General features: G+C 40.1%; 2 protein-coding genes across 6 annotated transcripts in view; both read left to right on the forward strand.

The window, feature by feature from the left end:
- Positions 1 to 18,322, forward strand: part of trappc8 (trafficking protein particle complex 8) — a 57,931-nt gene extending 39,609 nt beyond the window's left edge. For all 4 annotated transcript variants that reach the window (XM_017689197.2, XM_017689204.2, XM_017689190.2 and 1 more), the window contains 7 exons: positions 1,710 to 1,778; positions 2,369 to 2,427; positions 4,052 to 4,252; positions 5,139 to 5,240; positions 12,517 to 12,659; positions 14,768 to 14,857; positions 17,087 to 18,322. In XM_017689197.2, coding sequence (XP_017544686.1) covers positions 1,710 to 1,778; positions 2,369 to 2,427; positions 4,052 to 4,252; positions 5,139 to 5,240; positions 12,517 to 12,659; positions 14,768 to 14,857; positions 17,087 to 17,321 — 899 coding nt within the window. In that variant the 3' untranslated portion in view covers positions 17,322 to 18,322. The remainder of the gene's footprint in view (positions 1 to 1,709; positions 1,779 to 2,368; positions 2,428 to 4,051; positions 4,253 to 5,138; positions 5,241 to 12,516; positions 12,660 to 14,767; positions 14,858 to 17,086) is intronic.
- Positions 18,323 to 24,635: 6,313 nt separating this feature from the next.
- Positions 24,636 to 56,739, forward strand: opn7a (opsin 7, group member a). Of its 2 annotated transcripts, XM_017687726.2 has the most exons (6): positions 24,636 to 24,943; positions 42,011 to 42,098; positions 46,890 to 47,052; positions 49,950 to 50,077; positions 53,629 to 53,960; positions 55,785 to 56,739. In XM_017687726.2, the coding sequence occupies exons 2-6, from the start codon at positions 42,011 to 42,013 to the stop codon at positions 56,433 to 56,435; spliced, it is 1,362 nt and encodes a 453-aa protein (XP_017543215.1). In that variant the 5' UTR covers positions 24,636 to 24,943; the 3' UTR covers positions 56,436 to 56,739. The 2 variants fall into 2 exon arrangements, with proteins under 2 accessions (XP_017543215.1, XP_017543221.1); XM_017687732.2 differs by lacking the exons at positions 24,636 to 24,943; positions 42,011 to 42,098; positions 46,890 to 47,052 and adding an exon at positions 49,156 to 49,682.
- The last annotated feature ends 4,209 nt before the right edge of the window (positions 56,740 to 60,948 follow it).

A 60,948-nucleotide genomic window follows, 5' to 3' on the forward strand; every position in this document is an offset into this window, starting at 1 on the left:
GTGAGAATTTTAAATGATATTTTAATGCAGTCTGACTCCAGGGAGGTATCTCTTTTGGTGCTGCTTGATCTTAGCGTAGCCTTTGATACAAGGGGTCATGATATCTTGAAAACAAGCTTAGTGAATGGATTGGCATATCAGGGACTACCCTAGTTTGGTTTTCTCTTATTTATCTAATAGAACATTTTTAGTGCCTGTTGAAATTATGATGTCTTCTGTGGCTGATCTTACATGTGGAGTGCCCCAGGGTTCCATTCTTGACTGTATTTTATTTTCTTATTACATGCTTCCTCTTGGATTTTTAATCAGATGTTTGAGTATCTCTTTCTATTTTTATACTGATGATAATCAGCTGTATCTCTCTGTTAGTCGGTGACTGTTTTCAATGCATATTAAAGTTGTTCAGTCATGTTTTTTCCAACAAAAAAAAAATTGCAAAGATCAGATTATGTCTGTTCAGGTCTTAGACAGAATTATCAGTTGATGTTGATAATTATCACAATATCAGTCATTTATTTAAACAGATGTGGCACTGAGTGAAAGTTGAAGAAACCAGATGGTTAATTGTGGTTTTAAACTATTTTTTTTATGGTCAGAACAAGACAAACACTTCCCAAACAGTGGACCATTTCACAAATCTGTCATAGGAGAGTGAGAGAAAGTTTCCCAGGTTACCTGTTTTACCAGCTGGTTAAAGCACTACTCACATGCAACACATGACTGAGATTTTTGTAATATTCTTAATTTAAAAATGAAACTCTTATTTTCAGCTGTCGATTGACAGCATGCTATGCTGTTTTGTCATGTGCTAAATTGTTTGAAGTTTCTTAACTATGTCTCTCTCCACAAGATGGCACTGTTCTTTACTGGTGAGACCAGATCAGTAATTGAGTGGTCTGATGCTTAACACACCACAATATATCACAATAGACCGTATCACATTACACATCACACATCTTTAAACATCACGACAGCATTTTATTGTGGTAATATTGCGGGACCTAAAGTGATTCCCTCCTTTTTATTGCTTATTATCTCAGTTAGAAATGTAATCATCACAAGATCACTGAGACAGCATTTCATTTTCAAGATGACCTCGGATAATCTCAATATCCTCACATTTTAAATTTTGTATGTTCTTGAATGGCCTGTACCATGGAAAGCCCATTTTTCCTCCCTTTTGAATGACGGCCAATAAGAACAAAGGTTGTTTTACCAGATTTTGGAGCAAAAGAACACATAAATAGACATCAGAGAAAATAAAATGCAAAAAATACATGTAAGATGTGGACCCTTGCCAAGCTGGTGTTGGCCTATGGCTAGTAAAATGTGCACACCATTAACTTCATCCGACATTCTAGACAACATGAAAACGTGCTTTAATATGGAAAATCTCTGACCTTGAATGGAATAATTAATTCACTGAATTGCAAACTGTGCCAGAGCCTGAAGTGTAAGTGTGTGTGTGTGTGTGTGTGTGTGTGTGTGTGTGTGTGTGTGTGTGTGTGTGTGTGTGTGTGTGTGTGTGTGTGTGTGTGTGTTGCTGTCTGAAGGTTTTCTAAGAGAGCTTTCGTTCTCAGTAGGGAATCCAAACCTATGTCAGGGTTTTTCAGCCAGACAAATAAAGGAGAAAGAGTGTCTTGTTTGTGTATCTTATTTTTGTTTTTTTTTTTTATATTTATTTGTTCTTTGTATGCTATGATTTGCAGACTCCAAGCTGGCAAGCAGAGAGAGGGGGAAGCTGTGCTTCAGGGCAACTAGATGCAGAACACAGGAAGGTGAGACAGATTCATGCACAAAGTTCTGTCAATTAACAGTAATTACACTTCATCAAATTTAGCTGTCAGGTAATTATTGCTCATCATAGCTAGCACGTTAAAACATGGTCAACTTTTTGCTAGTCAGTGCACATCAGATTTCAACTATTCTCAATTACTTTTGTCAGCTTTCAGTTCTAAAAAGATTTATGCTCATCAATCACAGTCGTCTGTTAATCAGTGTCTGCTACCATTTAACTCTTTGTTGTGGCTTAACAAAACGTCATATTTTAGTTTTTTAAATGTAATTTGAATTTGAAAATGCCAGAAACCTTTTATATGATCAAATGACCAAGAGAAATTGCCCATGATGATTTGAAAAAGTAATACTTTGTAATGTTAATTTATGCTGAAATATGACCATTTAAGACAGTAAAAATTCTGTACATACTGCAGACACAGTTTTCCTACTGAGAGCAGGTAATGAAAGCAGGTACTTGAAAGAGTTGTCTTAGTAAGAAAGATTGTTCTTAGCTGTGCTCCAGTCTGAGGCTTTTTTTTTTGTTTTTTTTTGCTCATGCTTTCTCTGTTTTAATATTCCATTTTTGCAGCTACCTCAGACGCACTGGAGAAATACACATTTGCTGACCTAAACCTTGGAAACGAGCAGGTATACAGTGACACTGTTTGTGATTCTTTAGCCTTTACTGTCAAGCCCATTGTGTGTTCGTGTTTTTCACCCACACTTGACCTTTTCATGTTGAACTCTCTGACCACAGAGGCACGTAGACCTTCAGATACAGGTGCTGGTCATAAAATTAGAATATCATGAAAAAGTTGATTTTATTTCAGTAATTCTATTCAAAAAGTGAAACTTGTATATTATACTCATTCATTGCACACAGACTGATATATATCAAGTGTTTATTTCTTTTAATTTGATGATTATAACTGACAACTAATGAAAACCCCAAATTCAGTGTCTCAGAAAATTAGAATATTGTGAAAAGGTTCAATATTGAAGACACCTGGTGCCACACTCTAAGCAGCTAATTAATCCAAAAATCTGAGCCAAGCGCCATTCCATCCTGACTTTTACTTCGGAGCATGTTTCCGGTGTGTTCCAGTTCATTTCCTCCTGGTTCACACTGCAGGTAAAAGTGGCCCAAATCTGATTTATTGCTTCTTTGGTTGTTTACATTATCTTTTTAATCTCTTTATCTTTGTAAGACTTTTAACCTGGCATGTTCATCCAGAAATACACAGCAGTCCTTTTTTAATAGATTCCTTTCACAGGGCGTGTAAGTCAAATGGACAAACTACTACATCACACTTGGAGGACAAACAATAGACACTAAAACAGAGATGCTAAATAAAGTTTATAGAAAAGACTAAAAAAAAAAACTGGTTGATTTATTCTTGTTGTGCTTATGTTGCTTGTTGTAATTGTAGAAGTTGATCAAAAACAGTAAAATAAATTTTCCTTTCAATATATCCCTGAAGGAAACCTACTTTTGGAGAACTTTTTTGTCTATTACAATGTCATGTTGTCTCACCAGTCCTCCAGCATGAAAAATGCAGAGCATATCCATAGTGTCAGGCATTTTGTTCACATGGCTGTAAGAATCTATTCCTGACAGTGCAAAATTACAATGAGGCGTTGAGATGATGTAAAACTTGTATGAACTTTCATAGTGTTACACAAAAAAATGTTTTGTCCACTGTAGTGAGCTTAGCCTAAGTATGTTTATGCTCTAGACCCCTATCGCTCTTGTACCTTATATCATTAACAACTAATTATGCTCATGTAGTGTGTCTTTTTAGGTCTTTTATCATAAATCAGAAATTTCACTTGGCCTGTTTCTGTTCCTTTTCATGCTTTCACTTTCTTCTGTTCTCGCTCTCTCTCTCGCTCTCTCTCTCTCGCTCTCTCTCTCGCTCTCTCTCTCGCTCTCTCTCGCTCTCTCTCGCTCTCTCTCTCTCACTCTCTCTCTCTCGCTCTCTCTCGCTCTCTCTCGCTCTCTCTCGCTCTCTCTCGCTCTCTCTCGCTCTCTCTCGCTCTCTCTCGCTCTCTCTCGCTCTCTCGCTCTCTCTCTCGCTCTCTCGCTCTCTCTCGCTCTCTCTCGCTCTCTCTCGCTCTCTCTCGCTCTCTCTCGCTCTCTCTCTCGCTCTCTCGCTCGCTCTCTCGCTCGCTCTCTCGCTCGCTCTCTCGCTCGCTCTCTGTCTCTCTGTCTCTCTCTCTGTCTCTGTCTCTCTCTCTCTCTCTGTCTCTCTGTCTCTCTCGCTCTCTCTAGATTGTCAGTTCTACGACTCCTTGTGCCGACTTCTTTTTCCGGAGAGGTCCACCCTCTGAGCCCAGGAAAGGAGGTGTGATCACAGTAGGGGGTCTTTTGAGGAGGCAGAGCCTCACTCCAGCGAACAGCACTGATGACAGCATGACCAGTATTGTTCGGAAATGCAGTGAAGTGGAACTCGACATCATCGTGCTCTGGAAGGTGGTGCATTTCTATTATGGTGTTTTGCTTTGTTTCCACCCCAAATGTATTTGGCACATCTGGTATCATTTAGGATTCAATTTCCAAGTTGTTACACTCTTAAAAATAAGGGTGTCTCAAAGGGAGACGTACCGTAGAAACAACACTGTTTCATCGAAGTACTTTGTTTGAAAAAGACAGGTGTATCTACAGAACCTTTGAAAGGTTAAAATAAATAAATAAAACAATGTAAAGGTTCTATACTGAATTAAGAGTTCTTCAGAGAAACTTTACATTATGTGGTGGTTCTTTTAAACGAAAAAAAAACCAAAAGACTCATATCTATTTTACAATTAAAAAAAAAAAAAAAAAACCCCGTTCAATAAAAGGGTTTTGGAGAATCAAGAGTAGTGTTCTGTGGTTGTTCAAAGAACCCTTGTTAGCACCTTTGTATTTGAGTGTAGAACACTAAATATCTGCTTGTATCATAAATACAGTGAATAATAGAAAATTAAACAACCAGTGTATAATATCTTCAGAAATTGCAAAACAAGAAGTAGCTGTTTAGCTACCAGCTTAATGTCTTATTTTGTTTTTGCAACTTTCTTTTCTTCTTAGCTATATTATTTTTTCATATCCTTTTTCTCCATTCCAACTTGTTTGCAACTGTAATAAAGCAAAACATTGTGATGCTTTTCATCACTGAAACAAAACCTCTTTGCTGAAGAAGGATAAACTTGATCTTTCAGTTAATGTTAACGTAACAATTTTATAAGCGATTTCGGACTATTTTTATTGCTCCGTTCGTCTTGAAATTTTTTACACAGACGGCAGCTTGTTTTCATGTTTTGGAAAAAAAAATTCTAAATTGTTTATGCTCACCCCTCTTGTCCGATGTTCTGTGCAGGCATATGTGGTAGAGGACAACAAGCAGCTCATTTTAGAGGGGCAACTCCATGTGGCTCTGCAGACCATCGGCAAAGAGGCCTGCTCACTCTCACAGAAAGAGGTGTGTCTGCAAGACTTTCCCCAACATGTGCACGCACATATTCACACACAAACACTGTTGATTTATTTAAAGAGTTGTCTAATATTATGTTAGTGGCCAATACTGTTTGCACACTGAATGCAGTCGGAATAAACAACTCAAAAATGCTGAATATTCTTATGCACTATTTGCACACCAAAGCTATGCACACCACACACAATGTGTTTGGTTTTTTGAAATACAGAAAAAGAACAAACAGGCTAGATGTTTTCAGGCACAAGATAATATTTGCTCTTCACAAAATGGGCAGACTGTGCCATTCAATAATCTCCTCTCTGTTTTGGAAAAGTGAAAGGAGAACAAAGTATCAGTCAGGAGCTGAAAGTCATTTCACACACAGCTCCGATATCTGTAACTTCATTTGAGTTGCTTTTGAAGACGCAGCACCACAAATAAGAAAAAGACAAACCAGTCTTATTCATGTTTCTCAGTGCTTGGCCAGTCTGTCATCTTTGTCATCACCATGAGGCCACCTGTCATCTTGGTCACCACCATACAAACACCATAGATGGTAGTGATCAGTCAGCAAGATCTTGATGCCAGCAACTTCAAATAAACACGCAGTGGAAAAAACGCACATGAATTCTGATCTGAGCGTCACATGAAGGTCACATGGCCAGGAATCAGATACATACAGTGGGGGGAAAAAAGTATTTAGTCAGTCACCAATTGTGCAAGTTCTCCCACTTAAAAAGATGAGAGAGGCCTGTAATTGACACCATAGGTAGACCTCAACTATGAGAGGCAAAATGAGGGAAAAAAAATTTAGAAAATCACATTGTCTGATTTTTAAAGAATTTATTTGCAAATAATGGTGGAAAATAAGTATTTGGTCACCTACAAACAAGCAAGATTTCTGGCTGTCACAGACCTGTAACTTCTTCTTTAAGAGGCTTCTTTGTCCTCCACTCATTACCTGTATTAATGGCACCTGTTTGACCTTGTTATCTGTATAAAAGACACCTGCCCACAACCTCAAACAGTCACACTCCAAACTCCACTATGGTGAAGACCAAAGAGCTGTTGAAGGACACCAGAAACAAGATTGTAGACCTGCACCCGGCTGGGAAGACTGAATCTGCAATAGGCAAGCAGCTTGGTGTGAAGAAATCTACTGTGGGAGCAATAATCAGAAAATGGAAGACCTACAAGACCACTGCTAATCTCCCTCGATCAGGGGCTCCACGCAAGATCTCAGCCCATGGGGTCAAAATGATCACAAGAACGGTGAGCAGAAATCCCAGAACCACACGGGGGGACCTAGTGAATGACCTGCAGAAAGCTGGGACCAACGTTACAAAGGCTACTATCACTAACACACTACACCGCCAGGGACTCAGATCTTGCAGTGCCAGACGTGTCCCCCTGCTTAAGCCAGTACATATCCGGGCGTGTCTGGTTTGCAAGAGAGCATTTGGATGTTCCGGAAGAGTATTGGGAGAATGTCACATGGTCAGATGAAACCAAAGTAGAACTGTTTGGTACAAACACAACTCGTCGTGTTTGGAGGAGAGTGAATGCTGAGTTGCATCCAAAGAACACCATACCAACTGTGAAGCACGGGGGTGGCAACATCATGCTTTGGGGCTGTTTCTCTGTAAAGGGACCAGGACGACTGGTCCGTGTACATGAAAGAATGAATGGGGCCATGATTTGTGAGATTTTGAGTGCAAACCTTCTTTGATCGGCAAGGGCATTGAAGATGAAACGTGGCTGGGTTTTTCAGCATGACAATGATACCAAGCACACTGCCAGGGCAACAAAGGAGTGGCTTCGTAAGAAGCATTTCAAGGTCCTGGAGTGGCCTAGCCAGTCTCCAGATCTCAACCCCATAGAAAACCTTTGGAGGGAGTTGAAAGTCCATGTTGCCCACTGACAGCCCCAAAACATCACTGCTCTGCATGGATGAATGGGCCAACATACCAGCAGCGGTGTGTGCCAACCTTGTAAAGACTTACAGAAAACGTTTGACCTCTGTCATTGCCAACAAAGAATATATAACAAAGTATTGAGATGAACTTTTGTTATTGACCAAATACTTATTTTCCACCATTATTTGCAAATAAATTCTTTAAAAATCAGACAGTGTGATTTTTCTAATTTTTTTAGAAAAGGTCTACCTATGATGTCAATTACAGGCCTCTCTCATATTTTTAAGTGGGAGAACTTGCACAATTGGTGAACGACTAAATACTTTTTTCTTCCCCCTCTGTATCTGATCTAGGACCACATATGAAGGGCTACGTTCACATTACCAGGTTGAAGTGGCACAAATCTGATTTTTTGCCCTAATGTGACTGTGTGGACGCGCATGTCTGATCTTTTCAAATCCAATCTGAGCCACTTTCATATGTGGTCCTAGATCATATACGTATCTGATTCATGGCTGTGCGACCTTAATGTGATGCTCAGATCGGAATTCATGTGCATTTTTTTTGTTTGTTTTTTTTTTTCACTGTGCGTGCACTCATTCAGCGATACCATGGCAGCAGCACAGAAATTAAAGCCTGTAAACGGTGGAAAAGCAGCTCATCTCACCTTTTTCACCTCTGTCTCGCTCTAATAATGCAAATGATACATGTTGAGAGTTAATTATCTTCACAGCGAAGGTCTGTTCTGCTCGTTAGTTTGTTTGTTGATGATGCACGTGATTCATTTAATGTGAACTTACTGAGTGGGACGTGCGCATACAGGTCGTTTCAGGACACCTGTTCATTCACATTAATGACTAATCTGAATCAGTTACCTAAACGAGTGTGAACCATCATGTCAGAGCTATCGGTTTTGAGCAATGAGGCTTGTAAAGTGAATGTAACCAAAGTGGCTCAGGTCAGATTTGAAAAGATCAGATTTGTGTGTCCACACAGCCCTAAAAACATCAGATCTGAGTCACATTAGGGCAAAAAATCAGATCTGTGCCTCTTTTACCTGGTAATGTGAACAGGCCTTATAATATGTAAGGATGTGGGGAATGGCTGCACTGTCTGTAGGGAGCCATGTAGTGTATACATTAATTCTCTAACATTCAAATCTGGAGTGTTACTTGATTTCGAAATAGCTCTTGTACTCCTTTTGTTTGTGTGTCCACTGCTCCATATTGATCTTAACATTAGTTTATGAATTAATCACTTATTGTAGGGTAGACAAATCTGTCTCTTCAGTCCCTTTAATGGACGTGTGTACATGTGTGGAGAAAACACTTTACCATCCTCCTACATGCCTGGCCAAGGGCACAAAGGTGCACTCATTGAAATGCAGGTTAAGTGCTCAGTTGGCTGAGCACAAGACAGCCTGGCAGGCTATAGATCCCCCCCTCACGACTCAAAATCAAATTTATCAAAATGTATCAGCCAAGTGCATTTTCATTATGGATGTAACACAAAGGAAGTGCTAGCTGTCATTATTTTGCTATAGTTATTACTGCAAGGTACATGTATAGTTCTGTTCATTTATATTAGGTGGACATCTGTAGCTGTTTCTGTAGTGTTAAATGGGCCTTAACTCTACAGCCGCCCCCCTTAGAACAGTGTATTGATCACCTCAGATCAGTCCAGTCCAGACCTCAGCTTCACTGATTTAGTTTTATCCTTATTGCACAGCACTAAGTGATATTCGTTCAGCCATTAATTTGTTCAGCCATTGGCATATGACAAATCCATGTGTGTACCCTTCATAGTTGGTGAGTTCCCCTGTGCTTGCATTCAAACTTTTAAAACTCTTGTCCACAAGGAGGCAGTGGCAGCGTTGTGAGCGAGTTCATCTGGTCCAGAGTGATAAATCACTCATGTCGTCAGTGCGTGTGAGGGATTTTTATTTGATTTTGTTTTGCTTGCGCGATGCAGTCTCGTGCAGGCTGTTTGAGCAGAGTGTTCAGTGGGAGTGCAGTCGTGAATAGCTGTGTGGCGTGACTCATTTAGGAACATATAGAGTTCTGTTCTGTGGGTGAATCCCAACACGAAGCTCCTCAGACAGAACACGTGGAAGCCAGCACTGTATGAACTGATACCTGTTTTTGGCATGGGTGTGTGTATTAAGCTTATACAGTAATCATACATGTGACTGTTGTCTGCAAAGTGTCACGCTATATGATATCCTAATGATCCAAATTTAGTTACTGTGTGTAACATGTTACAGAGCCTGATAGTAATCAAATCAAATCTATTTGTACAGCGCTTTTTACAACAGATGTCACAATGCAGCTTCACAGAATTCCAGAAAAGACAAAGTTTTAACAAGAATGTAAAAAATGTGAAGACCCCATGGTGGGCAAGCCATGGGCAACAGTGGCAAGGAAAAACTCCCTCAGAACTGAGGAAGAAACCTTGGGAGGACCCAGGCTCACCAGGGGGGGACCCATCCTCCTCTGGTCAATCTACATATAGTAGCTCACTATACGTTTACCAACTGAGTTAGCTGCTAATATTACTTAATAAATTACACTAACTGTATTCTGTCTATATCTGATAACTGTATCTTGGTCTCTTTTTATTTTAATTTGTCTTTCTCATTTTTATGCACATTGAAGGTATTCATATTTAACTTTTGTTTGGTTGTGAACCAAGATATTGACAAACTGGTGTGTTGGCACCCTTTCTGTTGATAAGCTTGGCCATTTTTTCCCAGAGTGTAGATCTGCACATGAGCAGTGATCTGCACGTTCACAAGGATTGTAACATGAAACTGATGACCGTTATTTAAAAATGGCAAATCTGGAGCTGTACTGAGCCTGAATTTTGAAGTTTCATTTTACCTCTTGCATCCAGAAACTAAATATTTGTAAATGTGCCATTTTCTAATAGCTACAGCATTACACACGTAGAGCAGTGTGGAGCATGTGAAGTGTAGGGCAGTCAGTTGATTTTAGAGTTCATGAATATGCAGTATCAGATAAGTCATGATTCGCTGTAGTCAACTAGTGTTATCTGATTGATTGATGCGTAAAACTGAAGTTGGGAATGAATCACGAACGCCCTGCTTTTCAGTCTCCTTTGGATAAAAGGCAAACGTCAGTGTGATGTACCATTATTGCTATAGTTCGGAGACAAAGCAGGAAAAGGCTATTTTCCAGGCCATTTTAAATATGATTCACCTGTCCTGTCATGTGACACACAAGTGAGCTCACCACAGCTGGAGGTGGCATATTGGAAATGGCCGGAAAACCTTGTCTCGTCTGTTTACGTAAAAGTCGCTGACGACAACTGATGACACGTCCGGTTCTTGAAGGGTCGTCCCATTTCATAGGGGGAAGAGTTCAACCACTACCCCTTGTAACTTAGTTACGAGGGGAGGGGTAAAAATAAGAAATGGGATTGAGCCTTCATCTGCACTACTGTATTGTCTTGTCATTTATAGAGTGCAAAGTGATGTCTGCTCCACATGCCCTCCCACCAACTCCTTGTCTTTCACCCCCCCTTCCCTTCATTATTCCCCCATCTGTTCTTATGCTTCAACATTTTCCTTCTTTTTTACACATTAAATATTTTGTTCATTCATTTGTTCCTCCATTCATCCATTCAATCATTTATTCATTCAGTCATTTATTCATTAGCCCCCCCCCCCCCCCCCCCCACCCTAACAAGTCAGGCTATGTTTAGTCTGCTACTTCTCCTCTCTGAACACGGTTGCATAGCAACAGTCACTGTAGACACTCATTCACACCAAAGGAAGTCCCTCACGTGAGGCAATCACATCACACATGCTGTTCCAATCGTGCCACGTGAGCTGCTGCAGTTTTATTGCTCGTTCGTCACACGCGTATGAGAAGCTGCATCCCCCTCTTTTTCTGAACACAGTAAGTGGGCAGATTTTACACAGGGGTTTAAATATTAGGATATTAGTCACTGTGGTCAACTGAACAGTCTTTGTTATTTATAACTTGCTCATTTTTCTGTTTCTGCCCAATGGACATTGCTGTGCAAAATTCAGAGTCCACCCTTTCATGCATTATTTTCCAGTGAAGACAGTCATTCTTGGGGGGGGGGGGTTGGTTATAACATGTATTCAACAGATGCCTCAACAACTAAATATAGATTTTTTTTTTTTTTTTTCAGTATTTACTGTCGCTTTGCCTTTATCACAGCTTCCATTCTTTTCTTTTTTTTTGTGTAAGACTTGTTTTCAGTTTTTAAAGGAATAATCCTTTATCATAAATTCAGTCATCAGTCCATAAAACTTTTACATCTCAATGCCCACTTTTTATGTTCTAGTGCAAATACACTTTGTCAATTTCTTTTTCTCAGTAATGGCTTTTTGACTGCTGCACATCCTTTCAGATCCATAGCATTAAACTGTCTTGTCACAGTGGAGGGATGGACAGAAACCCCTATAAACTTTTTGAGATCTGAAATAAAAGTGGAGCTTGATTTCTTCCCCTCTCTCTCAAAGATGAAAACTCTAATTACTGTTTATCTGATGATGCCATTTTTGGGGGTCCCACAAGTCTTGCTCAGTTGAGTCCTGTTTTTTCACTTACTACTTTGATTTTCCACTGCCTGATTTAGATGTAGATCTTGTATCTAATAATCTCCTCAGAAATGTCTTGAGAAAAGGAATAACTTGTACTTAATAGCTGTTTTGACTGGAAATTAAATAATTAATTGGTGATCTCTCACTTTTGCACATTTATTGTGCATGCATATATATATATATATATATATATATATATATATATATATATATATATATATATATATATATATTTTTTTTTTTTTTTTTTTTTTTTTTTTTTATGTCTTGCACTGTTGTAAATGTCATTTTTGTGATGAAATTAAAGACTGTGTTTTTGGGTAAACAAAAATATTTACTTGCATTGCTTATGCTGTTTGCAAAATGAAAAGCCAAAATAGGAACATTCCATGAAGTTTGATCAGGTCTGCCTATGTGGTTTTTTGATTGGAAATATGCTTGGTGTAGTATCTGTATACATGCACTTTGGTAGAACAAAGGTCTGTTTGAACTAATAATGGAACTGTAATTGTACCGTAATTGAGCTGTAATAATGCTTTACATTTATTTATTAATTATTTTTATTTAACAAGTTCACATAAAGGAGGCAAGACTGAAGATTACTGGGATACGCATGGAAGTACCAAAGTCTTTTGGTCTTGATCAAAAAGTGTGTAGGCTAGATTATAGTATAAATTGTTGTAGTGAAACTCTTTGAGGTCAGAAGGAAAACGCAGTATCTTTTTTCCTGTAATTGTAATATTTTTCACACAACTGTATGTTTGTGTTTCAGGAAGCTCAAGAGATGGTGTTGCTGAAGTTTAAGCCTGATCTTCCTCCTCCTGCCAGCAGACCCTCGCTGGAACAGCTTTCTCACCTTATCAAGACCTGTCTGCACTACCCAGAGTCCTACGACCACCCGTTCCCACAGAAGAGGTGAGGCACACACCCCACACTGAGTTTTTAGAGCATGTTCACTGTTAGTTTTTTCAGTATTTTGCAAAAACGTTCACCAGTCTTTTGTCAGTTCAGGTCAAGTCTCTGAGGCGTGATTTCCTTTTTTTATAATTAGCTCCAGGGCCAGAGCAAGCTGAACTTTCCTGCTGCTCTTGGATGATGCCATTTATTGCGGATAGCTCACGTGTTAGACAAAAAAATATGCCCGCAAGAAAAAGGAAAAAAGTTTGCATCATAGCATCTTGACTGTAGTTGCCATAGTAATAATGAAAATTCACTACTGTATCCATAATGCAATGCCTTCAACCCCCAACACTGTGTATGAACATAGTAAAACTGAAAGGCAAGAAAAGGCTTTTTCAGTTTCTTGCATCAAGACTGTCAGTCCTAATTCAGTCAGTTTTGTTTGTGCTGGTCCATATCAATGGTCAGTTAAGCGTACGTCAGTCAGGGCAACAGGCAACTTGAGTCTCCATCTCTGTGTTGTGCAACTATTATACCTACTTACACTTTAGCTACCAATTACACACACATTGTATTAAATACATTGTTTCCAAGAATATAGTGGGCATGGACATCATGTATCATGTATCACAGATTACCCTGCCTTTCCTGTGCTTCTCTGTCTTCAAGTCATCTCATCCCACTTTTTGGCTCATAATTTTTTTCATACTGATACCAATACCCTGACCTGGATACAGATTTGGGGAGACAAAATCCTCAACCTAGGTTTGAATTGATGTTAATTTACCTGCTAAAACTGTATGTGTGCTTTTAGATCTTATTAAAGTGGATCTGAAGTTTCTCAGTCACTGTACAAGCTATTATACATTGATGTCCACTAAAGGGCAAATATAGTGCATATTACTAAAAACAATGGAGATTGATTGCATAACATCAAGGATTAATCAGCTGATGTCTGAGTAGGGAGGGAAAATGGGTTAAAGTTAGAAAGTACTTATGACTGCCTATTTCTCTAGAGAAGGTAATGCACTCACACAGGCCACTTTGCCTGGCCTACTTTTACTGCGGTACTGGCAAACGACATATCATTATGGAGATGAATTAGAGTGGGTCCAGGCCATGCCACCTTCCATGAGTACTGCGTTATCTTTACTCATCCCTCATACCTTTTGCTTTATTCCTCTCCGACTCTCTCTGTGCCTCTTTCTCCCCAAGCAAACATGCACAAAAGTGCACCCACATGTCTCTAAAGAGAGACCAAGCAATAAAACAACTGCAAATGGTGATATAGAAAATATCACACATGCTAAACAGGCAAGCCTGAGCAAATATGAGTGGTTATAGCCAGAGCTGTTTCAGATAGAGTCCTATAGTCACATAATGTGATTCAGGCTGATGCCAGCAAAGTTTAAATAAAATACTCAAAATCTCAATTAATAAAAGGTCAATTTAAACTGTTTAATTTTTAATTTACAAAGTTTTGCTCTAGACGGAGATGCAGATTGTTAACCTTTGATATAGTATAGATTTCAATTACTCCAAACAATTGTTCATCGATTAATAATTGCGGCAAATTGTTTACTTATTTTGGTTGTGAATAACCACAATTCCTTGAATTCCTCTTTTCTCCCTAACAAACTTATTTTGCTGCCATGAAAACTACAAGAACTCTAACTATGCCTTGTGCGTTAAGGTAAGCAAGCAGTGACAGGGTTTGTTGTCTTTTCTTCACTGAAACAAGATTTCTTATTTATTTTATTTATTTATATACTTTTGACTGAGATGCATTCATATTTCTAGGAAAATTTAGTTGTTAGAGAAAGCATGTCATGTGGGCCAAGTTCAACAGCTCATACTGAGTGAATAGAAAATGTGGGGAATTAAAGAGGCCTTCAACACACCACAGCACAGGTCTTCTCGTTTGTTTTTGTTTAACTCTTTAGATAAGGAAACAGTGCGCACAGCATTAAGTATCTTGTTGTCTTCCAAAGGCTACAGTATATCAACCTGTTGTTTTTCCTTTCTGCAAGTGTTTATTTTCTCTCTCTCTCTCTCTCTCTCTCTCTCTCTCTCTCTCTCTCTCTCTCTCTCTCTCTCTCTCTCTCTCTCTCTCTCTCTCTCAGTTTATGCATGGTTCCAGTTACCTTGACATTGTCCAACTGTTCCCTGGCTCAGGTTGATGTCATCATTGACCTGCGACACAAAACTACCAGGTAATCTGTTATAGGCTGCCTGTCAAAAGTTTGGGGACACTCAAAAATGCTTTGTCATTTACAATAATTCATAAAATAGAAAGCTGTTTAGATCTATTAAAGTGAGTGTTGCAAAATATTCCAAAGCATTAGTTGATACTGATTCATGTTAAATCTGTCAAAATGAACATGTAAACATTATATGATATAGATAATGATATTGATGATCCCCATCACACATTTTTGTACACTGCTCAAAGAAATAAAGGGAATACTCAAATAACACATCCTAGATCTGAATGAATGAAATATTCTCATTGAATACTTTTGTTCTGTACAAAGTTGAATGTGCTGACAACAAAATCACACAAAAATCATCAATGGAAATCTAATTTATTAACCAATGGAGGCCTGGATTTGGAGTCACACACAAAATCAAAGTGGAAAAACACACTACAGGCTGATCCTACTTTGATGTAATATCCTTAAAACAAGTCAAAATGAGGCTCAGTATTGTGTGTGGCCTCCACGTGCCTGTATGAACTCCCTACAACGCCTGGGCATGCTTGTGATGAGGTGGCGGGTGGTCTCCTGAGGAATCTCCTCCCAGACCTGGACTAAAGCATCCGCCAACTCCTGGACAGTATGTGGCGTTGGTGGATGGAGCGAGATGATGTCCCAGATGTGCTCAATCGGATTCAGGTCTGGGGAACAGGCAGGCCAGTCCATAACTTCAATGCCTTCATCTTGCAGGAACTGTTGACACACTCCAGCCACATGAGGTCTAGCATTGTCCTGCATTAGGAGGAACCCAGGGCCAACCGCACCAGCATATGGTCTCACAAGGGGTCTGACGATCTCATCTCGGTACCTAATGGCAGTCAGGCTACCTCTGGCGAGTACATGGAGGGCTGTGCGGCCCTCCAAAGAAATGCCACCCCACACCATTACTGACCCACTGCCAAACCGGTCATGCTGAAGGATGTTGCAGGCAGCAGATCGCTCTCCACGGCGTCTCCAGACTCTGTCACATGTGCTCAGTGTGAACCTGCTTTCATCTGTGAAGAGCACAGGGCACCAGTGGCGAAATTGCCAATCCTGGTGTTCTCTGGCAAATGCCAAGCGTCCTGCACGGTCTTGGGCTCTGAGCACAACCCCCATCTGTGGACGTCGGGCCCTCATACCATCCTCATGGAGTCGGTTTCTAACCGTTTGTGCAGACACATGCACATTTGTGGCCTGCTGGAGGTCATTTTTCAGGGCTCTGGCAGTGCTCCTCCTGTTCCTCCTTGCACAAAGGCGGAGGTAGCGGTCCTGCTGCTGGGCTGCCTCCAGCCTCTGGACACTACGCTGACAGACACAGCAAACCTTTTGCCACAGCTCGCATTGATGTGGTCATCCTGGATGTGCTGCACTACCCGAGCCACTTGTGTGGGTTGTAGAGTCCGTCTCATGCTACCACGAGTGTGAAAGCACCACCAACATTCAAAAGTGACCAAAACATCAGACAGAAAGCATAGGTACTGAGAAGTGGTCTGTGGTCCCCACCTGCAGAACCACTCCTTTATTGAGTGTGTCTTGCAAATTGGCAATAATTTCCACCTGTTGTCTATTCCATTTGCACAACAGCTGTGAAATTGTCAATCAGTGTTGCTTCCTAAGTGGACAGTTTGATTTCACAGAAGTTGGATTTACTTTAGTTATATTGTGTTGTTTGTGTTCCCTTTATTTTTTTGAGCAGTGTAGTTTTGGCTCTTTGAGCCATTCCGTCTAGTGCAGGCTGAAGACCAGCTGCTCATGTGCAGTATGTTGCTACGATACAGTTCGTGGATTTCTCATTCAAACATAACTTTACAATAACTTTTAAAAGCAATACCTTTGCTACCAGACTAAATAAATATAAATGAACAAATGATAAACTAAAACCAATATTAAACAGGAACATCTTCTTTAAACAGGACATCTTTCTTTAGGATTAAATTTGAGCAAATGCAACAATGTGATTCATTTAAATGAATCGTACAGCTAATCACAGTTACATATTTTAAATGTTTACAGCAGAGTTAAAAATTTTGCAGATATTTATTCTTACTTTATTTAAAGTAGCCATAATAAAAACACTAAAAACAAAAAAGCCAGTGTCTCAAAATGTTTTGGGGGCCAATACATTTGAACTGATATTTGAAAGAAACTACCAGTACACACTGAGTGACTTATGCACCTCTGTCTGAATACTAACTTTTTCTTCAGCCCGGAGTCACTGGAGGTGCATGGTTCGTTTACCTGGCTGGGACAGACACAGTATAAGCTGCAGCTGCGGCCACAGGAGGTCCACGGGCTCTCCCTCAAAGCCTGCTTCTTCCAGGCCGGCGTGTACAACCTGGGCACTCCACGGGTTTTCGCTAAGCTGGCGCAGTCAGGCACGATGTGCGAGACCAGCCAGCAAAGCGCCATGCCAGCCCTCATCATCATCAACAGTGTGTGAGCCACCAGTCAGTGCTGTGGCCTGCATCAACCCACCACTCTCTACCCAAACCCTACAACATCCAGATTCTACCAGACTGCAGCCGTTTTCTACTTAGTTAAAAAAGAACAAACCTAAACTTGGGGGGAGCATTAAACAAAGTTTAGTAAGTTTCAATTAAATTCTGCATCTGATGTGCTTGTGAACTCTGGAGAGATGGTCAAAGAATCATGGACTTGAAATGAGAGGCTCTTTTGGTCTTTCTGCAGGAAAATATATCTATGTCAGCAGTGCAGTTTTTTTTTTTTTAAATCAAATTTCTTTTTTTCTTTTCTTTCATTTTTTTGAGTACTGATGGATTATTTACCCAGATCAATGTTTAAAAGTATAAACCTGTGTAGAGCTAATAACGTGTTAAGGCTCCTTGCACTGCCCATGCTTCAGCTACAGTGCTTTGTTACCACAGTAACAAAGACAATCTCTCTACATGGAATCTGGATAATTATATAAAATAAAACTGGATAATTAAAGGCAGTAACATGTTGAACTGCTGCAGAAACAGTTGAACCTGCTTGAAAGGACCATAGGACATAACTTATCCAATAAGCAGGGTCTGCACAAGCTGTCAGAGCCAATGATGGGCCACCGGAACATGTACGTGTGACTCAATGAAGGAACAGAAGAACCTGTGGCACTCACTGAGGAACTGTAGCCCAGTTCAGTGGGACTGTAGCCCACTGAGGCAGTGCGGCAGTCTGTGGAAGAGGCCAAGAGTCACTGCCTGGTGTGTTTGGGTCTGTGTGACTGTGCGAGAGGGGTGGGTGGACTGTGTTGTTTTCACAGTAAAAATAATTTTCTACAAAACAAATCATCTTTTCCCTCCCTCCACCTTTCACTGTCTGCCCTCATCTGATCCAGCTGTTATTTAAATGTATCTACATGACTGCTTTTCAGATAAAAATGGTGTATTATATTTATAACAAATTAATGTACATAGAATAAAATGTAACCAAATAACCACAGATGTGTATTTTTATTCTGTAAATGCAAACACACTCTATCCCCCCCCCCCCCCCCCCCCCCCCCCCCCCACACACACACACACACACACACACACACACACACACACACACACACACACACACACACACACACACACCGGTAGCCATAACATGACCACCCTCTTGTATCCATTTTATCAGCTCCACGTACTATATAGGTGCATTTTGTAGTTGTAACAAAGTATGCAGAGACAGATGCACTAAAGTCTGTATTGTAGGACTACAAAGTGCACCTATATAGTAAGTGGAGTTGATAAAATGGACAGTGAGTGTAGAAACAAGGTGGTGGTCTTAATGTTATGCCTAACTGGGGTGGGTGTGTGTGTGTGTGTGTGTGTGTGTGTAAAACTGTCTATCTCCCCTCTCTCCATCTCTTTTCATTCCTTTTTGCCTCCTAAGTCTGTCCTTTCTCTCGTTCTCCCTCTCTAACTCGATTCGTAATTTGTTTCTTTCAGTGCTCAGGACAGACTGAGTCATGCAGTTGAGAATTTTACCTGGAATTTTTGTGACAATTTTGAGCTCAGCAGTCAAACAACTGCTCCACAGCCTTCGCCAAACAATATTTTGTTTGAGTACTTCTTGCTCTATGGGCATTGCCATGTCGGAGCTCCTTCTGAGAGGGAATTATGAGTTTAATGACTGTTTAAACTACCACATGAACGCAGCATGTGCTCTAACTAGTTATTTAAGCTTGGTGCCCTGACTTACTTAATGGAACACTGTGATCTGATTGGCTATTCAAAACAGCTTTTTTTTTTTTTTTTTTTTTTAATGATTTTCTTGGGCCCCCCCACATAAAACTGAAACACCAATAAGAAGTGATGAGTCTTCTCATTCTCTCTTTCCTGTACTCTTTCTCTCGATCTTTGTTCTCATTCAAACACACAATTCAGCGCTTTCATTGAGCCATTGAGACTCCATGTCTGTCTGGGGAGCAGCTCATCCTGCATGGCTGTTATTTAAATAAATAAATCGATAATACAATGAATTGATTTAAATTATCTTCTTAATGATTTGCTGTAAGGTGTTTAAGTAGCTTGTTAATTGCTTTTTTTGTTTTGTTTTTTTTTTCCCCTAAACCTGCAGCTTTTGAAGAAATGTGAATCATTACTAGACAGCGCTTCAGCCCAGAGCGCTGGAGAGCCTTTATCGTGCTGCCTTTTTCAACACATTGCCTTTTAATAAATAGTAACTTACTTGGAACGTGACGAGACTGTAGCACATTTCTGTTAAATGTCTGGTTGTCTAGGCTGTTTATCAGGGGTAGTAACCATAATCCACAGGTTGGCATTAGTGAGAGGACAGGGGTGTTTTGTAGAGGGAAAGAGGAGTGTGATCTTTATCATTACTGATATTAAAAAATCTGTGCCTACCTTTTCCCCTTATGTAAGCTGTTTAAAGAAGCAATATTCGGAACATGCCGGTATTTCACTCTAGTGGAAGTGTGGAAAAGGTGTGTGTGCTTATAAGAGCAGCATATGCAGGTGTAAGCAAAACCTTTTAATTCGCAATGTGCAGCCATTAGCTAATGATTAATAAATGTTTAAGCCTGGTCAGCCCACTTTAAAGGCGGCTCTCACTCTCTTGCAGTAAATATAATCCATAATAACGTCTTTCAGATGGCTTACATTTACGGCATTTGGCTGACGCTCTTATCCAGAGCGACTTACAATTTGATCATTTTACACAGGTAGGCGAAGGTGGTGTTAGGAGTCTTGCCCAAGGACCCTTATTGGTATAGTGTAGGGTGTTTGCCCCGGTCAGGGATTGAACCCCAGTCTACAGCATAGAAGGCAAAGGTGTTAACCACTACACTAACCAACCACCAGGCTTCCTTTGTTAATACATGTATGCATGTTGCATACATTTTAGAGCAGCGGGTAGAATAAAGTATAACTGATAATTGTTTATTTGTAATAATTCCACTAGTACTTGGCAGGCATAGCAGGCTGCACAGGCCTTCATAAACAAACAGTAATTTGTCCTTTTACTGGAGCGTGGACATCATTCATGAAAAGGCTGTCAGTGTTGTAGTTTAGTTACTGTTCACATTCCCACAAACATCTATCATGTCAATCATAGGTCAGCTTATTATTCATCTAATGTCAAATGCATGGATTGCCACTGTTATGACCTTCCCTGGTTAGTAAGAGGAAAAGATCCAAGAACTTTTCTGCATTACGAAGGCTTTAATACTGAATATATGCAATGATTGAACACAAAATGAATGGATATAATGCTGTTTCCATTTAAATGAACCGCTTAAATATAATTTATTTCCAACTATTAAGAAGTTTTTTGCTTTTTTTTTTGGGATGTGCTTTCTGTATGGAAGTCACGTATACGTATGCTTCTCCTTGGTGCAATTTCAGGAAAAGAAAACAAAACAAGCTCTGCCTGACTCATTAGATATTGTTTCAGTAGAGTAGCAGCCCTTAGGAAGCATAGGCTCATTAACTTTATTAACTTAATCATCATCTGATACCTTGACACTGTGATATATATAGAATACTGTCATATTAAATCAACAGCCAAGTTCAATCTCAGTGAATCATCCTTGTATATTTTGTCAGTACAAAGTGATCTGACTTAATAAGGCTCGTTTCGCAGCACTTTTTGCAGCTGTTACGCTCCTCGCACATCGTCTATTCATGCTCTGCCTACAAATGCGCTTTGCCATACTGGCGTGAGGTTAGACAAGCTTCCCAGAGCAATGGTGAACATTCAAATTAACTTAGAATATCATAGCATTCATATTTTTGATCAAAATACCTCAACTTTGAGCGAGTTATTATTCTTAAATATTGTGTATTTTGTATGCCTGTAAACGACTGAATTCTTAGGATAGCACGTGCAGGTTTCTCCTCTTTAATATGATCGTGTTTTAGCGACAAATGTCTGATTGATATGCTGCAGTAAGTTTATTTGTCTCAGCGATTTTAATGTCGCAGGCCAGCTAAGATAAGGTAACCTACACCACTAGCTGTTACAGCACAGTTGAAGATACTGATTGAGGGAATTTGCTTTTCCCCATTTTCCCCATCATGCAAACCATAGAAATGATGCACCGAAACAGATGATGCAAATGACCGAGTGATTATCTCATAACATCAGAGCATATCAAGGTCTGAGATGTATTAGGCAGTAAATGAACAGTTCTTGTTGTTTACATGCTGGATACTGGAGAATTGGACAGGTGTGACAACCTGAGCGAGTCTGAGCCAAAATCATTATGGCTGGGTCGCACTGGGTCAGAGCATCTCTGTAAACTGCAAGGCTAGAGCGGTGTTACTGGTCAGCAGTGGTGAGTAAGCAACAAACAACATACCTGTGACAAGCTGGGAGGTGAAGACCTGTCAATGCATGAGGGCAATGAAGGCGATCCTCAATGTTCTGCTTGGAAACCCTGGGTCCAGACTTTCACGTGGATGTCAGTTTGATTTGTGCCACTTACCTAAACATCAACATGCTGGATGCAGGCGTGAAGACCTGCACGACCCTAACAAGAGCCAAAATCCATATGGCTGAATCAGTGCATCTCCACAACTGCAGGCATTGTGGGGTGAGTGGTAAGAACCTACCAACAGTAGTCAGAAGAGGTATAAACCACACACCTGTGACAAGGTTTTTGGGGCCCAAGGCTCACTGATTTATGAGGGCAACAAAAGTAATCATCTCTGGTCTAATATGTGCCATTTATCTGCAGAGGTGTCTACACCAGAATGCTGTGGGAAGAAGACAAGCTGGTGGAGACAGTGTGATGCCCTGAGCAATAATCTGCTGGGAAACCTTGCGTCCAGGCATTCATATGGACATATGTTTGATATTTGCCACCTTCCTAAACATTAAGCAGCTGTGAGACTTGAGCAACTTTGACAATGGTCAAAATCATTGTGATTGGGTTGGAGCTGCTCAAAACCTGCAAGGTTTGGTGTGCTCCCAGGCAGCAGTAGCAATTACCTACCAGCAGTGGTCTAAGGAGGGACAAACCACACACAGACAAGGTGTTGGGTGCCCAAGGCTCACCAATACACAAGGGCAACCAAGGCAATCCTGTCTGGTCTGAACTGACAGACAACTACTGTGGCACAAGTCACCAAAGTTTTTAATAAAGGTTACGGGAGGAATGTGTCACAATATCATACTGCATATGGGGTTGGGTAGCTTTAGACCGATCAGAGTGCCCTGTTCACCACGAAGGGCATCAGAGCTTTGGAACTTGACCTTGGGGCAGTGGAAGAAGGTCACTGGGTCCAATGAGTCCCATTTTCTTTCATATCACTTGGTCTGCTGGGTTAGTGTGCGCCATTTTCCTGGGGAAGTGACTGCACCGGGGGGCAGAAGACAAGCTGGTGAAGGGAGTGTGATGCTCTGGACAATGTTCTGCTGGGAAACCCAAGGTCCAGGCATTCATGCGGGCATAAGTTTAATACAGATCAGTAGCATCTTAAGCAGGTGATCGTAATGTTTGGTTTTCTGACTTTATGGCAAAGCACTAATGTGTTCGATTATGCTTTTTCAGTCTTTATAAAGTTGAGAGATGATTCAATTGCAGATACTTGCTGTAGCTACAAGGCAAAGTGAGAGTAAATGACAAAAAACAGCTCCTGACAGTGTGACTTTTCACACGCTAATTAAACAAAAATAATGTGAAATTAATAACGCACTCCAAACGTTATTTACAAAAATGAGCTGTGAGACAAATGTGTTGTGGTTGATGCTTCTGTTCATTAGGTCCATGTACTGTTGCAATGTTAGAGATGATATAGTTTAATGCATTTGTGAACTGAGCATGGAGAGAAAGAAGTATTAGCCTGTACATGTACTGTAAAAACTGGAGCAAGGCAAAAGTTTTGGCACTCAAAAATTCAAACATAATTGGATTTCTGTAGTTATTTGATAATTCAAGTGGTCATGTAAACAGCATAATCTGATTTTGAAGTAGAAGAGCTGGATTTTGGCTCAGTAAGCAAATTTGTAAGTGGACGAAATAAAGAATTTCAATATACATTTAAGTTCTACTTTACATTTACATCACATCTTATTCTGTGAGATTAATGGCTGGATGGAAAGCAGAAATCCAATTACTGTCTGATTCATGTAGACCTGGAGTTTCCGCATTATCCAAGTGCATGAAAACGCATTGAACAGATTACAGACCACATCTGACTTTCTGCTTTTATCAGATTAAGTGCATGTAAGCACACTCACTGTTTTTGTTCTTCTAAACCAAAAAGTGTTGTTTACAATGTGTCATTCAAACTATTTGGTTCAGTTGAATAAAACCAGTTAAGCTGCTTGTCACTGCATGAAGCATTGGCTGTGTTCACATGCAAAGATTTATGCCTGATGATTTATGATCTGATTGAATATATTCTGATTATATTTTAAGACTGAGGTGTTTATATACACTTTACTCAACAATCTGATGAAAATCTTTTACATGCACACTCCGATCCAAAATATTGTGCATTCATTGAGTACCACTTAATGTAGACGTTACCATAACAACAAGCATCACTTGAGTCCAGTCTCAGTGAGATGAGCAGCAGTGAGCAGTGATTGTGCTTTTAACTGCTTTAAAATGATATACTTCACATTTACTTATTAAAGAAGGGCGCGAGGTCTTTTAAATGCCAAAGCATAAACTTCATCTCCTCTGCAGACCCGTTTCTGCTTCCACCACGCTGAACGTTAGAAACTTTCACTATGACGCGACACACATGCAGAACGTATTTAAACTTTTTGCGATTGGGAATGTAATTAGATACAGGGGGTTACATGGTTGTTACTGTTCTATTTAACTGATTATTTACACAAGTACCCAACTCGTTCAATTGGATAGACATTCTTAATGGCCTTAATCAGACCAGACTATTCCAAGTGAGGTGTTTACATGAACGTATTCTATTTCGATTAAGCTATTAATCTGAGTATTAACGCATTGTTAGGCTGCATGTAAACGTGGCTTTTTCGACGTTAGCGTTAGCGTGGATGGCCTCACCTTTTACCTTGAAAAAGTGCTGTTTAACCTAACAGGTTCATCTTCATCATTTCAGAAGAGCTTAAAATATAAACCTGGTCCAAAATAAATAGTTGTACTTTACCTCAAACTCAAACGGACGTTCAGCTGGAGGAGGCTACTGAAGTGGGCGTGTCTATCAGTGCTCATGTGTCTCTCGCCTGTCTCTGATTGGTGGAGTCGCCGTTCCATTTACCCCAGTGCCCCTCCCACCCGCTCACTGTGGAGATGTGAGGAGCGGAGCACCTTCACTCCTCTCTTCTCCTCTTCTCTTCTCCTCTTTTCTCCTCTCTTCTCCTCTCTTCTCCTCTCTGTATTAAACTGAAACAAACTCCGCCATGGGCGCACGAGCCCTTTTCGATCCGTGCACTCCTGACCACTTACGGCGTCTCCACGCGCTCAGACGCACGCGCTCCTCTCGCCTTCCCCTCCGCTCATAAAAGTGCTGACCGGGACACCGGCTCTCTCGCCGCCCGCGCGCTCACAGATGAAGTTTCCCGCCCTCCGGAGAAGCAGGAGACCCGCGGGCTCTGAGAGGAGAGGAGGCTCCCGGAGGAACGGTAAGAGCGCGCGCTGTCTGGTGTCTGAGGCGTTTGTGGATAGATGCGTGATGGACGAGAGCGCGCGAGTTTGGTGGCTTCGAGTCTGCTGGGCGCGCGCTCACTCGTCCTCCAGCACGCGGGTGAAGTGCAGACTCTCTCTATGACTTTGAGGAGTCCAGACTGGATTTAAGCCGCTTTAAGAAGCACTTGCTGTTTTGAACTTGTCACTTAATTTGAGTCTTTTTAAAATTAGCGCTTTTGTTTAAGGCTGTTGGCCGCGCGCAGCGTCTCTGAGTAATTCTCTGCTGTTTCAGGAAAATCTAAACTGTGCAGGCGTCCTTCTCTCTCTCTACAATTACACACATTAGCCTCCTGGAAAGCCTGCAGGATGGAGTCTGAAGGGTTGGACTTCTTGTGGGCTTGTTTAGTGTGTTCGTGGAATCACATGTGAGCAGAAAATGTGGAGTGAATGAATGTCTTTTATCTACCAGTGACACTGTTGATTTAATGTGTAACTACTGGAGATTTAGGAGTTTTTAAAATTTTCTCTCTCTCTCTCTCTCTCTCTCGCACTCTCTGTCTCTCTCTCTCTGTCTGTCTCTCTGTCTCTCTCTTTCTCTCTCTCTCTCTCTGTCTCTCTCTCACACACTCTCTCTCTCTGTCTCTCTGTCTATCTCCTCTTTCTCTCTCTCTGTCTCTCTCTCACACACTCTCTCTCTGTCTCTCTGTCTATCTCTCTTTCTCTCTCTCTGTCTCTCTCTGTCTCTCTGTCTATCTCCTCTTTCTCTCTCTCTGTCTCTCTCTCACACACTCTCTCTCTGTCTCTCTGTCTATCTCTCTTTCTCTCTCTCTGTCTCTCTCTGTCTCTCTGTCTATCTCCTCTTTCTCTCTCTCTGTCTCTCTCTCACACACTCTCTCTCTGTCTCTCTGTCTATCTCTCTTTCTCTCTCTCTGTCTCTCTCTTTCTCTGTCTATCTCTCTCTCTTTCTCCTCTCTCTCTCTCTGTCTGTCTCTCTCTCTCTGTCTCTCTCTCTATCTCTCGCTTGCTCTCTCTCTCTGTCTATCTCTCTCTCGCTTTCTCTGTGTGTCTCTCTCCCTCTCTTTCATCCTTTTTATCTTTCTCTCTCACTCTCTCTCTGTTTCCATCTTTGACTCTCTATTTCTCCTTCTTTATTTCTCTCTCATTCCATTTCCAACTCTCCCTCTCTCCCTCACTTTCTCTCAACTCTCTGTCTCCCCTCTTGATTTCTTTCTCTTTCCATCTCCAATCCTCTCTTTCCCTCCCCTCTTTAATTCTCTTTCTCTGTTTCCATATCAGCCTTTCTCCCCCTCTTTATTTCTGTCTCTCTCCCTCCTCCCCCTTTATTTCCCTCTCCCCTGCTTTATTTCTCTTTGTCTGTCTCTCTCTCTCTGTCTCTCTCTCTCTATTTATCTGTCTGTCTGTCTATCTCATCTCCATCCATAACACACTGAGACACTGCCAGCAGTCATTTCAGTGCTAAACATTATTAGTGCTGATACTGATATCAGAGTATTGCAGTACCTCAGTATCATAGTAATTTCAATATCACAGTACTTTCCAAATACAATGCAGGGAAATAAGTATTCATACACTTATTATGGTCTTGCAGTGCATAAAAAAGATGTTTAGAAATTGTCAAGAAATTACGTATTGAAATGTAGCTATATGTGGATGTTAACAGTGAAGATTAATCAAGATTTCCATATTAATGCTGCAAAAATAAAAATGTTCTTGTTCAAATTGCACCTGGTGTTATCATAAGAGTTGTTAGCACTGGTCAACAAGATTTTACACAACATGTAGCAATAATGATGAATGTGCAGGAGTTCTCAGGATAACACTATTGGACAACATCCAAACAGAAAATGCTACAGAGCCCTGGCAAAGATCTTAAGCATCCCTGTCAATACCATTGACTTGATAACATGCAATTGGAAAGTTTATTAAACCACAACTGGTCATCTTAGTTGTGCCATGCAAGATTTCTGTCAGACCAATATTATTGAAGGTAAGATAAAACCCACCAGTTACTTAAAAAGAGTTGCAGGATGACTTGACAGCAGCAGGAACAGCAGTCGCACAGAGAACAATAAGCATTGAACTGCACTGTCAGCCTTCACTGCACACAAAAAACACTGAGATGCAGGTTTTAAATTTGCACTTGAGCATTTAGACAAATCAGAACTCTTTTGGTCAGATGAAGCATAAATAGACCTCTCTGGCAGTAATTCAGCCCATTGTATTTAGAGAAATAAGGGTTGGTCTTCAGAGCACCACAACCACAGTGAAGTACAGAGGGAGCAAATCATCAAAACAAACGTGAATAAAGTTATAAGTCAGGTTAATTAAAGAAGAATTGAATATTTTCAGCCAAGAAGTGGGATGCCAATAAGACAACAATCCAAGCAAAGTGCTTGCCTTAAGATTAATTTGTAAATAAAAAAGATGAAGGTGCTTGCATGGACTAGCCAGTCTCTGATTTTTAAAGTCAGCTTTATTGTCAATACTACAATATGTACAGGACATACAGAGTATTGAAATTGCATTACTCTCAGACCCCATGGTGTAGCGAGGACATTAAGAAGACAGTAAACAGGAAATGTGTGAATTAAATAGACACTAAAACACTAAACGCTAATCGTAAAAAGATTAAACACTAATTGTAGAAAAATAGAATTTAAAAAATGTAATAGATTAAAAAAAATTTGAAAATTTATGGAGGGTTTTAAAAGTACAAGTCAGCTGTTGGACCCTTGTAAACCAAAATGAGGCCATAATGCTGCAGAAAACATCCTTCTTACCATAAACATCTTGATGCTGTAACTGCAACCGAATAGTAATGTTACTAATTTGTGGTGCCACTCATCCTTCTGGTTCACAGACGGTGCTCGAGCCTAACCTTTCCCTATCACTTTTCATTGTTAAAACTTTTTGTTGTTCAAAGTTAAAAACATTACACATTACATGTATGAGTCTAACATATTTATGTGTACTGTTTTTTAAACAATGAAAACAAAGCTGCTTGTTTACTCTCACTGTATACCATGGGATCAAATAATGTAAGTGTGCATTTGTAAATGGTAATGAGTCCTTGCTTCCTCTGTGCTGACATGGTTTTGATTAGACGCTTTTGTTCTACTCAGCTTATTTACCAAAGGGGGGCTTGCACAGTAAAAGTTAACCAGGCAGAAAGTACTTTTCCAAAAAGTAAGCTCGCTGTTTGTTTATGTATTAGCAGTTCTTTAGATTTTATGTATTTTAAACGGTATTTGCAAAACAATCTGGAGCACCCAGTAAATGACAAAGACTGCAGTTAAATGTTCGTAAACTGTCAGTAAAATTGTCACAAAACAGAATTAAAAAGCTAAAAATAAACTGCTCAGTACCATGAACAGCAGCATTGACTGGGAATCATTATGGGAATGTAATGTATCTATCAAAAGCGTCTAAAACATTGTGCACGAATCTGAAGTGGATACATGTACATGGTTTTTAAACAATGAAGACAGAGCTACTTGTTTCTCCTCACAGTATATCATGGCATCAAATAATATGTACATGTGCATTTATGACCATAGACATAGACAGCATAATATTATGGGAATCATAAGAGATATACTCTTTGGGGTGTTGGTATCAGGATTTTTAGCAGCGTGGATGATGAGTCGGTCTGCACTAGGAGGGTGAAATAAGTACAGCATCATTTCTGTGTTATTGCCTTCAGCCATAAGCAGGACTGGAGAGTGTTTTAATCAGACCGTAATTAGACACCCTTCTACTTGGACTCCCAGACACTGACACTGTCCTTGTTGCATTGCATGTTCTTCATTCTCTATTTATGATATTCTTTACATATAAATCTTCTCCACCTTAACTCTCTAAATGGCCTCATCCGTTTCATTCTGATGAGTAAATCTGACCTGTTGGTTGTGCTCTTGAAAACATTTGAGTACATTTGAAGCAAGATGATACTCACTAAGGAGAGTGAAAGTCTGGCTGAGTGACTGCATATGCTGCCATTGCTTAATATGAAATAGGCCTAAGATGGTGACGATGTTATGAATGTTAAGATGTTATGATGTTATAAACGATGTTAAGACGTTATGAAATATTGCAGCAAGTTGCAATAGAGAGAATTTTCCCAGTGGGAGAGGCAGCAGTTGAGATAGTAATAAACCAAGTATATACAAAATCAAAACGACCCACCACCGATGGGAGGGGCAGTAGTAGGGGTGCGGTGCATTGTGGATCGGGCAGTGTCCGAAGGCGTGGGCCTTGGCGTTCTGATCCTCGGTTGCTGAAACTGGCTTTTGGAACTTGGAACGTTACCTCACTGGCGGGGAAGGAGCCTGAGTTGGCGCGCGAGGTTGAGAGATACCGGCTAGATATAGTCGGGCTCACCTCAACACACAGCTTGGGCTCTGGGTCCAATCTCCTTGAGAGGGGCTGGACTTTTTTCTTTTCTGGAGTTGCCCATGGTGAGAGGCGGCGGGCAGGTGTGGGCTTTCTCATAGCCCCTCAACTCGGCGCCTGTATGTTGGGGTTTTCCCCGGTGGACGAGAGGGTAGCTTCCCTACGCCTTCAGGTTGGGGAACGGGTCCTGACTGTTGTCTGTGCTTATGCACCGAACAGCAGTTCAGAATACCCAGCCTTCATAGAGTCCTTGGGAGGGGTGCTTGAAAGTGCTCCTCCTGGAGACTCGATTGTCCTACTGGGAGACTTCAACGCTCACGTGGGCAACGACAGTAAGACCTGGAGGGGTGTGATTGGGAGGAATGGCCTCTCTGATCTGAACCCGAGTGGTGTTCAGTTTTTGGACTTCTGTGCAAACCACAGTTTGTCCATAACGAACACCATGTTTGAACACAAGGATGTCCATAAGTGCACATGGCACCAGGACACCCTAGGCCGCAGTTCAATGATTGACTTTGTAGTCGTGTCAGCGGACTTGCGGCCATGTGTATTGGACACTCGGGTAAAGAGAGGAGCTGAGCTGTCAACTGATCACCACCTGGTGGTGAGTTGGATCAGGTGGTGGGGGAAGATGCCAGTCAGACCAGGCAAACCCAAAAGTATAGTGAGGGTTTGCTGGGAACGTCTGGCAGAAGAACCTGTCAGATTGATCTTCAACTCACACCTCCATCAGAACTTTGACCAGATATCGGGGGAGGTGGGGGACATTGACTCAGAATGGGCCATGTTCCGCTCCTCCATTGTTGAAGCGGCTGACTGTAGCTGTGAGCGCAAGGTAGTTGGTGCCTGTCAGAAAAGATTCTGGCAAACCGTCAGGCGACTCAGAAGGGGAAAGCAGTGTGCCACTAGCACTGTATATAGTGGAGATGGTGTGCTGCTGACTTCGACTGAAGACATCATTGGGCGGTGGATGGAATACTTTGAGGACCTTCTCAATCCCACCAACACGTTCTCCAGTGAGAAGGCAGAGTCTGGGGACACGGGAATAGGCTTGTCCATTACTGAGGCCGAAGTCGCTAAGGTAGTTAAGAAGCTCCTTGGCGGCAGGGCTGCAGGGGTGGATGAGATCCGTCCCGAGTTCCTCAAGGCTCTGGATGTTGTGGGGCTGTCTTGGCTGACACGCCTTTTCAACATTGCGTGGACATCGGGGGTGGTGCCACTGGATTGGCAGACTGGGGTGGTGGTGCCTCTTTTTAAAAAAGGGGACCGGAGGGTGTGTTCCAACTACAGGGGAATCACACTCCTCAGCCTCCCTGGTAAGGTCTATGCAGGGGTACTGGAGAAGAGAGTCCGGCTTATAGTCGAACCTCGGATTCAGGAGGAGCAGTGCGGGTTCCGTCCTGGTCGTGGAACACTGGACCAACTCTTTACCCTCTCCAGGATTCTGGAGGGTTCATGGGAGTTTGCCCAACCAGTCCACATGTGCTTTGTGGATTTGGAGAAGGCATTCGACTGTGTTCCCCGGGGTATTCTGTGGGAGGTGCTTCGGGAGTACGGGGTACATGGCTCTTTGCTACGAGCCATTCAGGCCCTGTACAAACAAAGCAGGAGTTTGGTTCGCATGGCCGGCAGTAAGTCAGACTTTTTCCCAGTGAGAGTTGGACTCCGTCAGGGCTGCCCTTTGTCACCGATTCTATTCATAATTTTTATGGATAGAATTTCTAGGCGCAGTCAGGGGATGGAGGGTGTCCGGTTTGGTGACCTCAGGGTCACATCGCTGCTGTTTGCAGATGATGTGGTCCTATTGGGGACATCAGGCCGTGAACTTCAGCTTTCGCTGGATTGGTTTGCAGCCAAGTGTGAAGCGGCCGGGATGAGAATCGGTCCCTCTAAATCGGAGACCATGGTTCTCAGGCGGAAAAGGGTGGAGAGCCCACTCTGGGTTGGGGATAGGCTCTTGCCTCAAGTGGAGGAGTTCAAGTATCTCGGGGTCTTGTTCACGAGTGATGGTACAAGGGAGCGGGAGATTGACAGGAGGATTGGTGCTGGGTCAGCAGTGATGCGGGCTCTTTACCGGTCTGTTGTGGTAAAGAAAGAGCTGAGCCATAAGGCAAGGCTCTCGATTTACTGGTCAATCTACGTTCCCACCCTCACCTATGGTCATGAGCTTTGGGTAATGACCGAAAGAATAAGATCGCGAATACAAGCGGCTGAAATGAGTTTCCTCCGCAGGGTGGCTGGACTCTCCCTTAGAGATAGGGTGAGAAGTTCGGTCATCCGGGAGGGACTCGGAGTAGAGCCGCTGCTTCTTCACGTCGAGAGAAGCCAGTTGAGGTGGTTCGGGCATCTTGTTAGGATGCCTCCTGGACGCCTCCCTTGGGAGGTGTCACAGGCAAGTCCACCGGGGAGGAGACCCCGGGGAAGACCCAGGACACGCTGGCGTGATTATATCGCCCAGCTGGCCTGGGAGCGCCTCGGAATCCCTCCCAGGGAGCTAGTGGAAGTGGCTGGGGAAAGGGAGGTCTGGGCTTCATTGCTCAGGATGCTGCCCCCGCGACCCGAACCCCGGAGAAGCGGAAGATGATGGATGGATGGATGGATACAAAATCATAATTTTTAGGTTGCTTTCTATTATTATTGTTATTTTTAAAATGTTTTTTAAAAAATCGTTTTGGTTTCTTTAAAAGTGATGTTGAAGAGTTCAATTTATCAGGGGTTTCATTTAAAATAAAACAAACTTTAATTAAAAATGTCTCATTTTCATGTCACTATCTAAACACAGTTTTAGTTAGTGTGTGGGACCTTATTTGTGCTGCATCTCTGTCCCTCATGGCCACATGATGAGCAGTTCAATTCCATTGTTTTGAAATTAATGTATCCCAATAACAATTTTTTTTTTCAGTTTACTTCAGTAGTTTAAAATGTGTTTTCAACTCTGACCTTGAACACTTCAGTAGGTCTATATGGGTTCATTTAAAGGAATAAATTTAAAGATATTGATTTAAGTTGACATTTTCCAACGGTCAAGTACACTCCCCACACACTTTACAACCCCCCCTGTCCTTATTTACAGTTAAATATTAGCAAGTGACCTCTGGTCTGTAGCTTGTACCTTTAAAAGCTTTTGACTTGAGTTTCTAAAGAGAAGATTTTGCCAGGAGTAGAAAGTAGAATCCTGTCAAAGTTGCAAGGTCAGAGACACGTCCGATTAACATCTCTTAGTCTGTAGTTAATACTGCAGAAAGCACAGGAGTCTAATTAAAACTGGGAGAATTTTGCCAGAATGAGTCGTATTTATTTTCACCTTTCCGCTCACTTAATTTTGACCCCTCTTTCAAATGAAGTCAGGTTTTATGAGCTGTATTCTTTATGCTGTGTCAAGCTGCTCTCACCATATTTATGTCCTACACTTCAAATGTAGAACTGAAAGTGTATGTAGATCTTTTGGCTTCCTGTGGTCACTCAGCAATAAAGCAGCTGGTTCTATTTTATGTTACATGTTTTGCATTTTGTCCTCATACTGAAATGAATTGTAAATGTCTGGTGGTCTGGTCTGGCCTACCTGTAGGGTGTTGTACACAAAAATAAAAAACACATTTGTGCTTTATTCATCTAGAGAAGTACATATTTAATTTGTCGTAATACTGAAGTGAATTCTATTGTCAGTGAATTTCTGGTAGTACTGTGTTCTAAATTATATTATAAGTCATTTCATTTAGATACTGATGTGAATTCTATTTTAAGCCGATATGTTCTTATTCGAACACTGAAGTGAATTCTGTTCTACACTGTTAGAAATAAAGGTTCTGGATATGTACATTTTTTGTTCATTAAAGTACAAACAATGTAAATATTCCCTCAAAGGTACAGCAGTGGTTTAATTGTCCAAATGTGCAGGATACATTTTTTTTTAAAGTTTTTCCCAGGTGAAAAGTACATATTTGGACCTTTTCATAACCTAATGTTTTAAAACAGAGCAATAAAATAAAAAAGCCTGGAGACAAGACTGAGTGTGTGGAGTCAGTACAACTTAGAACATATAATTTCAATGGATTATGGGACAGTTATGCTCCCTTGAGGGTACCACCTCAGTGACAAGATGGGTACTGCCCCAATGACAATATTGTACCTTTATTTCTGGGAGTGTGATACTGAAGTGATTTCTCTGCTATATTGACCCTGAAATGAATTCTGTTCTAAGTGAATGTATTTTCATACTGAAGTATGTTTTATTGTAAGTGAATTTATTTGATATTAAAATAAATTCTATATAAGTGGATTTATTTTGATACTGAAGTGAACTATTAAATTTTTTAGGGAATTTATTCTAATACTTAAATTACTTCCAAAGTCTGTAATGGTTTATAGTTTTGTAGGGTCAAAAAGGAGAGAAAAAGTGAATGAAAGATAAATATTCTTCCAGATTCCTGCCACCAAAGAACTCTTCCTTGAGATTATGCTGTCTAATTGGTTGTGTTGAGCTTTGCAGTCTGCAAAATAAGTAGGACTAAAATAAAACTCAAATTATAAACTACTCCTCTATCAAAATTCATAACATGAATTACAGAGTACTGAACAGAATATGCATGTTTATATGTTTATACATGGGAAAAATCTTGACTGCTGTTGTTTTTATGACTTTGAATGCGCTTCCGGGTATAAAGGATTTGTAAGAATCTTATCATTTCTACAGAGTCACCTTGACAATCTGATTGTGATGCCTTCACTTTACAATTTTGGATGAGTACAATAGTTTTTCTGCAAAGTCCGCCTGTCTTTTAAAGCAGTGGTCCTCAACACTGGTCCTCGAGTACCCCTTTTTCTGCACATTTAGTGTTTTCCCTGTTTCCAAACACCTGATCTAGCTAATCAGCTAATTCTACATTTGAGTGATATAAAAAGTTGGGAAAACCAATTTTACCCATTTGAAAATTGCACGCAGTCAACAAAGTTGTGTTTACAACTGGGACAAAAACAATGAACTTGGGGAGAAAAATATGGTTTATTGTAGTCCAGGACCAGGGTTGAGAACCTGTGTTTTAAATGAATTATTTGTCAAAAAATGGAATTTGCAATATTTTTCACTGCAGTGTAGTCAATTAGACGGAATGAGTTTGGTGATTTAAGTTTGCTTCTTTAGTTTTACACTGGAGCTGTGAGTTTGAACAAGCAACAGAATGGAAAATGAACAAAAGGCTGCTTCTACTGTTTTTAGCAATTCAGCATACTTTTGTCCACTTTTAGGCACAGATGTTTTAGGCAAGTGTGATTCTGGCCTCCAGCTAGTAGACAGTGAATGTGATGTAGAGGGTAACACCTCTGGCCTCCACACTGCAGAGAGACGTTTGATCCACCACCTGAGCAAGTACTGTACACTGTACAACTGTGTCTAGCACTACTTTCACCTACTTCTTTAATGTGATCAAATGTATGTTGCTGTGAATAAAAAATCCCATAAATGTAAATAACCTGATGAACTACACCAAAACATTTCATGACACTTTCATATAGTATACACAAAAGAAAGACAAGTGTATGTGGGGCTGAAAGAGTAATCATTTTTATATCAAACTTGCAAATAGGGTGCAATCTAAATTTTAAGCAGGGAAATTTAACCTAATGACACAGAGCATGTGAACTGCTTCTAGATCAAATGTGTATTTTGTTACTTTAATGTAATAATCCTATGGATTAAGTTTCAGATCACATTTTTTTCCCCACCACCACCACCCCTCTTCAGAGGACAATTTTTTTTGCCATTGTGTAGAGGGAGGACAGCAAATTGCAAACATACAAGCAAACAAAAATTACAAGGGGGAATAAAGAAGGATGCAACACGGATCGAGGAGGCAGACGCATGTGCTGAGATAAGCGAGATTTATTAGGGGCAAATCCAGGGTCGTGGTCAAAACAGTCGAGGGTCAATGAGACAACATGGATAGATCGGGGGTAAGCTATGACAGACAGACAGACACTCAGTATTTACACGGGGCAAGGACAACGACTGAATACACCAAACAAAGACCAATACATCAAACAAAAACCGGTGAACACAAGGGGCAAACACAGGGCTTAAATACACAGGGAAAATGAAGGTCAGGTGAAAACAATCAGGGCGGAGTTACAAAACCAAAACAAACGCACATGGACAAGCCAAAACAAAAAGGAAGTTAAGGTGGTTGTAGAATGCTGTTAAGTGTTGACCATGTTTTTTCGTATTCGTGAGAATTGTTTTTGAGAGATGCTGAGATTTTTTCCTTTGCTATGTGTTCTATTAGAAGGTTTTTCCCTTGATTGATGGTGATCTTTTTCTTATGTTCCAGTTTGTCAGCATAGTCTTTTTAGCGATGGTTAGCACCACCGAAAGTGCTTTGTTTTGTTCCTTGTTTAGATGCACTGATGATGTGTCACCTAACAGACCGAGTGATGGGGATGGGGAGATGGGCTGTTTTAACAATGGAGTTAGTTGATTTAAAGCAGGTTACCAGAAGTTATTGACTGGTGTGCAACACCACAAAACATGTATGTAATTGTCAGCGGTGTTTAGTGAACAGTGTCTACAGATTTCAGAGTCTATTAATGCCATTTTATAGAGCCTTTGCCCAGTGTAGTGCACTCTGTGAATGACCTTATATTGTATGAGGTGAAGGTTAGTATTGTTAGTCATGCTAAATGTGTTTTCTAGAATGTTTGTCCAGAGGTCGGTAGAGGGAGTAACCAAGAAATCTTCTTCCCACTTTTTCTTTGGTACATAAATTGTTTGATCTAACTCAGATAGGAATTTATAAATTTTAGATATTTTTTTGAAGAGATGTTTAGGAGTTCTGAAAATAGTGGGCTTATTTTTAGCATATCTTTTTTGTTTTTAATTTTTGAGTTTAATATGGATCTAAGTTAATGATATTCCAGAAACTGGACACTCTCAACGCTGTATACCTGGGTTAGATGCGAAATGGTTACAACATTTTTATTCTGTAGAATGTGATGTAAGTGTGTAACACCTTTTTTTAACATCCATTTGTGTAAAGTTGTTGTGTTTTTGGTGGCAGGAAAGTCGGGGTTGTGCCATATGGGTGTGTTTGGAGGGTGAAATTATAGTGTCAGTGATCTTGTGTAGTTTCCACCAAGCTGTCAGTGTTGATGCTATCATTGAATTTTTGAAACAGGAGTGGCGTTTGTGTGTTGTACTGCTGAAGGTCAGTCTGAGAGTTGTATTTCATTACTTGAAGCTTGTTCTTCTGCTCTCCATAATTCATCTGTTTGATTAGGTTTTATCCATTTTATTATGTGTTGTAAGTGGAAAGATGGGCAGAAACACCCGAGGACCTTTTTTTCAGATTTGCAGCAAGAGTGAAGTTAGATTTTCTTCTATTTCTCAAAGATGAAAGCTTTAGGTGATCATTTTGGTGGTCTACCAGGTCTTGCATGGCTGTTAGGAGTCCCATTTTATCTGTGTATATTAATCATTTTTTTAATCAGTTTTGATGGTAGTTGTGTTGTCATGCACATAGTGGTTGTATGGCTGCCTCTGTAGCAGTCTAGAGGCAGTCCACAGGCTTCACATTGCTTACATTTTCCCACTTAAAACCTTTTAAAGACATCGCTATTGATAATATAGGTGATGATTGAAATTGCAGATGTTGCAGTTTGTCGATTGAACTCCTTCAGATCATGATTTCAATATAAAATCGATTCATCTTTCAGCCCACTCAATGGCTGTTTTGACTGGAAATGAAATGAGTTAAGGGTGATCTCTGACTTCTTACTGTATCTGATATTTATCATTTGCCATTCAAGAAAAACACAACTGCTACTTAAGATTCAAGGTGTGTTGTAGTCATTGGCATTGTTTTGTGTAGTTGTTTATCTAGTCTTTGTCTTTGTTGTGATGAATGGAGCTCATACAAGAAGAATTAGTGGCTACACTGCATGAAGAAGACATAGACACACGCACTCACACACACACACACACACACACACACACACACAGGGTAAAACAATTACTTATTACTATGCATGGAGGGAAGAAGTGACCTGGTGCGGGATGAATATGAATTCTCTGGGGCAGATTGATAAGAGTGTATGTCATGAAGACAGGCTGCTGATGAATACATACAAGCGGTGTTATGAATACGTGTCTGATAAAAGTAGAGGCATGGATGCTTTTTTTTTAGAGATGAATGTGACAGAGAGCAGCCAGGGACTGTCCTCTTTTATTAAATCAGTGAAAGCAGGTATGAGACCTTGGACTCTGCCCCCTGTGGTGTGTACGCGTGTGTGTGTGTGTGTGTGTGTGTGTGTGTGTTTGTGTGTGTGTGTGTGTGTGTGTGTGTGTGTGTGTGTGTGTATGTGTGTGTGTGTGTTTGTGTGTGTGTTTGTGTGTCTGTGTCTGTGCTCAATCTGTGAATGGCATTGTTGAGAGCTCTTCATTCCTTTTATGGATTTTTAAAGGGATGCAGTTGGAAAGGAGCATGTTTACTGTGTATTGTTCTGTGCATGTGTCTTAGCTTGGGAGCACGGTTGCTGATGACTGGGATGAGAAGAGAAAAAGGTATAATTATTGCCTGTCAAAACTATATATATATAGCATATTTACAATTATTACATTATACGTTAAACATTTTGAGAAGACACACCATTAAAAAGTGATCCCTTTGAGGGTTCTTTAGTCAAGGAAATGGTTATATATATAAAATGATATTGTATATGGTTCTTTAAAGAACATTAAAACAGTTCTATAGCACCAAAATGGTTATGCTGTTGTTACAAGTCTTTTTGGTACTATATAGAACCCATTCTGCTAAGAGCATATTTGTAATATAATACTTTTCACAGAAAGTATTAAAATAAGACTGTAGAAGGTTAGTGGCCTAGACATATGGTTCTAGGAATAAAATTTGCTTTGCATAGAACTAAAAGTGGCTCTTCTTTGGCATGATTCAGTAGAACCTGTTTGGAGGTTTTTTAAAACTTTAAAAGGTTATTTACACTCATAAATCTCATTTACATACATGGTTCTTTAAAGAACCATCATTGGTAGGTATATTAGGGAACTAAATATGTGTTTTTATGTGAATATGAAGAATATTTTTGTAGTTTTTGGAATTTTTGAATGAAAAAAGGTTCTTCTTATTTTATTTACAAAAATGCTTTGCTTTTTTTTTCCAAAGAGCTTCCTAGTATACTATTTTTCAATACTACTTTCCTGCACCAACATGCCTGAGTCTTCAGGACTGGGTTTGAAAACCAAAGGTGCTTCTTCTGTGGAACTGTTCCAAAGAACTCTTTGGGCCCATTTACATTTAGGAGCATTTTTCGGAGACTCATTCGGAATGGTTTAAAGAATATTTGTAGTACATTACTTGTTTTACGCACACAGTAACAGTTTTTGACAGGATTTATAAAAATTTTGACAGGATTACATTAAAAATAGTATGTGTGTGTGTGTGTGTGTGTGTGTGCTTGCGTGTTGAGATAAACGCGTCTGGATGTATCACAGTGATGACGATAGCAGACTGATATGCTGCTGTTACTGCTTTGTGATGATCAAGTGTGTGTGTGTGTGAGAGAGAGAGAGAGAGAGAGAGAGAGAGAGAGAGAGTGTGTGTGTGCGTGTGCAGGTGCACGTGACTGTGTGAAGGGGAGAGAGAGATTTTGCTGCACAGAGGTTCTTGGGGCATCTGTCAACATAAATTACAATAAGATATACTCTACCTGTCAAAGGTTTGGGAAGCTTTTTAATAAGTCTTTAGTATGTCATTTTCCACAGATTCACAGATCCAGTTGTGCTAAAAGTAAGACAAAATGTGCTGTCTCTAACTGAGCATCTTGTTTTTAATGCATCTCTTTGGAAAGTGTACAAATTAACATGTTTGTAGACGTGCAATAAGTTAGCATGTTTAATTAAAAGCTGATTTCACTTTTCTTTTCAGAAACAGCAAAGCTGAATGAAGAGCTGACAAAAAACTAGTTTAGAAATAATGCCAACCCTACATATTCTTTACACTTCAAAATTTGATTTCTTGGCAAGTGAAAACATCTTAAATCTAGTCCATGTAGCTAATATTTCAGCTTATAAGAGTATTCTAAGATATTTGGAGATATTTTTGATTAGTTAGAAGTAATTTTATTTAATGAAATGATTGTACTTCAATGCAAGATATTTTAGTTAGTTTCTAGCACGATTTATTGAAACGAGGAAAATGATCTGCCAATGTTATCAGCCTATTTCACTAGATAAAATTGCTCCTAGGTAAACCTCTCGAAGCTGAATAATTCCATAATAAGAAATAGTACATAAAGTGAGCTTTTGACGTTAGTTTAGAGCAGCTAAATGTCAGATCATCTTTGACAAAATCTATTCATCATACCAAAGAAAAACAAAATTACACAAATGAACGCACAAATATAATAGCAAGTTTACCTCTGAAGATATTTTTCCTTATTTAATTGAAAGTAACTAATACACAATATGCATTATAGATACAGTATATACATGAAATGAAAATGGTGCCGTTGATGTTATTCACAGTCACATTAGAAATGTAGTTACACACACACACACACACACACACATATATATATATATATATATATATATATATATACAGAAATGTATATTACACATATAGTTTACATTAGGGAAGCACAGTTACATTTGCAGTATAGGGTTGACAAATGTTTTACATAGATTTACATAGAAATGTACAGAATATATATTCTAATATATTAATATATTAGAAATATATTTTGATCATTTTTACTGTGCCTTCCTGGATGAAATAATTCCAAAATGGAAATTTTCAGGTTAACTCTTAAGTATAGCTACGTCCCAGTCTAGAAAACAACCATTGTGTACGTCTTCACATGTACACAAATCCTTATTCTGGCACACCTTCCACAGGCATACAGCATCAAACTGCAAGATCTCAGCAGAAGTGCAGAATCATAGAACCATGTATGAAACTATTTATAATAAAAGCTAAAATTAGGAGCGGGCTGAATTTTATTCTTACAGCCATTCTAACAAAATGAACGCTTTTCCCTGTAACGTCTAAGAACTGCTGCAGATTCTTGATCAGTGAGATCAGGTCATATCACTACTCTGTATGCTGCATGTGTGCTGGGCTAATGCCCACTGGTTTAAAATGTCTTGGGTATCATGAATGTGGCCGTTTTGCTCATGATAAAGAGCTAAATGAATCAGATTACAATTATACCTCACACACCTTCGTGTGTTGCATTATCAGAAAGATGCTAGAACACTAGAAAGCATACAATCCCCCTTTGACCCATGCACATGCAACATACTTCAAGCCAGTACCAAAAGATTCTAACTGTTACAGTGGAGAACAATAGCCTTAGCACAGCATCTTCCCATATTCCTCAGCAGTCGATCATTTGTTTGGGAGGAATAACACTTTGATTCCTGAAAAAGCATTAAAGGAATATTCCAGCGTTTGTAAGCTGAGTCTCTGTCTGCCACATGTGTGTTCTGCCATTTTGCATACTTACATAGCCATAACATTAAAACCACCACCTTGTTTCTACACTTATTGTCCATTTTATCAGCTCCACTTGCCATATAGGTGCACTTCATAGATCTACAGTTACAGAATATCTGGTTCTCTGGTACTTCTGGTACTTAGTTCGTTAGCCCCCTTTTATCTTTTGTTCATTGGTGAGGAGCCCTACAGGACCACCACAGAGCAGGTATCATTTGGGTGTTGGATCATTCTCAGCACTGCAGTGAGACTGACGTGGTGGTGGCATGTTTGTGTGTGTTGTGCTGGTACGAGTGGATCAGACACTGCAGTGCTGCTGGAGGTTTTAAACACTGTGTCCACTCACTCATAGTCCATTCTATTAGGCACTCCTACTTTGTTGGTCCACCTTGTAGATGTAAAGTCAGAGACGACAGCTCATCTGTCGCTGAACAGTTTGTGTTTGTCATCCTCTAGTCCTTCATTACTTCCTTAGTGGTCACAGGACGCTGTGTGCTGGATGTTTTTTGGTTGGAGGACTATTCTCAGTCCAGCAGTGACACTGAGGTGATAATGCTCCACCACTCAAATAATACCTGGTCTGTGATGGTCATGTGGGGGTCCTGACCATTAAAGAACAGGGTGAAAGTATGCAGAGAAACAGATGGACTGCTGTAATAAATGAAATGGACATTGAATGTAGATACAAGGAAGTGGTTTTAATGTTACAGCTGATCACCAATCACCAAGTTTGACATTATGAGGAGTGTTTCAGTCTGGATTGCTTTTTGAATAAAGTGCAATCTTAAAAGCACAGCAACGAAAACAGTCTGATTACTTCTAGGAGAAAACAGAAGGACAGAAAATGATTATGTATTGACCTAGACAACCTAGACACAACCTAGTGTCTGTGTGTGTAAGAGAGAGAGAGAGAGACAGAAGGAGAGAAGGTTCAGTAGCTTTAATAGACCACTGAACGCTTTCAATGGTACCTGGTCCCCTGAGGGACTGGGGTTGTAGCTACACACAAATAAGCAAAATGATAAAACCATGTCACAGACTCATCTTCAGATATTTTAAAGGAAGTTCCTGACAAAGTTTTCGAATGTATGTATTTATATACATACACATCTATCATCTACTTGTGTGTGTGTGTGTGTGTTTCAGATGCGAGTGCCAGTAGACAACAGCACCTTCCACTCCAACATCCCCTTCGCTGCTGACATCGCATTAGGAGTGATTTACTCCATATTTGGTAAGTCCTACAACTTTTTTTTACACTTTTCAATTTGATTTTATTGCTTTTGATTTTATAGGTTTTTCATTTCTTTAAAGCAAAACAAGGTTAATTTAATGTTGCATGTTACAAACAAAGGTAGTTACTAGGGGTGTAACAGTACACAGATTTCACAATGCAATACATATTCCCATATTTGTATAATACATACAAATGCAACACATTTTCCATACAGAATTAGAGAAGAAATACTAACATAACAATTTATTTTTGGATTTTTGGTTTTCTCAAAAGCATAATAGTGGTTGTTGGTGGGGGTGTATATACTATATAGTCATTCTTCTTCTAAGAAGATGTAAAATACATAAAAATAGTAAACAAAAGTGCAAGATGCATCTGATGCACGTGAGTACACGTGATACTATGGCTCAGCATTACAAGTTACTTTACAGTCTGATCTAGTGTTTCTGTATAAAGTGTGGCTGAAATGAGCGTGAGTGGATTTTCTAATGTGGCTCAGTCACTCTCAGCAAATTCCAGCTGTTTGAATCCTGTTTGGAGAAGTAGCTGCTGCGACTCATCTTTTCTCCCCACTCTGGTTACTGACACACTTGGGTGATGCCAGTGAGGGTGTTATACTTGACTGGGAAACAGAAGGCGAATGAGAGGATTCTGCTTCTTTCAGCCAAAGCTTGCTGTCCCGCTCACCATTTCAAACAACTTGGATGATCAGCCATCTGAGGTAGACAAAGCTGCAGATAGCTTCATATTCACCAGCTTCTTACTTGAATCCTTCTCTGGCACCAGAGTGTAACTGCTACAATATTTAAAGTGGAATGGAAAAACATTGAAGTCATAGCACATATCATTCCCCAACCCCTGTACATAAATATATATATATATATATATATATATATATATATATATATATATATATATATATATATATATATATATATATAAAGAATATTAACATGTGTCCCAACACTGCTTCAGAGTTCTGATTGGCTGCCCTGTATTGTGCCTCATCAAAGCAGTATGGGCACAACCTATTACATTTGAACTGAAATCTTCATGCACATCAGAGGCAATAACCTTCTTTCAAAAGTGTGGATTCTTTGGTTGGCTGCAATGATCATTTTGATAATTTTTCCTTAGCCAGGAATAGCACATCTAACTGTTTTGATCAAAGCAACCTCTGTTACAGACTATCTGCAGGAACAACACTCTTTATCACTTCATTATGAAAGGGTTAAAGTACTATAGGCCAAACAATATAACACTATGCGAAAGTATTCAATGTTATGACATCATAATCATAACGAATTGAAAACACTTCTTTTCCACATAGGGATTGCATGGGCTAAGTAAATTAACAATTTTTAATAATCAAAAAAACCAGAAAGATTGCATGAAATAAACCCCTTGAAACTGTCTCAGGGTGTTTCTTGTTCTGCTCATGACAAAGTAGGGCAGGGTCTAGTTGTCTCACTTGAAATCATTAAATTGTGACATCCAAAGGTTATTGTGTGTGCAGGGCCTAATAGAAGTAGTAGATCAATCACATCTGCTGAGTCATTAGTGTACGGACAGGTTTAACAGAGCCTGAATGAGGATGACTCTGCATGTTAAATAAGGTAGTATAACTGCATTTAAACCCGTTCTTGATAAAGGTTGTGTGTTTGGGAATGTATAGGGCAGTGTATCTGTGCTTGTATTGTCTGTGTGTCTGTCTGAACTTTCATATTCTCATATTGTGATATTCACTCCAGCTCCCTTCTCTCTTGCTGTTGGAAGTGCAAAATAACATTTTTTTGTTTCCACTCAGTCTGACTGTTTGTGCACGTGTGTTCCTATGCGCTGTGAGCCTTCAGATCTCCTGCGTGTGAATCATTGTTGCAGTCGTCTAATTCCCTCACTGTGAGTCACCACGGGACTCCTCAGCCTTCGTAGATTATTCATTAGAAGCAAACGGAGTGTGAAGCCCAATACAGAGACTAAAGCAACCCGCAGACCCAGCAATCTTCCCACAAAAGCCGCTCTATTCTTCCACTCATTCATTTATTTACTTAGTTCAGGCTTAATTAATCTGTGTTGACAAGTGAGTTGCTAATTAAACTGAACAACACAAAATAAATTATTTCACATTGCACTTGATTGACATTTATGAAGTTCAGTGCATTGCCACTTCACTGACACTAATACACTGAGTACCAGATTATTTGGACTGACAGCGTCCTATTAACATGTTGAATGTTAAAGCAACTCTTCTTCCATTATTTGCTTATTTACTTATTAGGTTTAGTTAAACATATTAACATGTTTGTTAAAGAATGAGTTGCTGATTAAAAAAACCCAATATAAGAAAATACATAACCTCTTGTTTTACTTAATTGGCATTTTTGGAGGTCAGGGTCTTAGTGTTTGACTGGCTGTAATACACTGAGCTCCAGAAATATGAGGACTGACATGCTGAGTAGCAGTCATGTTTAAAACGCAATTACATATCCTTAGCAGTAGTCATTTCCCTTTTTGCCAAACCACAGTTGGTTTCTGTTATTTGCAGAGAACATTAATGTAAACCTCAGCATGTGAAGTGCATATTCTATGGAATTTAAACTGGAGAGCTGAATTGTCTCTTCATAAATATCCCACTGGTACAGTGGGACAGACTTAACTAGTTAGGAGTATCTCTTTTTTCAGCTGTTCTATTGACTTGACTAGTCATGAATATCTCTTTTTTTTGGACGGTGCTGTTGTCTTGACTAGTCATGAATATCCCTTTATTTAGACAAAGCTATTGACTTGACTAGTCATGTGTATATAATTTTTTGACAGTGCTATTGACTTGACTAGTCATGTGTATATAATTTTTTGACAGTGCTATTGACTTGACTAGTCATGAATATCTCCTTGTTTAGGCAGTTCTGTTGACTTGACTAGTCATGAACATCCCTTTGTTTAGACAGAGCTATTGATTTGACTAGTCATGTTTTTATAATTTTCTTACAGTGCTATTGACTTGACTAGTCATGTTTTTTATAATTTTCTGACAGTGCTGTTGACTTGACTAGTCATGTATATATAATTTTCTGATAGTGCTATTGACTTGACTAGTCATGTTTTTTATAATTTTCTGACAGTGCTGTTGACTTGACTAGTCATGTATATATAATTTTCTGATAGTGCTATTGACTTGACTAGTCATGTTTTTTATAATTTTCTGACAGTGCTGTTGACTTGACTAGTCATGTATATATAATTTTCTGATAGTGCTATTGACTTGACTAGTCATGTTTTTTATAATTTTCTGACAGTGCTGTTGACTTGACTAGTCATGTATATATAATTTTCTGATAGTGCTATTGACTTGACTAGTCATGTTTTTATAATTTTCTTACAGTGCTATTGACTTGACTAGTCATGTTTTTTATAATTTTCTGACAGTGCTGTTGACTTGACTAGTCATGTATATATAATTTTCTGATAGTGCTATTGACTTGACTAGTCATGTTTTTTATAATTTTCTGACAGTGCTGTTGACTTGACTAGTCATGTATATATAATTTTCTGATAGTGCTATTGACTTGACTAGTCCTAAATATCTTATTGTTTAGGCAGTGCTATTGACTCGACTAGTTATGAATTTAAAATTTTTTGGCAGTGGATGTGATTTGACTATTTAGGAATGTCTTATTTTTTGGCAGCGCTATTGGCTTTACTAGTAATAAATATTATTACTATTAAATATTATATTAAATATTAATCCATATATGCCAGAGCAGTAAGTTTTGAATGATTACACTCTGCATGAAGGGCCACTATCCAGTGCATTTCAATGTGTGCTTGTGTTAGTCTGTTCAGATGAGATTTTGTTGTAGACATCAGAATTCATCATGCTCCAGTTTTAGTAGCAACCATTTATTTCAAGTAATAACACTCCTTCCAGCATGTTCTCAGCTGTACTGGTATGTATTGGATCATAGGCCATCACTGTTTTCTTCATTGTTTTTGATTTCCATTGTTTAGGTCGATCATGTGATCTTTGCTGTTTGATGTTTCCTCTTCTAGCAGGCTGCGACCTTGCTGTTGTGTTCTTCACACTTCACTTGTAGTTTACATTTTGTGAAATGTTCCCTGAGGGTATGTGATCTTCACATGATAGTCTCTCCTGTGCCTATAGTATGACGTGTTGAGCTGCTGTGTTTCATTATGGTAGGTTTGAGATTTTATTGGAAGAAGAAAACAACTCGACTTTCACACCAGATGTCACAAGATTTTGCAAACTGATTTCATTTACCAGAGAGGCTGGGAAGATTTATTGACAGAGAACTAAAATGAGACGAACTAAATGAGATCATGCCCAGATGTTTGTGGTTGTCTTTTAAAGTGATGATGATTGGAGTGTTCAGAGGGTTAAATTTCAGCACAAGCCCACTCCGTTCTTTTTAATTACATAATCACTTGTGTAGCATATTCAGTCATGGAAAAGCTTAGATGTGATTTTCTTGAAAGATTCATTCTTTAATTTATGCGTATGCATAAATTGAAGAATGTCAACAGTAATAGCAAATCATTTCTGATGAGAAATAAACATTATAGCTCATGATGAACAGAAAGATCAAATAAAAATGTAATGGGTGCTCACTTGAGTCTTATACTGTATCTCTCTCTTCTTCTAAGATCATTCTCCTGGTAACCCTGCAATCACATGCAAGATAAACTATTTGTCACAGTTGAAAACTACACATTAGCTCCAGTAAAGATTATGTGATGCCATGCGTGTATCTGTGTATGTGTGTGTTTCAGGTGTGTGTTCTCTATGTGGGAACACCATGCTGCTCTATGTGTCCCATAGGAGGAAGCATCTGCTGAAGCCAGCTGAGTTCTTTATAGTTAACTTGGCTGTCAGTGACCTGGGCATGACTCTCAGCCTTTACCCCCTTGCTGTGACCTCGAGCTTCCAGCACAGGTAAGAGAGAGAGAGAGAGAGAGAGAGAGAGAGAGAGTGAGAGAGAGACAGCAAGAGATATAAAGAGATAGATTCCATCCTGATGGTCCCAATATGAATTGTATTACATCAATTTCACAAGAAAAGCTGTTTTTTTCTGGGTTTAATTTTTCACACAATTTGAAACAGCTGTCCATGACAAAAACAGTCAAACAGTCTATATATAGTCTATAATGAACAGAACAATAGACATTCTGAAAACAATAGACAATTCTGAAAAGCCTAGTTTTACTAACTTACCATCAGCTATGTGGCATTTCTTTCGCAACTGTCAATGATACAGGATATAGCATAGGATATATTTTGATGTGCTGACTGCTATTTTAAAATTTTTCACTTTGTAAAGTTACATTTATTTGCCAGTGAGACATTAGCAAACTTCAGCTTCAGGTTCAGCTCTCTATATTATTTTTATTATTTGTTGTTGTTGTTGTTGTTACTAAGGAAGGAAGGGGTCTGAAGCACAAACAACATTACAAAATGTTTTTGCATTCATTACATATTCCCACCAGAGGTCTCCAAATCTCCAAATCTTACATAGTGTATCTTTAAAAAGTACAATTATACAGGACTCTTATTATGTTAGCAGTGGTGTTCAAGACATTTAGCTGCGCAGTCCTCATCCAGTCAGGAAATTTTCTGATGCAGGACTGAGAAAAAAAACACTAACAACTTACTTGTAACTTGTTACAATTAACAACTTGTAACAACTAACTGGTAACTTGTGTCCTCCAGATTTTACTTGATAATTAATAATTCAGACATGGTGTGTCTACTGTCATGAATAAATCCATGAAGGAGGGACAAAGGAGGACAAATTCCTTATCTATACTCTTAATTTCAGAGGAAACTTTAGGTAAACATTTTTTTTAGATAAACAACTTTTGGACATGGAGTGTAAAATAGAGATTGCAAGAGTAAGAATTATTAATGCATTGAAATCGCTTTGTATTAATTTACAGCATTAAGAGAAGGAGGAACACAAGTAGGCTATTAACACATTAGCACACCATCAGAGACCACAGCCTGTCTAAGAATGAAACCTGCACTGCTGAGTCAGCAAGCAGGTGGTAGAGCTGACATTCATATTTCATGATAGGGTTTTTATGATGGAGAATTTGAACATAACCAGGTGTAATTCTGCACTGCTTGATGACAAATATTTTAAAGCATTCAGCATTGCCTGAACACCAAATGGCTTTTGGATTGAGCACTGAAGATTCATATTCTAATTTTTACACCTTTTTTATCACAAAAAATCATGTAATAACCTTAATACAACAGTTTTTACAATACAAAATAAATTATATATATATAGTTATTTATTTGCTGAGTCTGCTGATACAGATCACTAAACTCAATAGTAATCTCATAAAAATGAGAAACCTTGCATATACATGCATTTAAAATTTTGTGTCATGAAACACCCACATGTCCTGTGATGCAGTGATTCTATGGCGAATCACTGCTTTACAAAATGTGCATTGCTATCTTATATTTGATTTCTTAATGTATTAAACAAAAAGCTACATCCAGAATATTTTTCTGAGTTTACTTAGCATCCGTTTTGGAAAACTTTTAAATATTTGTGCATTTATCAGTACCCAGTGTTTAATGTGAGATGGCTGTATTGGTCAATAACACTGGGCAGTGTAATCCAAATATATACATATATAGATGTAATCTCTCTCTCTCTCTCTCTCTCTCTATATATATATATATATATATGTGTGTGTGTGTGTGTGTGTGTGTGTGTGTGTGTGTGTGTTGGCCTGTGATAACACTGCATAGCACATATTTTTGAGATTGTGTGCACTTGGTAAGATTTATATTTATGGCCGAGAGACTGCATCAAATGCAAAGAACCTTGAGACATGACAGCTATAAATATATACTTATGTTACTACTATTAATAAAACAAATGGCTTTGACATTTTAAAAGAAAAAAATGTGTCCCACAGAAGGAAAAATATTAAAATATAAAGTATATCATTCTTAAGTTTGTTTTATGCAATTTAAGAATGATTTAGGGTCAACCAGAGGTCTGCCTGAGCACTTATAAGAGTGGCAGCAGCTGTGATATAGACTACAGTGCTGGTGCAACGGTGAGGAGCCCTACGTGCATAATCACAAGGACACAGGCTCACCTCTCTGCATGGTGCATTACAGGAATAAGATTAAACATGTGAGAGATTCTCTGGTTCGTAATATCTCTGCCCTTCACCTAGGACTACTCTGTCAAGCTGCTAATGCTCAACTTGTGGTGGAATGATGATATGATGTAAAATGTTCTGCTTCTCTGTTAGTGCTAAGAAAACTCTTGACTGCCAGCCAAAATCTTGATGGTTCTTTTCAGCACCTCTTTGGCACTCTTCAGTCCATGTAGCCCATTTTTGCTGAGCACATATTCACAGTTCTGATTTTTGCTTATGATGTTTCCAGGAAAATAATTCTGTGATGCTCAAGCTTCAAAAAGCAGAGACACAGAGAGGCGGAAGCACCCACACACACATTCAGCAACCTGGGCTGCAGTTTAGCTTTCGTCTGAGACGTCAGCACTTTAACTACCCAGCAAGGAGACGGAGCAGCACGTGAGATGAATCTCGCAGCTTTCCACTTTTAGCCGCTGTCTTGGAATCTTAATGGCCAAACCTTGACTCTAATCTAAAAAAAATCTGTTCACTTCAAAGTGTCCAGAGTCATGAACAACAGCGAATGCCTGCTCATGTGTAATCCTTCTTCCTACTTACACGTTAGAAATGTAGGTTTTCCCATCTCAGTTGATCTGATGCTTTCTTCTATTTTTCTCTTTGTCTGTTTCGCTTTCTCTCTTCACTTGTGTGTGTGTGAGTGTGTAGGTGGCTTTATGGGCGGACGGTGTGTATAGTGTATGCCTTCTGCGGCGTACTCTTTGGAATTTGCTCTCTCACCACTTTGACGATTCTCAGTACTGTCTGCTGCCTCAAAGTGTGCTATCCTATCTACGGTAAACACATACAAAGACATAAGTACATATATTTTTTTCTGCCTTTGGCCCAATACAAATTGAATTACTTTATTACATCTGTAATAAAATTTTACACACCATCAGTAATAAAATTCTTGCAGGATGAGCGAGTTACTAGGATTGGCTACTAGTATTACTTCTTGTAAGTCGCTCTGGATATGAGCATCTGCTAAATGCTGTAAATATAAATGTATTTTCTACTAACTTGGTTGTTTGAGGTCATGTGTTCATTATTTCTAGAAAGCTAAAAGTTTATAACACAATGATATTGTGAGTATAAAGTAATACTATACCTGCAGCTGCCATTAAAGCTCCCCTATAATCAGCCCACAGAGTCTTGCTTTTCTCGCAAGCATATATATATACTGCTCAAAAAATTTAAGGGAACACTTAAACAACACAATATAACTCCAATATAACCAAGTAAATCAAACTTCTGTGAAATCAAACTGTCCACTTAGGAAGCAACACTGATTGACAATCAATTTCACAGCTGTTGTGCAAATGGAATAGACAACAGGTGGAAATTATTGCCAATTAGCAAGACACACTCAATAAAGGAGTGGTTCTGCAGGTGGGGACCACAGACCACTTCTCAGTACCTAAGCTTTCTGTCTGATGTTTTGGTCACTTTTGAATGTTGGTGGTGCTTTCACACTCGTGGTAGCATGAGACGGACTCTACAACCCACACAAGAGCTCAGATAGTGCAGCTCATCCAGGATGGCACATCAATGCGAGCTGTGGCAAGAAGGTTTGCTGTGTCTGTCAGTGTAGTGTCCAGAGGCTGGAGGCGCTACCAGGAGACAGGCCAGTACACCAGGAGGCATGGAGGAGGCCGTAGGAGGGCAACAACCCAGCAGCAGGACCGCTACCTCCGCCTTTGTGCAAGGAGGAACAGGAGGAGCACTGCCAGAGCCCTGCAAAATGACCTCCAGCAGGCCACAAATGTGCATGTGTCTGCACAAACGGTTAGAAACCGACTCCAGGAGGATGGTATGAGGGCCCAACGTCCACAGACGGGGGTTGTGCTCACAGCCCAACACCGTGCAGGACGCTTGGCATTTGCCAGAGAACACCAGGATTGGCAAATTCGTCACTGGCACCCTGTGCTCTTCACAGATGAAAGCAGGTTCACACTGAGCACATGTGACAGACGTGACAGAGTCTGGAGACGCCGTGGAGAGCAATCTTCTGCCTGCAACATCCTTCAGCATGACCGGTATGGCAGTGGGTCAGTAATGGTGTGGGATGGCATTTCTTTGGAGGGCCGCACAGCCCTCCATGTACTCGCCAGAGGTAGCCTGACTGCCATGAGATCCTCCAATATGAGATCCTTAGACCCCTTGTGAGACCATATGCTGGTGCGGTTGGCCCTGGGTTCCTCTTAATGCAGGACAATGCTAGACCTCATGTGGCTGGAGTGTGTCAGCAGTTCCTGCGAGATAAAGGCATTGAAGCTATGGACTGGACCGCCCATTCCCCAGACCTGAATCTGATTGAGAACATCTGGGACATCATGTCTCGCTCCATCCACCAACGCCACGTTGCACCACAGACTGTCCAGGAGCTGGCGGATGCTTTAGTCCAGGTCTGTGAGGAGATCCCTCAGGAGACCATCCGCCACCTCATCAGGAGCGTGCCCAGGCATTGTAGGGAGGTCATACAGGCACGTGGAGGCCACACACAATACTGAGCCTCGTTTTGACTTGTTTAAGGACATTACATCAAAGTTGGATCACCCTGTAGTGTGTTTTTCCACTTTAATTGTGTGTGTGACTCCAAATCCAGGCCTCCATTGGTTAATAAATTAGATTTCCATTGATGATTTTTGTGTGATTTTGTTGTCAGCACATTCAACTTTGTTCAGAACAAAGTATTCAATGAGAATATTTCATTCATTCAGAATGAACTGACTTTATTTTACACTTCTAAATGCTGGTATGCTACACCTCAGAAATCTATAAAGAACAAATAAATTGCTTTCCTTGAGAAGACCAAACAAATATGCTCACAACATCAAAATGTTCATGTTTCTCATCATCTTGGTGGTCATTTTGTCTCCATGAAGAGCTAAATACATGGCTACTAACACACGCTTGCTTAAAGTAATTTGTAGTGTTGAATAACCACTTGCTGAGTACTGCTTGGTGGTAGTCCAATATGGGATGCACACTGCCTGCACACAAGCATAATGTGTTGTGGCAGGTGCAACTGTGGCTGCAGAAGCACATAGTTTCTACTGAGACGGGGTCTAGTCCTCGTGTCCTGAGGGAAACCTCAAGCTGGTCTTTAAGATATTTTTTCTGCCTGCCAACAGAGTGATGACCCCATCTCATTTGCCTATAGATGACTTTTTAGAAAATTCAATCATCTGGTGTCCTGATGGTGTGGCCAAGCCTTCTGAACTAATGGCATGTGATAGTACCCTCCATGTTTCTAAAGTTGGTCCACTTCAGGACTTCCAAGTGTGAGACACCATCATGCCAAGTAATTTTTAAAATGGCCTGGAGGCATTTAATGTTAAAGGACTTCCAGTAGGTTTTATACTTGGTAAGTTGTGTTAGTGACAATAAACTGGGCCTCAGACCATTTGTTTTTGAATATCAAACCCCATATCCAAGCTCCGTGTTCGATTACTCTTCACCAGACCTCACATTTGTCCCCTCTTGCTCTGAAGTCCCCCAGTTGAAAGATTTGATCAGTTTACTTTTTTATTTACATTTTTAATCTATACTCCCTATATATATATATATATATATATATATATATATATACACACACACACACACACACACACACACACACACACACACACACACACACACACACACACACACATATACACATACACACTATTCCCTATTTATAAGTAGTGGCCAGTTCCAACCAGCTAGCAAGGTCTCTCTTGGAGACAGTATGCTATCTAGCTGGGTGGGTGAAGGGGCTAGCACATGCTTCCTCTTAAAGCAGGGTCATTCAACCTTGTGACCATCACAAGGCACTCCATTGCCAGCAAACAAATTGACAAATTTGACCAATTGGATAAGCATCACCCCATATCACATGCTTCACAGAAAGGAGATGAGCTCCAGTGGTATAGGGTGGACCAGAGATGGCCAACATCTCCTTCTTGCAAGAGGCACAGGTCCAGTCCATTGAGTATCTCTTCAGATTTTTTCCTCAGGTTGCTCCCATGGCCTTTGTCTTCTCTGATGTTCCCTTAAAGTAACAGGTATTGATTGGCTCATGCCAGAGTGTATCTACCCTGTTGACCTATATGTCATTTCTGGGGACCACAAAGCTCTGAGATCCTTTGTTGATTCATTTGAGATCACAGAGCATCCAGAGGGCACCTAGTTACCATGTTACACATCAAGACGCTCTGTGAGGGTCAGACACAAACATAGGCACATACCTTTTTCTCATTGTCACTGACAGTATTATCATGTGTAATTTTCTATGCAATATGTTGTAAAATACATGATGAAACATCATAATAAATGTTTGTATATGGTATTTGTGTAACAGGTAACAGGTTCGGTCATGAGCATGGCCGTGTGCTTATAGTGTGCGCGTGGGCGTATGCGCTGCTGTTCGCCTGTTCACCTCTGGCCCACTGGGGACAGTACGGGCCAGAGCCCTATGGGACAGCCTGCTGTATCGACTGGATCTCATCCAACAGAGACCCCATTGACCGGTCCTACACAGCTGTACTCTTCTTCTGTTGCTACCTACTACCCTGTATTGTCATAATCCTCTCCTACACACATATCCTGCTCACAGTGCGGGAGTCCCGTCGAGCTGTGGAGCAGCACATTTCCCAGACGCGCATGGGCAACATTCAGACCATCATAGTGAAGGTAGGAGTCAGTCACACACACACACACTTACATGTACATATACTTATATATACATGTACTATATTTCCAAAAGTATTTGCTCGTCTGCCTACATACACATATGAAACTGAGTGAGATCTCATTCTTAATTCATAGGGTTTAATATGATGTCGACCCACCCTTTGCAGCTATAACAGCTTTAACTCTTCTGTGAAGGGTTTCCACAAGGTTTAGGAGTGTGTTTATTGGAATTTTTGACCATTCTTCCAGAAGTGCATTTGTGAGGTCAGACACTGATGTTGGACAAGAAGGCCTGGCTTGCAGTCTCTGTTGTAATTTATTCCAAAGGTATTCTATCAGGTTGAGGTCAGGACGCTGTGCAGGCCAGTCAAGTTCTTCCACACCAAACTTGCTTATCCATGTCTTTATGGATCTTGCTTTGTGCACTGATGTGCAGTCATGTTGGAACAGGAAGGGGCCATCCCCAAACTTCTCCCAAAGTTGGGAGCATGAAATTGTCCAAAATCTGCTGAAGCATTAAGAGTTCCTTTCACAGGAATTAAGGGCCTAGCCCAACTCCTGAGAAATAACCCCACTCCATAATCCACTTTAACCCCACTTTACACTTGGCACAATGCAGTCAGACAAGTACCGTTCTACTAAGTACCAGAGACATCCATTGGATTGCCATATAGAGAAGCATGATTGGTCACTCCAGAGAACACGTCTCCACTGCCCTAGAGTTTAGAGAAAGTTGGTGACATCTGTGCACTATGTGTCACAGCATCCGCTGACCCCACACGTGTGTATGTGTATATGTGTGTGTGTGTGTGTGTGTGTGTGTGTGTGTGTGTGTGTGTGTATATATATATATATATTCCATGTAGAAGATAAAGTTAGGACATACAGATACATGTTACATGAGGCAACATGAAGGAAGGATAAAATAAACATTGACATACAAACACGTACATGTTTCAGAATCAACATGACACAGGTGCTCAACATCCAGACCAGCATAGTCAAAGTAAGACACATACTGTTGTACAATAACAAAAATACATTATCTACATTTTAAATATATATCAATGACATTTAAGCAATCAGCAACTAGAGGTCATTCATCTATGATTTTAACATAGATAAAGGATGTTCTTAAGCATGATACAGAGGGGAGAACCCCCATCCCCATGGTAATTTTAATGTATGGCACCTTGTTATTTACATGTGGCCTCTAAATTATTTAGAATATAATGAATAATAATGACAATAAATTATTCATCCATCAAGAAATGTAGCTCATTTAGAATGTGCTGTTGTTGACAAGCAACTATTGAGTGCTAAAGGAGGATGAGAACTTCAATCACCCCTCCCTTGAATATTGCAGTCATTTTATGAATCTTGTCATCAGAAACCTTTATTTTTTCTTATCACTGCAATACTAATTTCCACTAGTTCCTCCATGCTGTTTCCTGTGTTACCATCAGCAAATCATAGATAAGTCCCAGAACTAGAGTTTTATAAATGCATTTTTTTTCTGTGGGAAGAAAGAGGCTTGCTGTCTCTTATTGGTTTTTCAGTTTAGTTCACCTCAGCAGTACCTTTAGCACGAATGTTACCTTATTGTCATTATTGTCAAAGTAATTAAGAATAAACATAAATAGAAAAGGTCACCAATTTAGTTTTTCCTTTTTTCTTCTCTCTATCTCTCTGTAAATTAGAGCAGTATAGTTTTTTGGCGAAGCTGTGATGATTATTGCTACAGTAGTTTGACTACTGTAATGGTACAGTAAATATCTGCTAAATGTCTCTGTCTCTTTTCTCTCTCTCTCTCTCTCTCTCTAGCTCAGCGTGGCAGTGTGTATAGGCTTCTTCACAGCATGGAGCCCATACGCTTTCGTCTCCATATGGGCTGCGTTTGGGAACATAGAGGTCATCCCACCACTGGCCTTTGCTGTTCCTGCTATGTTATCCAAATCTTCCACCATCTACAACCCCCTCATCTACCTTCTGCTCAAGCCCAACTTTCGCCACCTCCTCTGCAAGGAAATGCTCTCACTGCGGCAGGTATGCGTACGCAGCTGTGTGGCCGTGTGTGTGCCCGAGGACAGCTGCCACCCCACACTGGCCCTGGGGCTGCGCACACTGAGACCACAGGGCCACTTAGCACCCATGGGGCTGGGCCATTGCACCTGTGAGAGGTGCAATGACCCCTTTGAGCAGTTCAGGAACTACCCACGCCGCTGCCCTATCAACGTGAATACAGTGCAGTTCTCTGTACAGGACTGTGGAGTGCCTGAGGCACAACTAGAGCTGGATCCAGAAGCAGCAGAAGCAGAAATCAGGCTGGAGAGCTCCAAAAGGTGTTCAGCAGAGGCCAAGAAGGCAGTGCAAGTGCTTGTTAGAGGCAAGAAAATCTCAGAGATAGACAGCCTGGAGATCACCTTGGAAACAATGCCTGCTCCTGATAAAGTAGCGAAAGCTTATAAGTCCTGAAAATTGCTCTGATGAGGATATGAGCTTTTAACGTGTATGTGTGAGCGTTTATATGAAACCTGGAAACATTTTCTCTGAGGATTTTCTTGCCCAAACTGGACACTTACCTGGCTGCTTTTTGGGGAGACAGTATTGCATGTTTTTAGTTCAGATTTTGACTGCATTTTTACGCTAGGTACAATGTTTTTTTAGGACGTTAAAAATTCTTAAGAAAACTGTAAGTGTGTGCATGTGTGTGTATGTGTGTTTGAATTTGCATTCATCCCTGTTGGTTCATTAAACCGACAAAATGTTTTAAATGATTTTTTACAGTGAAATTATGTTCATGTACTTTCAAATGAACACTCATTTTCTTGACGTTAAAAATGACTTGCTTGAAGCTTGTCATTTACCAAAGAGATGCTGCTTGCTAGACGCTATGCTCTAGGTAAAGCAGGGTCCTTTTGTTTTCATTTGTTTTGTTTTGACTCCATTGCCACTTGCTAGGTTTCTCATGAAGTTATCTCATGATGCTACCAAGCTGAGAGGGCGAAGGCTAACACATATTTGCTCTAAGTTACATGAAGCCAGCATCTTTTCAAACTGCTGCTAATGCGTTGTCAATGGACAACAGGCTTGGAGGAGAATGCTAACTGCTAATAATTTTATGTCAGCTAACAGACACCTGTGTAGGCAAGCATCACACTGAGCAATGAGAGGAGAGGTAGGATCATCTTATCCATCTGTAACGCCGGGGAGCGAGAAGGCAGACGCATGTGCTGAGATAAGCGACTTTTATTATGGGTAAATCCAGGGTCATGGTCAAAACGGTCCAATTTCAAACAGCCAACACGGAGAGAATAGGGGCCAGACATGACAAACAGAAACACAGAACCTCAAACAAGAATCAAACGCTACAAACATCCAAACAACAATTCAAACACTTCAAACAAAGACCAGCAACCAGACGGGAAAACACAGGGCTTAAATACATAAGGCTAAATGAGGGACAGGTGGAAACCCAGGTGCAGACGATCAGGGGTGGAGTAACCAAACAAGGGGCTGGACTGAAAACCAAAACAAAAACACATGGGCTAAACCAAAACACAACACAAACACATGGACAAGACTGGGAGGGGCCGATCCAAAAGTATGTGGACACCCCTCCCAATTATTAAGTTCAGGTGTTTCAGCCACACTCATTACTAACGGGTGTATAATATAAAGCACATATGCAATCTCCATAGACAAACATTTACAGAAGAACTGGTCGTACTCAAGAGCTCAGTGCTAGCCAGTTCTCTGTTGCTTCATGCACTACAGACAGCCTCTGGAAGAAACATGAATTCCATGGTTGAGGAACTCAGTACAAGCCTAAGATCATTCACAATGCTAAGTTTCAGCTGCAGTTGTATAAAGCACATCATGTTCTCTGGAGTAATAAATCGCGCTTCACCATCTGGCAGTCTGAGTAATGAATCTGGGTTTGGAGGGTGCCAGGAGAACACTACCTACCAAAACACATAGTGCCAACAGTAAAGTTTGGTGGAGGGGCACTAATGGTCTGGGGCTGTTTTTTTAGGGTTTATGCTTAGCCCCTTAGTTCCAGTAAAGGGTTATATTAATGCTACAACACACAAATACATTGTAGACCATTGTAATTGCCTCCAACCTTGTGCCACCAGTTTAGGAAAGGCCCTTTTCTGTTCCAGCATGACCATGTCCCTGTGCACAAAGTGAGGTCCATAAAGGTGGTTTGATGAGTTTGGTGTAGAGGAACTCCTGAGGCCTGCACAAAGCCCTGACCCCGCTGAACACCTTTTATGATGAATTGGAATGTCTTTTGCAAGCCAGCGTCTATTTCAACATCAGTGCCTGACTCCATATTAATGTTCGTGAATTTGGAAAGGGATGTCCAGCAAGCTCATATAGGTGTGATGCTCAAGAGTCCATTTACTTTTGGCCATATAGTGATTGTATATCGTGAATGCCAAAAGAGTTTGTAAAGTTTCATGCACCACTGGGGTAGACAGATGTGCTCTCATAGTCCATTAATGTCCTTAACCAATCCAAACCACTTTAAACCCTTAAAAAAGCTGTATGATTAAAAAATAAAAAAGTAATGATCTGAATGAGTGATTTCATGCAAAGAAGTAGCTTTTAAAACAAGTCTGGGAGCTCTTTAGAATAACATTTGTGAGGTGATGCGATTTATTTAGTATTATATGTGATATGATTATATGAACAAAAAACATTTCAAAGTTCCACTGAAAGGTGCTGTCTATAGAAACCGTAAATAGTTTGTAGTTGGTATTATTTGTTCTTTTTTATGTTCTAACAGATCTAATGATCTGTTGTTTGATGCACATTAACTGTTCTTTTCTATGGACCTTTGATACAATACAAAGGCAAAACTAAAGAGGTGTGACTGAAAAAGAAATAAAGGACTTACTATGTCTGCGCTTGACCTGGCCATTCATTTATTTTAATGTCAGCTTTGTCTGTGTTTTAAAATAACACACATACACATTTCAGTAACATCACACTGCCAGAGTTTCCTACTATTAATACTGAATAAAAATAATAAATAGTAATTAATAATAAAAGAATAACAGCAAGTGCTATTTCAGCATACAACCCTTTAATTCATTTATACGTGTGCTCTTAGTTACACATCCTAAGTCCAAATGTGTCACATGCCATTTTTTCTCTATATAACACAGTTATAACACAGCGATTTTAGTGGATAGTAATGGGCTTCAATCAAGTTTATTGCCTCATCTACAGAGGTCAGGAGGAAAGGCCATTATTAACTGATACAAGATGGTGAGGAGCACAGTATTGACTGGGCTTGTGAAGATCCAGGTCTCAGCCTACTTGTGTTAGGATTTTGACTCCAGAATTTTTTATGAAAATACGAAAAAATATGATTGGCATGTCATACACACAAAATCACAAAAGAGTGAAAACACTATTTGTGACGAAAACTGAAAAAATGTGTGAGCAACAGATGTTTCCCCAACAATGACACTGAAGTTCTCTGCACATTTCCTCACTCTCTCTCAACATCGACCTCCACTACATTTTCTTTCAAATCTCCTGCTAACACAGAAACATTTTATCTGTAGTTTACAGATCATTTAAAAGCTAAACAGTCTTTTAGGGAAACTCTTTTTGCCGCAAAAGAAAAAAGAATTGCTGAACTACATAAAAAACTGTTTTCAGCATTACAGAATGCTTTGTTTTATGCCTTTGTTGGATCTCTAAATACACTATATTGTATTCACTCATATAAGGTATTCACTCATCTGCTTCACATGCTTGTGAAATGAGTGAGTGAGATCCCATTCTTAATCCATAGGGTTTAATATGATGTCGGCCCACCCTTTGCATCTACAACAGCTTCAACTCTTCTGGGAAGGCTTTCCACAAGGTTTAGGAGTGTGTTTGTGGGAATTTTTTACTGTTCTTCCAGGGTTGAGGTCAGGACTCTGTGCAGGCCAGTCAAGTTCTTCCACACCAAACTCCCTAATCCATGTCTTTATGGACCTTGTTTTATGCACTGGTGTGCAGTTATGTTGGAACTGGAAGGGGCCGTCCCCAAACTGTTCCCACAAAGTTGGTCTTGGTCTGCTGAAGCATTAAGGGTTCCTTTCACTGGAACTAAGGGGCCAAGCCCAACTCCTGAAAAACAACCCCACACCATAAACCCCCTTCCACCACACTTTACACTTGGCACAACACAGTCAGACACGTACCGTTCTCTAGGCCAAACGTAGACTCATCCATCGGATTGCCAGACAGAGAAGCATGATTGGTCACTCCAGAGAACACGTCTCCACTGCTCTAGAGTCCAGTGGCGGTGCTTTACACCACTGCATTCAACGCTTTGCATTGCGCTTGGTGATGTAAGGCTTGGATGCAGCTACTCGGCCATGGAAACCCATTCAATGAAGCTCTCTACGCTGTTCTTGAGCTAATCTGAAGGCCACATGAAGTTTGGAGGTTTGTAGATATTGTCTCTGCACTATGCGCCTCAGCATCCGCAGACCCCGCTCTGTCATTTTATGTGGCCGACCACTTCGTGGCTGAGTTGCTGTTGTTCACAATCGCTTCCACTTTGTTATAATACCACTGACAGTTGACTGTGGAATATTTAGTAGTGAGGAAATTTCATGACTGGACTTGTTGAACAGGTGGCATCCTGTCATGGCAGCATGCTGGAATTCACTGAGGTCATGAGAGCGACCCATTCTTTCACAAATGTTTGTAGAAGCAGTCTGCAGGCCTAGGTGCTTGGTTTTATACACATGTGACAATGGAAGTGGTTGGAACACCTGAATTCAGTGATTTGGATGGGTGAGTGAATACTTTTGGAAATATAGTGTATAAAATATCAAGTAAAACAAAGCATTCCGTCTTGTTCATTCTGTGTCCTGATGAACACTGTTGAAGTTCTGCAGTGCCCAACAATATTTTGTAGATTTTGTTTTCAGGTATATTGTGTGTTTTCGGTCTGGAGTTTTGTTTTTTG

The sequence above is a fragment of the Pygocentrus nattereri genome, chromosome 4, assembly GCF_015220715.1.
Source record: "Pygocentrus nattereri isolate fPygNat1 chromosome 4, fPygNat1.pri, whole genome shotgun sequence".
NCBI classification, from domain to species: Eukaryota; Metazoa; Chordata; class Actinopteri; order Characiformes; family Serrasalmidae; genus Pygocentrus; species Pygocentrus nattereri.

What these genes read in the sequence shown, in the direction of transcription:
- opn7a (XM_017687726.2), top strand. Translation starts at nt 42,011, where the DNA reads ATGCGAGTGCCAGTAGACAACAGCACCTTCCACTCCAACATCCCCTTC. An exon ending in ACCTCGAGCTTCCAGCACAG is followed by an intron (nt 47,053 to 49,949) that starts GTAAGAGAGAGA and finishes GTGAGTGTGTAG; the next exon opens with GTGGCTTTATGGGCGGACGG. An exon ending in TTCAGACCATCATAGTGAAG is followed by an intron (nt 53,961 to 55,784) that starts GTAGGAGTCAGT and finishes CTCTCTCTCTAG; the next exon opens with CTCAGCGTGGCAGTGTGTAT.